Source organism: Azolla caroliniana, unplaced genomic scaffold, assembly GCF_043228905.1.
Source record: "Azolla caroliniana isolate FFs.n. ecotype wild unplaced genomic scaffold, voAzoCaro1.0.p SCAF_5, whole genome shotgun sequence".
Lineage (NCBI taxonomy): Eukaryota > Viridiplantae > Streptophyta > Polypodiopsida > Salviniales > Salviniaceae > Azolla > Azolla caroliniana.
This window is the reverse complement of record NW_028230440.1, coordinates 8045801-8117889: the sequence shown is the minus strand read 5'-3', so window position 1 is coordinate 8117889 and position 72089 is coordinate 8045801. Positions and strand designations below refer to the sequence as shown.

The 72089-nt window shown below is 44.8% G+C and overlaps 2 protein-coding genes across 3 annotated transcripts; one reads left to right on the top strand and one right to left on the bottom strand.

Annotated features, from left to right (window-relative positions):
- Positions 1-44085: 44085 nt before the first annotated feature.
- On the top strand, positions 44086-50780 carry LOC147864036 (indole-3-glycerol phosphate synthase, chloroplastic-like). The gene is made up of 10 exons (XM_087319684.1): positions 44086-44295; positions 44944-45204; positions 45702-45878; positions 45978-46052; positions 46130-46174; positions 46276-46440; positions 49125-49203; positions 49871-49953; positions 50045-50113; positions 50352-50780. The coding sequence occupies exons 1-10, from the start codon at positions 44131-44133 to the stop codon at positions 50463-50465; spliced, it is 1233 nt and encodes a 410-aa protein (XP_087175810.1). The 5' UTR covers positions 44086-44130; the 3' UTR covers positions 50466-50780.
- A 1117-nt stretch (positions 50781-51897) lies between these two features.
- On the bottom strand, positions 51898-55125 carry LOC147864035 (uncharacterized). 2 transcript variants are annotated; one of them, XM_087320572.1, is made up of 3 exons: positions 54806-55125; positions 53123-54757; positions 51898-52851 (listed from the first exon to the last, which is right to left on the bottom strand). In XM_087320572.1, exon 2 carries the CDS (start codon positions 54440-54442, stop codon positions 53423-53425), a length of 1020 nt encoding a protein of 339 aa, XP_087176698.1. In that variant the 5' UTR covers positions 54443-54757; positions 54806-55125; the 3' UTR covers positions 51898-52851; positions 53123-53422. The 2 variants fall into 2 exon arrangements, with proteins under 2 accessions (XP_087176698.1, XP_087176697.1); XM_087320571.1 differs by having other exon boundaries at positions 53123-55125.
- Positions 55126-72089: the final 16964 nt, after the last annotated feature.

The window sequence follows — 72089 nt, the reverse complement described above, 5'->3', positions numbered from 1 at the left end:
GACGCCCGATGCGTCATGGACGAAGGACGAGGCCAACCGGATCCGGAAGAAAGCGTAGCGGTTCTTTCTCCGGGATGGCTATCTATGGAAGCACCCGAAGAAGAGGGACGGCGCTCCGCTCCGGGTGGTGGCGATGAAGGAAGATCAGGAGGAGCTGCTAGCGGCCTACCACGACAGCCCTTGGGCTGGATGCCGTGGAACATGGGCTACGTTTGAGAAACTGAAGGGGAAGTATTGGTGGCCGGGGCAGTACCAGGACGTGCATCGGTTCGTGACAACTTGCGAGTGCTGTCAGATGCACTCCATAGTCCGACATCGAGACGAGCTTCACCCTACGTACCCTCCGACCATCCACTTCAAATGGATGGTAGATCTGGTGACGATGCCAATGGGGGTAGGACAGATGCGGTACCTGGTCCTAGCGCGGGAGGATCTGATGAACCAGGTGGAAGGCCGGGCCCTTCCGAACAAAACGACCGCGGCCGTATGTCGGTTCCTAATCGAGGACGTGATATGCCGGTATGGGTGCATCGGGAAGATCGTGGCTGACCGAGGGGAGTTGGACGCCGAAGAAGCCGCGGAGCTGTTCGACCGGCTGGGAGTCAAGCTCTCGCTCACCACTGCGTAGAATCCGGAGGCGAATGGAAAGGTGGAGCGCGGACACGGACCGATCGCCAAGGCGTTGGTTCGGGCATGCGGAGGCCGAGTCGGTAACTGGCCGCGGCTGCTACCTTATGCTTTGTGGGCAGACCGGACCACGCACAGTTCGGTAACCGGGTACATGCCGACGGAGCTCATGTTCGGCCAGAAGCCGATCATGCCGATAGAACGGACAATCTCCTCGTGGGCAACGGTCGACTGGAGGGACGAGATGAGCCGGGAGGAGTTGTTGGCCGCGCGTATACGACAGCTCGAGCGGAGACCGGAGGACATGGAACTGGCTGCGGAGAAGCTCCGGGTGGCGAGGACAAAGAACAAAGCCAGGTTCGACCGAACGCACCGGCTCCGACCGAAGAAAATCGAAGAAGGTGACTGGGTGCTCGTCTACGACAGCAGCCTCGACAACCAGCACCGAGCTACACGGAAGTTCGCACGAAGGTGGTTCGGGCCTTACGTGGTACGGAGCGCCAATGACAACGGGACATATCACCTGGCGGAACTCGACGGTACGAGAATGGCGGTACCGGTTGCAGGGAAGCGGATCAAAGCGTTCAAGAAGCGACACGACGACGAGCCAGACCCGGCTCTCCTAGTCGGCAGTGACGAACGATCCGAAAACGAGGGAGAACCGACGGGCGAGGAATGAAGATGGGCCGGTTTTCTCCGTCCCAACTCTCTTGGCGCATACCAGAGGATGCGCGGTTAGGTGGGGGCGGATGTCGTGAAGAAAACCGTCCATAAGCGGAATCGGCGCACCAAGGCGTGGGAACCGGTTCTTCACGCGCGCACGCTCCAAGTTGTACATAGAAGCGAATTAGGAGGATAATCGGCAGGAACGGGCCCTAACACGAGTGGAGACAAAGACCGCGCGAACAGTCTTTTCGGTCGCGCGCGCGAACTGTACGAGTCGGCGGCGTAACTACGCGGATGCGTGAAGAACGGAGCGGATCCCTGTCAAAAAGGGACAGGGAATAAAGCTGACATGACGGCCTGCTCGTCGGCCTATATAAGGAGCAGGAAAGAGCTGTTGCAGGGATCTCGCGCAGAGAGGACGAAGTGCTGTCGGACCGTTTCTGGACGCTTCTCTCTCTGTTTCCTTCCTTCTTGAGCTCCATAGCTTTCTGTGCAGGGTCCCGAAGAGGCTCGCGCTGTTTCGAGGAACGCCCGAGTGCTTCCGGCAGCACCTCCGACCTGCTACCCCTTTGTGCGTCGAAGCGAACAAGCATCGGCATCTGTTCGCCGGCCTGTTCGGTCGTAACCAACCTGTGCCCCCATCGAGGGTTGTAGTCGTGTTAGCCATTTTTGTTAATATACATATTTAGTCATTCGCATCTGTCTGTGTCGGTGTCTGTTCGCGTTATCCGTGCTGAAGGGCCGTGTCCCTGTGTATCCCCGGTCCTGCGTAGCCGGTTCTCTCTCTTTCTCCTCCCTCGCTTGCTCTTTGGTTCGAGACCCCCGCGGTCCCGCCTCGTTTCCACACGCACTTGCGTAATATCTCGACAACGTGCTTCGGACACGTCCCTCTGATTCATCTCCCTTCTATATGTGTCAAGGAACTTCGTAACGTTCCTTCCATCGAATTGGCCCTCGAGCTTTACGACACGATTGACAGCCTTCTCCACGCTCGCGTCGTTGTCCCGAGATCTCATCATTTGCTCGATGATTAGCATCATCCTTTCGAGCTCTCCCGCTTGGTTTCTTGAGGATGCCATCTCCAAGTATTAATTTCGGCTTGATCCTTCCTACCGCCTCTTTCACGTCGGGTTCACCACTTTATTATGTCGTGAAGATCCGTCACTACGTGCGGATCGTGAGGCGGAACCGCTGGGGTTCTGGACCGGAAGGACTTGAAGTTGGCGCAAGCTTTAGCGAGAAAGTACTTAAGCTAGATTGAAAGAGAGAGAGAAAGCTTGAGATAGAATAGAACGCTTGACTTTAGATTCAGAGAGCTTAAGATTGAACTCTTGATTTTAGATTTTAAGAAACAAGTTACACGATCAATTCGATAACAAATTCTCTTCTTCTTAATTTCATAACCAAAAAAAGCCTAACCCTTCTTCTTTTTTATCCCTTCTTTTATAGATGCTCACATTCATATGATGCATGTGAGGGTACAAGACATGCATAAAATGCATGTTTGCCATTTGGCACTCATGTATTACATGTGGTGCATGATAACCATGTCACTTATTTTAGCTCTCATGTATGAGAATTTCCATGTAAAAGTACAATGATAGAAATATAAACTCAATTAAATGTCATGGCTTAGTGGTAAGCTTACTGACTCTTAACTAGGAGGTGTAAGGTTTGAATTGTCACTTGCCCTCCTTGTGTATATATATGTGATATATATTTATTTATTAATTTGGTCGCCGGATGCCGGTCGCTGGCACGTCGGATGCCGATACCACCGGATCACCGGCTCTGTCGGATGCCGATTCCGTCGGGTCACCGATCGCTGGTTACCGTCCAGTTCCGTTTTGGTTGGCCAAAACCTTTACGAGTGGCTAGGCCACCTCCACTCTTAGTTCAAGTTACCTTGAACTCTCTATGCTCAACACATAAACACAAAAATAATAGCTTTTGCTCTACCTTATATATGATGAGAGTTGTATTTGTCGTGCCTATGTGGGATATCTCACAGTTTTCTCTTTTCCTTTGACAAACTTTATACTCTCATGTCTTGACATCTAGTTGTCTGTTTCTCGTGTAATAAAGTGCATTCGAAAGCTCTTGAAGACCTCCATCATTTTGTACTTAGATACTTCACTATTATTGTTTTATGTGATTTATACTCGATTTTGTACGTTTTATGTGATTTTCACACCATTGCGGAAAATCTTCACGACAGCGTGCGATCGAAGAGATCGAGAGCGCATCCAGAGGACATATGTGGCGGACAAAGGAAGAGAGATCAGGTCAGCAATGGCGTTTGGGAGGACCGATCAAGGAGGAAGGCATGAATGTGGGATATGGTGGATCAGATGGAGTCGGTGGTTCGGGGACACGCGGTGGACGTGGTGGGTCGGATGGATCCGATGGATCAGGGTCAGTAGGAGCCGGGAAGACGGTCGAGTGCCGAGACGGTGCAGAACCCGGTTGATCACCGTAGCTGAAATCTCTCACCCTTCTCCTCTTGGCACATATCGATGGATGTGTGATTTGGTGGGGGTGGATGTCATGAAGATTTCCAGCTACCGTGTGAAACCAGGATGGAATGGGCAAGTCGGTTGTGTGTAACATGTGCACATTTATAATGTAAAATGTTGTATAGAATAAAGAGGGTAAATTTATCCCACATTGTAAGGCCCCTCCCCCCTTGGGCTATAAAAGGAAGGGAGGGGTCACTTGCGAAAGGGTTGCCTATTTTGAGTGAGAGAGGTATACCACTTAGGTCGAGGGGTTCTATTTGGTTTTAGGGTTTTTCTAGGGTTTTCTTTTTGGGTTTCCTTTAGGGTTTCTATGCTTCTTTGCTTACTTATCCGGTTAGGGTTTTCTTGTAGTCGTTTTGGTGCGGCCTATGCGGCCATGATTGTAATCATTTTTGTGGACTCTTAATATAGCATGTTGATGTTTCTTGTCTTGTTGGTGTATCTTGCCTCCATCCATTCTATGTTTATGTGCTATTCTTCCCTCTCTCTTCGCTAAGCTTCCACTTTCCCTCTACTCCCTAGTCCAAGACCCCTGCAGTCCCGCCTAAGATCTTACATGTACTCGCAGAATACCGCGACACCGGAAAGAGGTTACGGGCTCATGCCACGATCAAGCTTCCTCTGCAAAACTTCATGACTCTGTTCCGGATGCTACCCGTGTAGCCTTCATCATCTAGCTGACCAACTGATATCAAGTTCAACCGAACCTCTGAAACATGTCGAACATCTTTCAACAGCAATTTGCACCTAGTTGATGTCGTCAACCACATGTCTCCTATGCCGATAATTCGGCATGCACCTTTATTTCCGCTCCAGACAGAACTGTGATCTCTGGCTCTGTACGATGAGAAGCACTTTTGATCAAGGGTCAAATGGAATGACACGTGAGATGTTGTTTTGTCACTGATAAGATGTTGGTCACTCTCCTCGGTGATTAGGAGCAGTTCTTCTTCACTTGTCGCGATTGCCGACATTCCTCTCCTTTCCGAAATCTTCTTGTTTTCAGCCCTAACGGTTATGGCTGGCCTTATAGTACATTAATGTTACATGTTTGCAAGTGGGCCCCATTTAGTGGTCGTTCCGCTCTGCCTCCGTCGAGCAAGTGGCTTGATTGTCTGTATTGGCGCGAAAAGGGTTGGGCGGGGTGGGTCCCCAATATGACTTTAGTCGGAAACCATTGACCTTCTGGCGTAGCACTTCTCACGGAAGGGTGCCCAATTCAAATGTTCCGTGTTCAACTCCTACTATCCAGTACGGTCGAGTCCATCGGAAACGCAGTTTTCCTGGCATTTGTCCCATGCGAGTTTGGAATACTAGGACCGCTTTCCCAATCTTAAAGTACTTCTCGTTGGCACCACGGTGCCGATCCACGAATTCCTTCTGCCGTCGTTGCTCGTGTTCCAAAATCGCCATGCTATGGACTCTGGCTTATCCTAGTTCGAGTAGTTGTTGTAAGTGGGTTTGCTTGGAGTTTCTTTCTGAAAGTCGTTCGCGAACCTCTATGCGTAAACTTGCTACCTAAAACTCCACAGGCATTACGGCCTCAAGTCCGAACGCCGGCCGAAATGGCGTTGATTGGATGTTGCTTTTGAAGTTGGTGTGGTATGCCCATAGGGCGCTCTGCAGCTTCGTGTCCCAATCCGTGTGGTTGTCGTTGACAATCTTTTTCAAGATATTCTAGAGTGTTTTATTTGTCGATTCCGCAAGTCCATTAGCTTGTGGATAATACGGTGTGCTTTTCTTATGAACTACGGCGTAATGTTCGGTGAGATCGTGGATGACTGTATTTAGAAATGACTTCCTTCATTGCTGATAAGCTCAATAGGGCAACCGAAATGGCACCAAATGTGCTCGTATGAGAATTTGGTCATGGAAGTCGTGGTGTTGTTGCGTAGCGCTTTGGCTTCCACCCATTTTGTACAATAGCCAGTGGAAACTAGGATATATTTATTTCCTGTTCGAGCCGCGACTAGAGTAAAGGGTCTAACGAAGTCGAGACCCCATTTCTAGAATGGCTCGAGCAGTATTACTAGCTGATGGGGCATCCGTGCTAGCTCTGTTGATTGGCCCATTCGCTGACAGAGGTCGCATTCTTTGCAATATGCATAAGCATCCTTTTGTGTTGTTGGCTACCACAATCCTCCTTGCCATATCTTCCGGGCAGTTACATCCCCTGCGTAGTGTCCCCCTATTGTGCCGCAGTGAGCCTTTCATAATACCGCGTCCTTCTCGTCTTGTCTTACACACCGTCACCAAATTTCGTCGCCGAAAAGATACCCCATAGCTCTCGCTTAAACCTAGGCATATCCTCGTTGTTGGTCACTCAAAACCTTTGCCATGAGCCGGATGGCGAACCTCGTCCCACCTTCGTCCTCTTGGTTGATTACCCACCCGATTCCGGTTGGATTCTTGTCGACCGTTACGTATATCAAAGACTCCTTTCCATAAACCACTTTCTGGAGAGTCGGGGTCGCCGTCAACATCCCCTTTTAACCTTCTCATTGCCTCTGTATACTCTTCTCCCCATTCAAATTTCCACCCTTTCTTTAGCAAGTTGTAAAGTGGTTATGTAATATGCACATAGTGGGGAATCCATATGTGGTAGAAGGCACATGGTCCTAAGAATCATCGGACCTCCGTGGTCGACCAACATACTTCCTTCATTGTTGAGATGGACTCTACCTTAGCCACAAATGGTTTCCGACCATATGACCCGCATAGGTGTCCCACCACCAAGATCTTCGATTGTTTGCATGTTGACTTCTCCCCCGAGAAGGTAAGTCGTGCACCATCAAGCCTCTACACTATCTTCTCACAGTCGAAGATGTGATCCGCCACGAGCTTCCGACACCCGTCCTCCCCGATCGTCTCGTCCTTCATATCCTCTAGACATCCCTTGATCAGCATGGTGATGTCCGGGTGGCAATCCCTCATTACCTTGTTCAGCGTGTTGTCGTGGTTTTCCGCATGTACGTGTCAGATCGGGGCGGGACCACTGGGGCCTTGAACCTAGGAGCCAATGAAAAGAGAAAAGTGGGTGAGCGTATACGGATTATCCGATCAGTTGCTAGATTCCAAAGAGAAGAACGCATGGCACACGGGCACGTAACCGAACTGGGCCTATCGCGGGATCCGGCTCAATAAGCATACGGGCTCACCAGATCAAAAGCACACACACAAGACGAAGCTCGGAGGGAGCGATACCTCCCAAAGACAGACCAGGGATGAATGTCTGATCGACATAGAAAGAAAAATGCAGGGAACGGAGGAGGAGAGGAGCAACACCTTCCGGATGCAACAAATGAGGCACGTAAAGAGAAACAACACACAACAAGAACAGAAGACACGAAAAACACCAGGATACAACAAATCAATGATGATTTACAAAGCAGAATCAAGAGAGAGAATACAACCGAACTCGACCAACGACAGAGCTTCGAGCTCAACAACAACACATACACAAGAAACCGATGAGCCTCTAGTCGGGAGCTTCCTACGCGAGAAAAGGCCTCACCTTCCTACCCTGAATCAATATTGAGCAAGACAAGGAGAACAACAGAGTTTTGGATCTCAAACCGACAACACTTCCTCCTTCCAAAAAAAAACGTCCTCTACAACAGTTCAAACCTCCCCTTTTATAGCACAAGGGGAGGTCGTTACATCATGTGTTGGCCTAGGAGTATGTTCCGGAGGACACGCTCCAGACGGAGTACGGCGACGAGCGGTCTAGAGCGACGAGAAGGACGCAGTATTACAGTACCCTTAAGATATGGTGGAGCGGATTATGGTGTCCGACCACCCTCAAGGACTCAGTACAGTACTGTAAGGAATGTGATTTGTGCCAACGGAGCAGGCGCGAATGCCACATCAACCAGACATATGGAAGAGGCTCGAAACTGAATTAGGAGCTTGGAAGAAGAATTGGAAAGAGCCAAGAAATTAGCGGCCATTATGGCTAACATGGGCCAGGGAACTAGTATAGAAATAGAGCCGATTGAACCGAAAGGAACAAAATAAAAGGATCCAACAAAGGAGATAGAACCGGTGGGTAGCACAGCACCGGTAAACGAGCGTCAGTGGGAGAAGGAAATACAAATGCTCAAGGACGAATTGGTTGCACAAGCAGCATTACGAGAAAGAGAACGAGACTTGAGGAAGATAGTCGAGGAGGAAAAACGGAGGACCGAAGAAAGTCTCCGGAAGACACAAGGAAATAATGACCTGCTAAAGGAGGAGAAGGACAGTCTGCTGCAAGAAAAAGACAAGCTCTGGCGGATGGCGAAGACGGAGATAGAGCGGCTAAAGGAAGAAATCCGGCAACAAAAGGACCGGGATGATCGGTTGTGATCACAAGTTAACCAGCGCCTAAAGCAGAAAACGGAGGACTTCAAAAAGTTGTACCAGGATCATAAGCAGTTGGAGACGGACCACCAGAAGTTGGGGTCAAACTATGACCGGAAGCAGGAGAAGCTCAAAGAGGCTCAGACGGAATTGAAAGAGAAAACGGAGGCGCTAACGGACCAAGGAAGGATGATGGTTGAGACAACGACAAAGGTGTTGGAGGAGGCGGCAAAGGAATGCATGGATCTCCTGTCGCAACACTATCAGAGGTAGGGCGAGCAAAGATGGTGTTGGATAGGGTGCAAACGACCTACCAAACCAAGCTAATGGAATATGAAATACAAGCAACGGCAACGACAGACCTCATCAAACAGCTAAAGAACGAAAAGGAGGCCATAGAAGACAAAGTAAAAATGGGCATCCAGAGAATCTAGATGATCATCGGATCATGGAGGAACCGGACGAAACAAGGATAGACGATTGTTCAGCGGTAGTATGGAATCAATGGTTGAAGCAAGCAGCAGAACTCCAACTGCTCCGAGCGGATGCGGTAAATCGGAAGAAGGCCGACAACAATTTTTATAAAATGGATGAGGAAATTATTGTCACCATTCAAGAAGAATTGTCGAATGATTTTTTTGCCGTAGCCGAAACTCAAATAGAGGTTGTCTGAAACCTCGTCGACAGACTTGAAGATGATCAAGTCAATGTGCAACTACAGTTGGAAGGTTATGAGCGGGATCGACATTGGATGGAAGCTGAACAGCAAGCGGAGCAAATCAATATTAGTGATGAGGAGAAACCAACGGAGCCGAGGACCTCTACACCACAATAGCCGAGAATGCAAGGGCAAAGCTGGATAAGCAACCGGAAATAGAGTTGGAGCCATAGAGAACGGAGCAGCAGCAACCGAAACAACAACAACAACAACAATAGTAGCAAGAACAACAACACCAGATGACGGAAGACGAACTGCTCGAACCCTTGGACCAAAGCATTTTGGACATACTTGATGAAGATTGAAAGAGCTAACCCGTGGGTTCGACGTGCAATGCATTGTCCCACATGCATTGTCGCGAGAATACGATGAGGATACCTAAACTTGAGGCAGGACCCCGAGGCCTCCGATCAAAGGATATCATATTCGTGTGTTTATACTTTTAACAATTAAGAGAAATAAGAAATTTAATAATTTCCATTAACAAAGGAAAAGAAATTACAATATGTCCCAAGATTGGGATTCAGAAGTTTAGGTTTACTAGTAAGTTTAATAGAAAAGAAAATTTAGGGGGTTTGAGAGATATGGCTTCCGTAGGGAAACTTAGGGTTTTTGGCTTCCGTAAGGAAATTAGGGTTTATGGGAGATATGGCTTCCGTAAGGAAAATTAGGGTTTATGACTTCTGTAAGGAAATTTAGGGTTTATGAGAGTTATGGCTTCCATAAGATAAGGAGCTGAGAAGGAAAAGGAAAATAATATAGAGAGAGAGTACGAGTATAGGAAAAAAAATGGAATATATATGGAGTTCCCCGTTGATCATATGCATGTCCACTTTTTGTTGCATGGCCTCTACTTTTAGTTGCATAGCTTCTTCTTTTAGTTGCATCTATTTTTAGTTGCATGGCTTTTTCTTTTAGTTGCGTGTGACCTTTTACTTTAGTTTTCTTCACTTCCCTTTAATTAGCCACATGATCTTAGCATTCGTTCGGTTTGTGTCCAGCCTCGTCCGGTCGCCGATTGCCACCGCCTCGCCGGTTCCGATTTGCTTACCGACCGGTTTCCGGTTTTGCTTATCGGCCGGTTTCCGGCTTTGCTTACCGGCCGGTTTTCGACTTTGCTTACAGGCCGGTTTCCAGTTTTGCTTACCAATTGGTTTCGGTTTTGCTTACCGGTCGGTTTCGGTTTTGCTTACCAACCGATTCCAGTTTTGCTTACGGGCCGGGTTCCGGCCCGCCGGTTTGCTTACCGGCCGGTTCCGGTGTCGTGCCTTTCGGTGCCGGATCGTTGCGTGAGTCGGGTGGGAACCGCTGGGGTTTTGGACTAGGAGGAGGAAGAATTTGAGACAATTTTATAGTTATGTATAGATTATTAGAAAGAGAGATAGAAACTTGTGCATCCCACAAGTATAGATTATTAGATTTATTAATATTTAGAATCCTAATAACAATTTATCATAAATTGGAAGAGATAGATTATATAAAGCTTCGTGAATCCCACGATTATATTAATTGGTGTTTTAGGAAATATATCCAATTTCCCAAATATTTCACACCCAATTACATTGTGCTCCTCATCCTTATATAGAGATGAGAGAGTCTTTTCCAACCCATGCATTTTCTCTGACTATAGACTCCATGCTTTTTCTATAGATAGACTATATGTTTTATGTAGAAAGTAACGTGCGGAAGCAAGTATGAAGACCGAACAGAAGGAAGGAAACTCAGGTTTAATGGAGAGCTTGAGTATGAAGACCGAACACGGTATACGCGGGAGAGACAGAGAGAGTGAGAGAGAAGACACACAAAGCTATATTCAACAATAATACTCAGTCTGTACATAAGACGTGCTCAGTGAACACTTTTATACAAGCCCTAGAAGGACTGACCGAAGTATTGATAGTACTTCAATGCTCATCAAGAGCTCCTACACTAACTCCCAAATATATTCCTCACGGAATATCTTTCCTAACGACCTCCCGGTTTACGCACTCGGCCTAACCGATCGGTCCTCGGCTTCTTCAGCCGAACCGGCCGATGTTGAGCTTGTCTCTCAACACTCCCCCTCAAGCTCAACTTGAGGCTCTTCGGGATCCTCGAGCACATAGCTCCGGTTCCTCCTGGCTTCACGCCTCGCTTGCGCTCCTCGACCTGTTCGACTCCACGCGCTTCGACCCTTCCGGTCGGCTTGTCTGCTCATGCGGCCCTTAGCTCTTCTGCTGTTGCGGTGTTGACGCTTCTCCTGCTGCCTTTTCTTCCGCTTGGGCCTCGGTTGATTCAGCGTGTCTGAATCAAACATCCGAACCGACTCAGCTACTTCCAATCGGTTTTCGCTCTCGTCCGAGTTGGCTGTCTCCAACTCGTCTTCAGTCTTCTCGTCCTCGATTGTGTCATCTCCCCCATGCGTGGTTGGCATCGGCTCTCTCCTTCGGCTGCTCCCCTTTTGTCCGCTTTCAGACTTTTCCGTGGGTCCGCCCTCGGCTTCTTCAGCCGATCCGAACTCGAACTCGACAACCGAGTCTACCGACTCGGACTCGGTGTCACGGTCTCCGCTCCTTTCCTGCTACCTTGCTTGGTCATTCGGGACTGTTCTCCCCCTCAAGTTCGGCACATCGAGGTGACGCAACCCGAGCGCACCTAAGAATTGCCACAACTTGTCCAGACCAAGCAGCTTTGTGAAGATGTCGGCAGTCTGCTGATCCGTCGGCACGTACTGAAGTTCGACTTCACCGGAAAGGACACGCTCACGGACGAAATGGTAGTGCACCTCAATGTGCTTGGTCCGTGCATGGAAAACGGGGTTCTTCGCGAGCTGGATGCTGCTGAGGTTGTCGCAGTAGATCGTCGTCGGATCTGACACCTCCACTTGCAGATCCTTAAGTAGCCGCTTCAACCATATGGGTTCGCATGTCGCGCCATGAACTGACTGATCACCCCGACCAGATAACTGTGGTCGGGTCGGGTGATGGTCAAGTATATGAGGCTTCCGACAATTTGTCGGAACCTCATTCGGGTCGCATACCTTTCCCGTACGAAGCTTGATGGTTCTGTCCAGAGGAGTCGAGACGGACTTACAGTCGGCCATCCCGAGTTTGAAGAGCATACCCAGCACGTAATGACGTTGGCTGATCAATATGCCTTCGAGGAAGTAATGAAGGTCCCCCAGATCCTTCATGTCGAACGATGCCGCAAGCTGGAGCTTCACGCGGTCGATTTCACCTAGGTCGGCGCCGGTGATGACCAAGTCATCAACATATAGTAAAATACTAACCGGTCCGAGTCAACCTTTCCGGATGAACAGGGAAGAGTCCGATTTTGACGTGACGAAGCCCATCCGACGCAGTTGTTGCGTGATCTTCGCGTTCCCGGCACGCGGGGCTTGCTTCAGTCCGTAAAGGGACTTCTTTAGTCGGCATACTGCCGAGGAGTTCGTTCCAGAGTGAAATCCGGGGGGCTATACCATGTACACCTGTTCCTCAAGGTCACCTTGCAGGAACGCATTCTTTACATCCATCTGATGTAAGTGTCACCCCTTGGCCGCGGCTACTGCGAGCAAAACACGGACGGTCGTCATTTTCGCGACCGACGCAAACGTCTCATCGTAGTCGATGCCGTGTTCTGCGTGTAGCCCTTTGCCACTAACCGAGCCTTGTACCAGTTGACCGAGCCATCAGTGTTGTACTTGACCTTGTACACCCACCTACACCCGATCGGTTTTACCCCCTTCGGTGCCTCAACCAGGTCCCAGGTCTCGTTCTCCACCAATGCGTGCATCTCTTCCTCCATCGCGGCACGCCAATTCGCGTCTTTAGCCGCTTCTGCGTAGCTCTCCAGCTCACGCACTTCCGCTACACGGGTCATGTACGCATAATGATGCGCCATGTACTCATTGTATCCGAACCGCAAAACAGGATTCTTCTGGCGGGTAGATCGGCATAATCTCACATTAGCTGATGTCGAGGCCTTCTCGGTCGACGCGGACTTCACCTTTAAAGTCCCGTCACCGGTTCCCTCGGAGTCGGACTCGCGTCGGTCTGACTCGTTCTTATCCGTGCCGGAATCCGACACCTTCTTCTTCCCTTTCTCTTTGCGCGTAAGCCGTCTCCTCGGCTTCCTGCGCGGGGAATGCACGGCCGGGTCTCCACTACTCGCCGGCTCTTCATCGGACTGATCGTACCGACTCAATCGTCCAATCGGTCCACTTAAACGGAGTGAAATCGGACTCTCTTCGCGGGTCTCGATTTCGGGCTCATCCGGAGGCATCTCGGCTTCGCTGACCTCATCGTCAGAACACGGATTGGACTCGGGGTTCGGAGTCGGGGGCTTGTACCAGGACGCGGACTCGTCAACCACAACGTCGCGGCTAACACGCGCTTGTTTGGTGTGAGGGTTATAGCACTTATAACCCTTCTGCTCGTCCGAGTAACCAACCAAGATGCATTTCTCGACCTTTGCGTCCAGCTTCCTTCTTTTCTCCTTCGGTACATGCACATACGCAATACTACCAAACACCCTCAAGTGTCGTAAGTTTGGCTTCGTTCCGAAATATAGCTCGTGCACTGACACTTTGTCTCCGATCCGGTTCTGGATGTATACCGCAGTCCTTACCGCCTCGGCCCAGTAGAACTTGGGCAAGCTCTTCTCCTCCAGCATTGCCCGTGCCGCTTCCACAATTGACCGATTCTTCCTCTCGGCCACGCCGTTCTGCCCCGGCGTGTATCTACAACTGAATTCGCGGCGAATTCCCATTTGTTGTAGATAACCGTTGAATTGACCGGAAAAGTACTCTTTTCCGCCATCCGACCACTTGATCTTTCGTCCTGTTTCCGTTTCCACGAACCCTTTGAGGTCACGGAAATAGTCGAAGACTTCGCTCTTTCTCTCAAGGAGGTAGATCCACGTGTGCCGCGTGTGGTTGTCGATGAAGGAGACGAAATATCGGCTCTCGCCAAGACTAACATTTTGTGCCGGCCCCCATACATCGGAGTGTATAAGGTCGAGCTTATTCCGGCTCCGGTTTCGCTCGTTTGGGAAAGGAAGTCGGTGTTGCTTCTCGAGCTGGCAGGCTTCACAAATTTGTGCCTTTCGGCCACTAAATTTGGGCAATCCGAACACTACCTGTTTCGATTGCAGATCTTGAAGCCGCTGATAGTTGATGTGGCCTATCCGCTTATGCCACAAGTCAATGTCCGACTCTGTTTTTCTTCCCTTCACGACTATTGCGGTGCCGCCGTCAGTGGAGTCGAGGATGAACATCCTCCCGTCTCTGCGCCCTTGCGCAATCACACGGCCTTCTTCCTCAATGAAGCACCCGAGGTGTGTAAACCAAACCTCCATCCCTTGGTCGACGATCTATCCGACCGAGACCAAGTTTTTTGTGATTGTCGGAACGTGCAGCACGTTCATGAGTTTCCCTTTCTGTCCGACATGGCTAAGGGGAACTTCTCCGACATTCGCGATCGGATGCGGAGTGTCGTCTCCAGTTGCGACTACTCCAGGTTGTATCGGTTTTTCAAGGTACGAGAACCACTCCTTATGGCTCGTCATGTGGTTTGACGCGCCGGAGTCTACGTACCACACCTCGTCCGATCTTGGGGTGCTTTGTTTCATTGAGTTTGCTTCGTGTCTCGTCACGAAGGCAGACCCTTCTCCGACTCTCTCGGAGTCTTCGACGTAGTGCGATTGCTGCCGATTTCCCTTGTCGGTATGTCTGGAGCCGTTTCTCTCCGAATCGGCGCGCTTCTTCCAGCACTCACTTTCCCTGTGGCCTTTCTTGCCACAGTACCAGCACTCCGCGATGGCCTTCCCTTGCCGGTTCTCATCGCTTCGACTCCCCCTGTTTCCGGAGGGTCCGGAGTTGCTGTCGGCATCACTTCGGTGCCTTCTTCCTTGATCTCGTTGGCCGCCTCCATTGCATGCCGACTCGCCTCGTCCTCTACGTCCACGGGGCCTATCTCCCTCCGTGTACAGCATTCTGCTGTCGGTGTGTGTGCTTGTAGACGCACCCGCGTGTTTCTCCTCTACCAGGAGCATCGACTGTAAGTCGAAAAAGGACGGCGTATTCTCCCGAATACACACAGCCGTTCGGAACGCTCCGAACTTCGATGCCAAACCTCCGAGACAGATCTGGACCATCTCGCTCTCCTCGATGTTCACCTCTATGGAGGCGAGGGAGTCGCAGATATCCTTGATCTTCGAGGTATAGTCCGCCACCGACAAGTCGCGTTGTCGTAGGTTGCTCAACTCCTGTCGGAGCTGGAGCTTCCTGGCTGTGGTGCTCACGGCGAAGATCTTCTTCAGATTTTCCCACGCACCCTTCGGCATCTTTGCATCCCGAACATAGCTCAATAGTTGTTCGCCCACACACGACGCGAAGCAGTACAATACCCTGCTCGCCGATTGCTCCCATGACGGGAAGTCTTTGTGTGTCGATTCGGGTGTCCCGTCATTAGCTCCTTCGACATAACTCCAGTAGCCGTGCTCGAGCAGGTACTGGTGCATCTTGTAGGACCAAGACACGTAGTTGGTTCTGTCGAGCTTCTCTGTTGGAAGCGAGCTCGCCATGCCTCTATCCATTGTTCTTCTCGTTCTTCTTCGTCAAGCTGTGTCGGCTGCAGAGAGGTTCTCAACCCTCGTGCTCTTATACCATGTAGAAAGTAACGTGCGAAAGCAAGTATGAAGACCGAACAGAAGGAAGGAAACTCAGGTTTAATGGAGAGCTTGAGCTTACACGGTATACGCGGGAGAGACAGAGAGAGTGAGAGAGAAGACACAAAAAGCTATATTCAACAATAATACTCAGTCTGTACATAAGACGTGCTCAGTGAACACTTTTATACAAGCGCTAGAAGGACTGACCGAAGTACTGACAGTACTTCAATGCTCATCAAGAGCTCCTACACTAACTCCCAAATATATTCCTCACGGAATATCTTTCCTAACGACCTCCCGGTTTACGCACTCGGCCTAACCGATCGGTCCTCGGCTTCTTCAGCCGAACCGGCCGATGTTGAGCTTGTCTCTCAACACTTTATATAAAGTGATCATGCTTTTTCTAACTTGTGCGTTTTTTATAAACTATAGTGTTCATACATGCTAGAGGTGCATGCGTAGTTTCTTTTTCTTTTAGCATGCATTTTCTTCTAACTAAAGTTTATCCTAGGTGAACTTAGCTTTGTATGTGGAATATCTACTTTTTAACACAAATGAAATGCTAGCGTAATGGTAAGGTTTCACATTATTAACATGGAGGTGCAAGGTTCAAATCTTGCCCTATGCATGTTATGTATATTTTAATATTTTCTACTATTTATTCATATTTATTAAATCGGTACTTTATAAGTTTTTCACGTACTGTACGAAATACACTACGACACCGGTTTGCTTACCGGTCGAATCCGGTTAGCTTTCTAGCCAGTTCCAGTTAGCTTTCTTGCCGGTTCCAGTTTGGTTTTTTGGTAACTTGGCCACATTCATCTATCTAGATAAAGTGGCTAAAGTGCTCTTAGCACAAATGAAAAATAAGGGATCTCAATGTGCTTATATAGCAAGAGCTTGAAGTTTCCTATCTATGTGGGATAAATCAAAGTTCTATTTTCCCTATCTTCTCAAACATCCATCTTTCTATAACATGTCATTAAGCTAATATAAAGTACTTATTTTATTATTTATTTTTTGACATAGTGTGAGAAGATTCACACGACAACGTGCCATGTGTTGGCCTAGGAGTATGTTCTGGAGGAGTAATATGAATGGGACCAAGTTAGGGTATAATTATTAGGATGTCTTACTTAAGTAATTTTATAGGAACAGATGGATCTGGATAGTTGTACCTCCGGATCCACACCAATTGATTGCCAGTAGCCGGTAAGGAACCGTTTTGTAACCTCTATCGGATGCCTATAAAAGGGTCTGGATCGATGTATAAAAGGGGACAGAAGTAATACGAGATTAATGCGTTGATCTTAATGCTATTGTTCCTATTGTGTACTGGTCATTTTGTGCTTTAAGAATTAATCTTACGTGTGTTATATTTAATGAGTAATTCGGAAAGTATCCAGAAATAGCCGGATCGGAATCGGATAAGCACTGGATAACATCCATATCCTAACCACCCCTTTTGAGAAGTGTTCTGAATCGGACACCTTGTGTTTGTGGCTAAGTCCAGCCCAGGATAACCATCATCATCATGGCAACCATTTTCTTTCAACGATTCTTCCTTGATTCTCTTTCACATCATATCCTATTATTCCTCTCTTTCTATGAGACATTAAAGTACCCATTAACTACTCTAACTAATACTTATAAATACTATAACTATATTTACATGTCGTTGTACATTGGTCCATGTTCATGTGCATCCTTGCACATGCATCCGGCTAAGTTTCTCCTTGTGGCTGGAATTCCCCACAACAGCATTCACAATGTGCGCCACTGAATTCGTCCCTCCCTATCGCAGGGTGCACATCCTAACTAAGCTGAGAGGGATCTGCATCGTCGTGATGTCCCTACTTTCGATGGTTAGTTGGAACTGGTCATACACTGAGTACAAGTCGCCAACTGAATAGACCGATCTTTTGGCAAAGGGCTTCTACAAACTCGTCAATGGTCGACCCGACCCCTGCATTCCGAATTGTCACCTTGTTGATTGGTTAAACGTCTTGTATGAATCTGTGAACCACGGATTCGAATACGGGGCACTCGATGGTTCGAGGATCCCCATCTCGACCTTCTCCTTGACCAACTCCATCAACTTCCGAATGTGAGCTCTCGGCACTGTCATGGCTTCAGGTTCCATGGTACCTGCGGTACCGTGGTCCGTGAATATTACCATTGGCTCGACAATGGTCAAGTCGATGCACCCAACTTCCTCCAACGAGAATACGAATGCCCTCCCATGTCTTTCGATCATCCTCTGAAACCCGATTTCCTCCAACGAGGATGCGAAAGCCCGAGTCCCATGTCTTTCGATCATCCTCTAAAACCGGTCCTCCTCCACGTGCAATAGGAGGCCACCCCCACCGATTTTGAGCTTCCGTAACGTCTCCCAGGTGAACCGGTGCCCTATACTGCGTGGGTCTCGTATACTTGGGTCAGTTGCAACCCCCTTCATCCGTTCTCAATTGTCCTCCGGTAAGGGTGTCGCGACTGGCCTCACCTTCCGGTTCACGGTCTTGTACTTGGTGTCTACGTGGGTAGTCCGACCCACCCCGACCATCCATCTAAACTCCGCGATGACCTCATACATTTCGAACGAGTTGACCAGAATCGTTTGGTCTTCTCTCTTATCTCCCTCTACCTTCTCGATTTCCCCGAAGGTGTCATCGAGTGAGACCGCCTCCACAACGTCGCTAATGCTGTCATCAGGTCCCAAGGTTCCGCATGTCGTCAATTACCTCTCAACTTGTCTTTTGTCCCAGCCGATGATGCCGATTACTGTACAAACTCCATTGTCAGAGAGCCAAAATTTCCTACCTAATTTACAAGTGTGGGGTATTGGCCGGTTGTTTGGACTATCGCAGCCCCATGCCTTGATAGCCCTCTTCAAAAATCCTCCCAGCCCTCACCTCCGAGAGAGTTCTTGTTCCGCTCATGGTTCGGCCGAACCGTCAAGAATTGGACGGAGTGTCGACCGTCTAGGCTCTTTACACTTGCGTACGCTAAACTGTAGTCCAACACTTTTGTCACCATACGAGCCACCGTGATATATGGTTCACCGAGTATGACCAGGTGGGAGGATGACTCCTGCACAAAGAAATGTTGGTCAATCTCAATGTCACCAACCTTCACCCCGACATTCGGGCAGGCACCGTGAAGCTCCTTTGTAGCACGGTGTCGTGGGGAGTTCCAGCTACTAGGAGAAAGGGAGCCGGAGAGCATGGGAACGAGGGTGTGCATAGATGCACACGAACTTGTCTTTATGTACAAACATGTGTAAATAACGTAGGACTACTAAGTACTAGGTAGTAGGATCCTCCTCCACATGCAATAGGAGGCCACCCCCACCGATTTTGAGCTTTCGTAGCGTCTCCCAAGTGAACCGGTGCCATATGCCGCGTGGGTCTCGTAAACTTGGGTCGGTTGCAACCCCCTTCATCCGTTCCCAATTGTCCTCCGGTAAGGGTGTCGCGACTGGCCTCACCTTCTGGTGCACGGTCTTGTACTTGGTGTCTACGTGGGCAGTCCGACCCACCCCGACCATCCATCTAAACTCTGCGATGACCTCATACATTTCGAACGAGTTGACCGGAATCGTTTGGTCTTCTCTCTGATCTCCCTCTACCTTCTCGATTTCCCCGAAGGTGTCATCGAGTGAGACCGCCTCCACAACATCGCTAATATTGTCATCGGGTCCCAAGGTTCCGCATGCTGTCAATTACCTCTCAACTTGTCTTTTCTCCCAGCCGATGATGCCGGTTACTGTACAAACTCCGTTGTCAGAGAGCCAAAATTTCCTACTTAATTTACAAGTGTGGGGTATTCACTAGTTGTTTGGACTATCGCGGCCCCACGCCTTGATAGCCCTCTTCAAAAATCCTCCTAGCCCTCACCTCCGAGAGAGTCCTTGTTCCGCTCGTGGTTTGGCCAAACCGTCAAGAATTGGACGGAGTGTCGACCGTCTAGGCTCTTTACACTTACGTACGCTAAACTGTACTCCAACACTTTTGTCTCCATACGAGCCGCCGTGATATATGGTTCGCCGAGTATGACCAGGTGGGAGGATGACTCCTGCACAAAGAAATGTTGGTCAATCTCAACGTCACCAACCTTCACCCCAACATTCGGGCAGGCACCGTGAAGCTCCTTTGTAGCACGGTGTCGCGGGGAGTTCCAGCTACTAGGAGAAAGGGAGCCGAAGAGCATGGGAACGAGGGTGTGCACAGATGCAGACGAAGTTGTCTTTATGTACAAAAATGTGTAAATAACGTAGGACTACTAAGTACTAGGTAGTAGGATTTGATGGGTACTTTAATGTCCCACCAAAAGAGAAGAATAAAGCATGTGTGGGGAGGAAACCGAGGGAGAATCAGTGACAAAATCGGCTATCTTAAACGTGATGTAACAGACTCGCCTTGTGCTATAAAAGGGGAAGCTTTGAACTATTTTGGGTATCCATTGTTTTGGAGAACAAAGTGTTTCCGGTTTGAGATCCGAGCTAGGTCGTTTTTCTGCTCTATGTTTGTTTTCGGGAAGAAGGTGGAGTCCTCTGCTTGTGTAGGAAGCCCATGAGTGCCCGACCAAAGGCCTATCGTTTTGTGGGTTTGTGTGTGTGTAGGGCTCAAAGCTCTGCTACTGGCCATGACCGGTTGTACTTTGTGTTCTTTGTTAATCATTTATTTACTTAGTCTCTCCATGTTTTGTGCATCCCCATGTGCTTATCTCCGTTCTGTTTTCGTTTGTGTGTGCGTATCCGAGTATGTGAGCCCGTGAGCTCTTTGCCGCTATTTGGCAACCAATCCGGAATAGTATTCGATGTTGAGCCCGTGTGCTCACTATCCGGCATCCCGCCACCGATCCAGAGCGAATACGTGTCTGGAAACCATTCCAGACAACCTTCTTCTCACACCGGCTCACTGGTCCGAGACCCCGGTGGTTTCACCCCGTTTCAACACAAACCCCCGAATATCCGTGACAGCGTGTCGCCACGCGTATCTTCCATTCGTGCTTCGTGTTGATCAGCCACTTTCCCTTCTTGTAGAAGTCCATGGACATCAAGTTGATCTCCAATCAATGGTCGATCAATACCACCACCGGTTCCTTCACATCCCCGATCCGAACCGGGGTCTCCGTTGTTGCCCTCACCCAATGTGGCCGCATGTAGTGGTTGTCCGACAACTCCTCTTCCACCACCACCTTGTCGATATGGGCCGCCTTTACCTCAACCGACTTCTCACTCTTTGGCTCAGTCAAGATCCGCTTTCTCTTCATGAAGGATCGTTTCATGGAACTCCTTCTTGACAATGCCCAGCACCTCTCTCAAGGTGAGTTCCACTCGACTATCAAGGATTTACTCCTCTAAGACCTTCCGTAGGTCCATTGTCTTCTCTATCTCTGAGCTCAATCGGAAGATCAGAAACTTCTCTTTCGCCTTCTCCTGCGGGCTGGTGGCTTCACCCCTTTTTTGCCCACTCCTAGTGTCGTACCTCCCCGAAGGGCCTGCCCCTCCATCCTTTCTGTCCCGTTTGTCTTCAACTAGAACTTCATAATTCTAGCAAGCAACTTCTATGAAGCTTGTCCTTTCCTCTACCGGATCGCTTCACCCGGTGACCATGTTGTTCCTTAGCACCTCGGCGAGGTCAGCGCAATCTCTCCAAATGTGGCCAACACCATCGCATCACATACACCTAAGGTCATTGGGTGGGCGCCAAGCACGCAATTGACCCCTGCCATTCCTTCGAGCCTAAGCAATTTGGAGGTCACGCACCATCTTTGTCAATTCCTCTAGTGGCGTGCCTCCTGACGGCCCATCGACCACGTTTGTCAGAATCGGGCCCAACTTGAACCGTCTTCTGGTCTCATCTAACTGAATCGGCACCTCTCTTGTCATCCTCCCAGAAGTCGGGCCGGCCGTCGACGTTCCCTCGTCATTCCATTCGCACCGCTTGTCGAAACGAATGCAAACCCTTTTAACCATGCCCCAATCGGTCGTGAGCCCTTCGTCTGTCTCCAAGAGGAGACCAACCTTCTCCCAATCGAGCGGATCAACCAATTTGATAAAAAGGAGGACTTTGCTTGTGCCGAGCACTGTCCGATCCAGCACCGATAGTCACGTAAATCGCTTCTCAAACTCCTTTTCCTTCACTTTCCGGGGGAGCTCGACCCAATCCATGAGCTCCCTTTTTTTACAACTGGAGTGAGTCGTCAAAGTCGTACCTTTCGAGGAGTTGCTCCTCAAGATCCGACCAATTACGACAGTCGGCCTGAATCTTGAGCACCTCAGCTTGGATGCTCGGCAATAACTCAGGGAAATCCAGACAACTGCCTGTCCTCCAAAATATCCTGCATCAACATTTCGGCCTTGTAGGACTCCAAGTAGCTTGTCACATATCTTCCTTTGAATCAGCCCGTTGTGCTGACTATCGTTTCGATGGCTCTATTGAGCCCCGACGAGCTCTCTCGGGCATTCACAAGGAGGTCCACGACGTCCGCCATTGCTTCTACAAGCTCACCCCCTCTCATCCTAGGACTCCTTTGCCACCCTTTTCACATCAGATTCACCAAATATGTCACGGTATTCCGTGTGCACGTGGTTGATTGGGCGGGACCATAGGGGTCTTGGACTAGGGAGTCGGAGGGAGAGAGGTTGTTTAGCGTGCAACGGTTATCCGACTCGTTGTCGTATTTCTGTAGTAAGCACAGGGGCCCGTAGGACCTGTATCCGATCCAACGTTGTCGATGAATTCCACAAGTTGAGCACATGGGCTCTCAAACACGAGGAGTAAGCACAAAATAGCGGAGGAGAACAACAGATAGGACGCTTCCCCGGAAACAACAGATAGGACGCGAATACGGACACAACACAAGACAAGAGCAGGGAACACAAAAGTACCCAGATACAACAAACCCAATATTTGATTAAACAAAGAATGAATACAACCGGACTTGGCCAGTGACAGAGCCTCGAGCTCAACACACACACACACACACACACACACACCGACTGGTGAGCCTCTAGTCGGGAGCACACATGCTTCCTATGCGAACAGAGGCCTCACACCTGTTTATTCGAACTAGCACATAACATAACAGAAAATCAACAACTGAGAGAGCAAACCAACATTGTCTTCTCCTCCAGAACGATGGATTCCCCCAAAACTGTCTTCCCTCCCTCCCTTTATAGTTCAAGGCGGGTCGGTTACATCAACATTAATGACAGTTGTTTTCTATTTGTGATCCTCCCCTCGATTCTCTCTCTCATCACACACTTTTATTCCCTTCTTTTCTTGGGACATTGAAAATACCTATTAAACACTCTACCTAGTACTTACAAAAATACTTCGATATGTACATTTGTTTTTAAAACAAACAACGCTCTTCTTCATCTTACTGATTTGGAGAATGGTATGGCTTCGTTGTACTTTCTTTACCTATAAAGATTGGTTAGGTGTTTTTTCTTACTTATCTTTACCTAGAAATATTGGCTAAGGTAGTTTGGCACGACTTTACAATATTCATTGTAATATTGGACTACTTTGTATATTGCCTCTGGCCACTTTAATTTTAATACCAATGGAGTATATTTTAATTACATGCACAAGCAAAATGCACAATAAGTGCAATCTAATTGGATGCACAAGCCAAATGCCCTAATAGAAGCTTGATTTCTTATAATAGAGGGGCCAATTAATAGCAAACAAAAGCATCAACAAAACTTTTGTAAAAGCCTTCACAAATTTCTATTACAATTACATTTTCAGAAAACATGTTTTCAAAAACCATGCTTTATAATATGTAAGAACCTTCGCACCTAGAGAATAATCTAGGAGTGATTCAAGCAACAACACAGGAGCGATTAGAATGATTGTGGGGGTTGCACTTTCTTCAACATTGTAGAGAGAAACATTTTGGGGAAAAAATCATGTAAAAAGCCTCAAGTGTGCAACTGAGTTGAGTTCACACTTTCTCCCCGAAATCAAAGTGTGCACTTAACTTAATGTTTATTGTTAGTTTTAACCTCAAAAATTTTCGAAGTGTCAAGCAAATAAAGTGCTTGAGCAATGCATGCATGTTCCTTGAAAATGGTAAAACTATTTTTGTAAATGATAAATCGGGGGACATAGTTTAGTAGACTTATCATTTCAATGTTTTGAAATATCAACGTGTAGTCAACTACCAAATAATGCGAAAGAGATTTGCTCAAAAAATTAACAAAACCTTGGAATGGTTAGACATTATGAAGAATAGGCATGAAATGTTTTACTTTCTCTATCCAAAAAATATGAATTTGCTCACCCTAATCGTAGTTAAACGTCCCAAATAAATAATTGATTCTTTGAAAAAGTCACATTTCAACATTTTGGAATAAAGATATTTGTCTCAAAATGTTTGCAAGACAGAAAAACATGAGTCTAATGTTCATCCACATTATGCTTATGACTATAAATGTGAATACTATCTTAGAACATGATGACTAAATGACCAAGTTGATCTTGAAAAGTGTTGTGAATTTCTTGTTGAAAAGTGGCCAAAGAATTAGTCAACACAAATGGTACCGGCTAAAAAGTCATAATGTCCATACTATGTACAAAATGCAATTTTAGAAATATCCTAGTAGCACATATCATTTCATTGTAGCCATTTTGTAGATAAATTTTGTTAGAGCTTCATGCAAACAATAAATCAAATTGTTGGCATGCAAGAATGAATATAAATTTTTTTTATAGCCACTTTCTTCAAATGATAATATTTAATACACATTTGCCACGTTCCTTCTAGTTTTTTTCTTGACCAAGTTAATTATAGTTGCTAACTTTCTCACCATCCCCAATGAGAGCAAATGTGACATTAGGCCAATCCTTCAATTAGTGTTGATCAAAACAACCAATATATATAGGCCATCCAAACTAGCTTTATCTTGTTGCTCTAGGGTCAAACATGATATTAGGTTCTTACTCAAAAAGTTTGAGGAATTCTGTATCCTATTGCTAGTCACAATTTTGGGGGTTATAAATAGAAGAGCCTCAAATAGGTTGTTTAAACCCATGTTGTCTAATAAAAGACTTCCTCCACTAATAAATGTCTTCACCTAATTATATGATATGTGTCAAAGTTAGCATGCGGAAGCTTATGCCAAACCACTCTATCGGATAGTAACAGTAAAGAGAAGACGGTTTAATGGAAGCTTAACACACAGAAAATAAGCATACATAGGAGAGAGAGAGAGAGAGAGAGAGAGAGAGAGAGAGAGAGAGAGAGAGAGCAGAACATAAAACTCTATTCAAAATAATACTCTCAATATTTTGTACATAGAATGTGCTCAAAGAGCACTTTTATACAAGTCCATAAAGGACTGACAAAAGTACTGACAGATACTTCAATGCTCACATGAGCGACTATCACTAACTCCCAAAAATATGCTACGTAGTACATACCAGGTTGGATCCGTAGGCCTCTAACGGCCTACCGGTTTCAATCTGATCCGGCTCCTAGTTCCGGATATCATCCGAACACTGATCCGGATCCGGTTGAGCTTGCTCGCTCAACACTCCCCCTCAAGCTCAACTTGAGGTCGGATCGTGGTGTCAGTGTCTACAGTAGCCGGTCCTTTCCTCCGGCTCCTTCTGACGTCCTCCCGCCTTGCTCGCGCTCCTCGTCCAGTCCGGTTTCGCTTCCCGCGACCCGTCCGGTACTGCGCACCTCGACCTCCTTGGTTGGCTTTGTCTGCACAACAGGCCCATTTCAACTCCTTCATTGTTATGACTCTGGCGCTTGTCGATCCATCGGTTCCTCCGTGTCGGTGTCGACTTCCGTTGCCTTCTCGTCCGGTTGGCCTTTAGTTGATCCGGCTTCTCCTAATCTTGAACCAAATCGGCTTCCTCTGATTCATTCCAGCTCTTGTCTGAGTTGGTAGTCTCCAACTCGTCTTCCATTTTTAGGCCCTTCACCACATCGGACCACGTCCAGGTCTTGGCCTTCTTTCGGTCGGCTCTATCCTTCTTGACTCTACCGTCGTTGCCGCTTGCTCCAACTTGTGAGGATGTGCCGACTCCTTCAATCGGCTCAGCTTCCTTTTTCTTCTTATCTCCCCCCATGGTTCTTTCTTCCTCTCTGGCTCCTTGTCTGATGCCATTCATTCTCGTTCCTGTTCTCCCCCTCAAGTGCGGCACATCGAGATGCTGAACGCCGAGCATCTTCGAAAAATGTTGCAACTTGTCCGATCCGAGCGGCTTGGTGAAGATGTCGGCAACTTGCCGATCCGTGTGAACATACCGAAGTTCAACTTCACCGCTCAGGACCCGCTCACGAACAAAGTGATAATGCACTTCTATGTGCTTTGTCCGAGCATGGAATATAGGGTTCTTGGCGAGTTGTATGCTACTTACGTTGTCACAATAAATCAGGATCAAAGTCGGCACCTCGATCCGGAGGTCTTGCAGCAATCACCGAAGCCAGATGGCTTCACAGATGGCAATGATAACACCTCGGTATTCAGCCTCAGTGCTCAACAGAGCCACTGTTGGCTGCTTTTTGCTGCTCCATGCAACAGTCACGCTACCAAGATAAAACATGTAACCGGAGGTGGATCAACGATCCGATGCATCACCAGCCCAGTCGGCATCTGTGTATCCGACTAGCTCCCCAACTATACTGTGTCAGGATAACAATGCCCAGTCCTTCGTGCCGCTAACATACCGGAGTATCCTGTGTGCGCACTAACGATGCTTGACGATCGGCTTCTGCATGAACTGGCTGATCACTCCGGCCGGGTAGTGTCAGGATAACAGTCCTCGGTCCTTCGTGTCGCTAACATACCGGAGTATCCTGTGTGCGCACTAACGGTGCTCGACGATTGGCTTCTGCATGAACTAGCAAATCACTCCGACCGGGTAACTGATGTCAGGTCGAGTGATTGTCAAGTATATGAGGCTTCCGACAATTTGTCGGAACCGTTTCTCATCGTAGGCCGAGCTGGAGTCAAGACGTAGATTCAAGTTCCGGTCCAGGGGTGTGGAGATCGATTGGCTTTCCGTCATGCCAAACTTGTAAAGCATATTCAGCACATAGTGTCTTTGTGAGAGCAATATGCCATCGGGGGTCTGGATCACCTTGATCCCAAGAAAATAATGAAGGTCCCCTAGGTCCTTCATTTCAAATGTGTCCGACAATTGGGACTTCACTCGGCCAATTTCATTGAGACCGGATCCGGTGATGACTAAATCATCTACATAAAGTAAGATACAGACCGGACCGTCCGGACCTTGCCGAATGAACAGTGAAGTGTCGGACTTAGAGGCCACAAACCCCATCTTACGCAACCGGTGTGTGATCTTCGCATTCAAAGCTAGGGGGGCTTGCTTTAGACTATAAAGCAACTTCTTGAGTCGATACACTACCGACTTGTTCATTTCCGATTGGAAACTGGGGGGTTGGATCATATAGACCTGTTCTTCAAGATCACCTTGAAGAAATGCATTCTTCACGTCCATTTGGTGAAGATGTCATCCCCTTGTCGCAGCAATAGCTAGTACCACACAAACCGTCGTCATCTTCACTATTGGAGCGAAGGTCTCATCGTAGTCGATTTCGTGGGTCTGTGTGTATCCCTTCACCACTAATCAAGCCTTGTATCGGTTGACCGAACCGTCGGCGTTGTACTTTACCTTGTGCACCCATTTGCAACCAATCAGTTTACAGTGTCGGGGTGGGTCAATCAGGTCCCATGTCTCGTTGGCATCTAGTGCCCGCATTTCTTCCTCCATAGTAGCACGCCAATTTGCATCTTTTGTTGCTTCTACGTAGCTCTCCAGCTCACGTACTTCCACCACCTTAGTCATGTACACATAGTGATGCGCCATGTACTCATTGTATCCGTACCTCTGGACGGGGTTCTTCTGGTGGATTGAGCGGCGTAACTTTTCGTTAGCCGGTTTGAGGTCCTTCTTGGCCGGTTCGGACTTCCTTTCTGAAGATCCGCCTTCTTCCTTTCCGGGGTCAGATCCGCTCCGATCACCCTTCACTGCCAGTATCGTATTCCAGCATCTTCTTCTTCTCCTTCTCTTTCATGTGAACGATCTCATCGGTTCCTTGCACAGGGAGAGAACGGTAGAGTCTCCACTACTCGTTGGTTCTTCATCCGACTGGTCATCCCGATGTTACCCGTAAGAATGTACGGGGAGGCATAAGGGTATGTGTAATGATGTGGTTGATGTGTATGTGTAAAGTAAATGAGTATGTGAAGATGAGTATGTGAGCACATGCACAATTATGTGCATGTGACAAGAATGTAACAGTCTTCTTTTTGTAACGGTCATATTATTAACCGTTACACTATGTACTATATAAACCCCTAATGGGGCATGTAATGGGATATACATTTTTCCCCTCTCATTTTGTGTCATTTCCTATTTGTCTCTCTCTCTGATGTCCCAGGGGCCCAAGGAAATGAAGAGAGCGTGGTTCAAGGAGCACGAAACATGCAGGGAAATGACACCTGAGAACTTGCATAAGGGCAACAAGACGTTTCCAACTTCCTTTAGTCGAAAGCTTCCGTGATGATGGAGAAGTTGAACCATCTACTCCATGTGAGCAAGGAGATACAACCCCATGTGAGCAGCAAGGACTCACACTACTGCCATGGAAGCACTAAGGACCTAGAATCATCGGCATGTCTGATTGTGCAAGGAGTAAGGGGTTCATGAGGGTGATTAAATGGGCGTGGATGCTCCTGAATCCGGCCTTCTCGTTCGAATCGACTGCAGAGGTCTTGCATGATGCTTTAGTCAAAGGAGGGCTATGGTGTCCATGAGCAGAGTGTCCATGATGATGATCATATGTTGGTGACAATCATGTGCTTCCCGGGCTTTACTGTGAGGAACACCATCATCAAGTCAGGGGTCATCATGATAATGTTGCAGTGCTTTCCAAATCAGATGTAGGACTAAATCCACCTAGTGAAGATGCTAAGGCCACTCGTGCATTCGATCCTTGTGATAACATCTTCGTGCAATCAATACAAACTGTAGAGGAACTCTAGGACTATTTAGAACATCTTTGAAACCTCCTTGCTTGCCCTCCCTAGATGCCCATCCAATTTTTGATAATCGATTCCATTGCTGCACTCTTCTGATCAGATTCTGATAACAGTAGATCTAGCAAGAAGAAAGGGGAGTCTAAAAACTCTTTGGAGAACTATGCTTACAACATGATAAATACAATTAAAGATGATAAAATTGCTGCCGCCGCAATCCGCTAGAAATGAAAGGCGAAAATATGAATGGAAGCAAGAAGAGAGGGGCATTCAAAAAAAAAACATAAGGGCAGAGAAGATGAAATTTCAAAAGCTCAAGGGCATGACGTGAGATTTCAAAATTTGGAGGGCAGAATGCAGAATTTCGAAAACACAAGGGCCAAAAATAAAATTTCAAAAAATTTGAGGGTAAAAATTTTTAAGACCAAAGGGTAAAAGATATAAGACTCACTTCACATGATGAAAGCAATAATACACAAATGCACAACACGATTTCACGACCCATGCCACATTGAACTAGCCGATTGGTGTATGATCCAATCGCGACTTGTGCTTACCGAACGAGAAGGTTCGAGTCAAGCAAAGCTCCGATCGAAGTTATCGATTTTAGAGCAGTGATCCGATCGAGGGATTTCCGACCAATGAGACGACCGATGGAGTTTTGGTCGAGAAGAGTTGCCATGGCGAGTGGGTTCACCGTGCCAATGCACTATCCCACAGGCGTGCCATGTGTTACCCGTAAGAATATACGGGGAGGCATAAGGGTATGTGTAATGATGTGGTGGATGTGTATGTGTAAAGTAAATGATTATGTGAAGATGAGTATGTGAGCACATGCACAATTATGTGCATGTGACAAGATAGTAACGGTCTTCTTTTTGTAACGGTCATATTATTAACCATTACACTATGTACTATATAAACCCCTAATGGGGCATGTAATGGGATATACATTTTTCCCCTCTCATTTTGTGTCATTTCCTATTTGTCTCTCTCTCTAGCTCTCTCCCTATCATAACCCCCTTGGGAGGGGGGTGAAGCCATTCTAGGTTTCACCCCCCACCCATCAACACCTGACTTAGCCGCTCATTCAGTCCACTTAGTCGGAATGAGATCGGACTCTCTTCTAGAGTGCCGAAGTCTTCATCTTCTTCCTGGACCTCCTCGGGTTCACTAGCCTCATCTTCCGGAATCGAGTCTTCGTCGGGAGTTGGAGTTGGTGGGGAGTACCATGATGCCGACTCATCAAACTCGACATCTCGACTTACTCGTACCTGTTTAGTTTGGGGGTTATAACACTTATACCCCTTCTATTCATGTGAGTTGCCGACGAGTATGCACTTCTCCGATTTCGGATCCAGCTTCCTCCACTTCTCATCCAGTACATGCACATATGCTATGCTACTGAATATCCAAAGGTGTCTCAATTTCGGCTTCTGCCCGAAATACAGCTCCTCTGCTGACACCTTGTCTCTGATCCGGTTTTGGATGTACACGGCCGTCCGGACCACCTCAGCCCAGTAAAACTTGGGCATGCTCTTCTCCTCCTGCATTGCCCTTGTTGCATCGACAATCGATCAGTTCTTTCTTTCGGCCAGACTGTTTTGTTCCGGTGTGTACCTGCAATTGAATTCTCTCCAAAATCCCTTCTACTGCAGATAACTATTGAATTGGCCGGAAAAGTATTCTTTTCTGCCATCCGACCGCAGGCACTTTATCGTCCTCTCCGTTTCCCTTTTGACTAAGCTTTGAAGGTTCCGGAAACAGTCGAAGACTTCGCTTTTCTTCTCGATGAGGTAGATCCACGTGTGCCAACTGTATTCGTCGATGAATGAGATGAAATACCGACTCCCGCAAAGACTAACGTTTTGTGTTGGTCCCCATACATCCGAATGGATTAAGTCGAGCTTGTTACGGCTCCGGTTTCGTTCGGTGGGGAATGGAAGTCGGTTGCAAAAGTCATGTAGGGGCAAACAAGAGCGCCCACGTGAACCAAAAAGCTCATAGCGTCCTCATATGATATCGGATTTTAGAGTTAAGTTGAATCAAAGCCAACGAAGTAGGCTATGATATGACCTAATAAAACCTAAGTTTTGAAATTCAGGACAAGAGAAATGAATCAAAAAGCAAAGTTGTGGGAGAAGTCATGTAGGGGCAAACAAGAGCGCCCATGTGAACCAAAAAGCTCATAGCGTCTTCATATGATATCGGATTTTAGAGTTCAAATAGTTGAATCAAAGCCAACGAAGTAGGCTATGATATGACATAATAAAATCTAAGTTTTGAAATTCGGGCCAAGAGACATGATGGAAAAAGTAAACTTCCTTCCCGAGTTGGTAGGCTTCACAAACTTGGGCCTTCTGGCAAACCGAACACAACATGTTTCGATTGCAAGTCCTAAAGCCTCCGGTAATTGACATGGCCGATCCGCTTGTGCCAGAGATCAATGTTTGATTCAATCTTTTGTCCTTTGGCAAACATGGCGGTGCCGATGTCATTTGTGTTGAGGATGAACATCCTCCCTTCTCTTCACCCTTGCGCAATCATCGGGCATTCCCTGGTCGACCATTTGTCCGACCGATGCCAGGTTCTTTGTGATAGTCGGAACATGTAATACGTTCATCAACTTCCCCTTTTATCTGACATGGCTTAACGGGACTTCTCCGACATGCACAATCGGATGAGGGATGTCGTCTCCGGTTTCGACAATCCCCGGTTGTTCCGGTTTCCCCAAAAAAGAGAACCACTCTTCATGGCTCGTCATGTGGTTGGACGCTCCGGAATCAACGTACCATACTTCCTCTGATTTGGAAGTAGTCTTCTTCATCGAGTTAAACTTGTGCTTCATCACGAAGGATGGCCCTTTACAGGTCTTCCCGGTTCCAGATCCTTCTGATCCTTCTACGTAGTGCAAGCTTTGCCGGTTTTCCAGACCGGCTTTGCTAGATCCGGATTTTTCCGAATCGGCGCGCTTCTTCCAGCACTCGCTTTCCCTATGGCCTTTCTTGCCACAGTACCAGCATTTCGTGCCAGCCTTTCCTTGCCGGTTTCCGGCACTAGCATGACTCCCCCTGCTTGTGGAGGGTCCGGAATTGTTGTCGGCACTGTCTCTGTGCCTTCGGTTTTGCTCTTGCCGACCGCCACCATTGCGTACCGACCCACCTTGTCCTCCACGCCCACGGGGTCAATCCGCCTCCGTGTACAGCATCCGGATGTCCGATTAAGTGGTCCTCGACCCACTCGCATGGTTTTCTTCGACCATCAACATTGATTGTAAGTCAAAGGACGATGGTTTCTCCCAGGTGCAAATTGCCGTCTGGATTGGCCCGTACCGTTGTGCTAGACCACCGAGATAGATTTGGACCATCTCGTCTTCGTCCACTATCACATTGATGGACCCGAGCGTGTCACAATTCTCCTTTATCTTAGTGGTGTAGTCCGTAACCGACATATCTCTTTGCCGGATGTTGTTCAGCTCCTGTCGGAGCTACAACTTACGGGTTGTGGTACTCGCAGCGAAAATCTTCTGAAGATTTTCCCAGGCCTCCTTTGGCGTTTTTGCATCCTTGATGTAGTCGAGCATCTGATCGTGCACACCGGACGCGAGGCAGTACAATACTCGGCTCGCTCCCTGCTCCCATGCCGGGAAGTCTTTGTATGCCGGCTCCGGTGCTACTTCGTTGGTTCCTTCCACATGGCTCTAATATCCATGCCCCAACAGGTACTGGTGCATTTTATATGATCGGGATGTATAGTTGCTCTGATCGAGCTTTTCCGTCGGAAGTGAACTTGCCATTCCTCTGTCCATCTTAGGTTCTCTTCTATTCTTCACCGAGTGTTAGGTTTTGTCTTCACTAGTCGCTCGTTGACTACAGAGGTTCTCAACCCTCGCGCTCTAATACCATGTCAAATTTAGCATGCTGAAGCTTATACCAAACCGGCTTTGTCGGATAGTAACAGTACAGAGAAGAAGGTTTAATGGAAGCTTAACACAGATAGAATAAGCATACACAAGAGAGAGAGAGAGAGAGAGAGAGAGAGAGAGAGAGAGAGAGAGCAGAACATAAAACTCTATTCAAATTAATACTCTCAATATTCTATACATAGAATGTGCTCAGAGAGCACTTTTATACAAGTCCATAAAGGACTAATAGAAGTACTGACAGACACTTCAATGCTCACATGAGCGACTATCACTGACTCCCAAAAATATGCCTACGTACTAGGTTGGATCCATAGGCCTCTAATGGCCTATTGGTTTCAATCCGATCCAGGTCTCTGATTCGGCTCCTGGTTCCAGATATCATCTGGACACCGATCCGGCTCTGGCTTATTCAGCCGATCTGGATCTGGTTGAGCTTGGTCGCTCAACAATATGGTTAATAGGTTTCTAGTGATCCTCATATACCAAAGCCATCTCAATAGTTTGGCTAAGTGTGATATATAATTCTCTTGGTGAACTATGGATCAAAGAGAAACCTTAGGTCTTAATGCAAATTTATTTACTTACAAATAACAATGTCTCTTCAGGTATACTATGGATAATCTCCCAATACTTATCAACATATTCATTTACAAACAAGTTTCTTTGAGTGAAGAAAAAATGGTTATCATATATGTTATAAATACTTAAAATATAAATAGTCTAAATATGTACATAAGGGTACTAAAATTGTTCACAACCTAGTGGTAACGACTAAGTCTAGTGTTGATAAGTGGGTTCAGTATGCAATGCTTGTCAGCCCACAATATCAAGTATTGCCATGTTTAACTATGCCCTTGATAACAAGTACTTTAGGCGGTAGAGGTGACAACTATATCAGTACCTTAATTTAAGATGCCAATTTATGATGAATTTAGCGATACACATGTGATTTTGACCATCCATGCCACTTATGTTTCTGCATGCAAAACACACTTTAATGCATGGCAACCTTCCATCATAAAGTGGTGAATATGTGTGAACACATGTGCATTCACACAACTATCCATTGGGTGCTATTGTCAATCAATTATCAATGAATATCAAATAAAATATCAATAAAGGCATGTTAGGACTACCTTGGTCTTCACAAAGAAGTGGGTTGGCAGGATACGAACAACAGGAGGAGCTCGTCGGGAGGCTGCACGAACAGCAGCTCGCAGTGATGGCGGTGATGACAACAGTGATGACAGCAGAGGGGGTATCAACCAGCGTCTCAGAACCTGTTGAGGCTGCATGAACTGCAACTCGAAATCCTCTTGCCACCAAGGGGACGCAGGTATGTGAGGATCGAACCTCTAATGATTATGATGATCATCTAGAACAGGGGACATAGGGGATGAATAGGTTAGGTGATAACTCAATGCAAGCTATGGGAGCCTTCGTTCTCTCCCCAGAAGAAGAATGCATCATGGAGAGTGAAATCGCAAGACTTAGACAAGAATCATTTGTGGTGAAAGTGGTGGGTAGTCGACCAAATTGCCCGTTGTTGCGTGATTGGTTGCAAAGTTGCCTGCAAGAAAACCTTGGAAGAGTGAAGGACATCACATTTATGGGAAAGGGGTTCTACCATGTTACTGTGATGCCTAATACGAATATATGCAAAATTATCGAGAACAGTCCGTTGACATGGCACAATGCAAGAGCGTATGTATTCAAATGGGATGTGGATTTTGACATGTGTAAAGCAAATGCTTGTATAGGAAATCCAGCAGTAATAACGGCCTTTTTCCCTGGTTTACCTAAGCAATGGGAGTCTTTTCTCCCAGTCATTGGGAAGAGTATGGGAGGGCAATGTTTGGAAAAAACATTTGCAGAGAGAGTAAGTGAAACGCCGAGGATGAAATTAATTGTCTCTGATGTAAAGACCTTACCACAAACAATGGTGCTAAGCAGCAAACTCATGCCTGACCATGTACAACCAGTGGAATATGTCGGACTTCCAGGGCAATGTTTTGTATGTAGACAAATGGGGCATATGGCCCGAGAATGCCCTAGAGGTAAGGAGATCATGCATCGTAGAAATGGGAAGCATGGATGGAAAAGCCCAACAAGTTTGACACAACAGAAAAATATGAGAACAAACCATGCAATGCGGATGAATGAAGATGGATGGAAGTATATGAATAATAAAGGAAAACAAAAAATTATGCTCGGACAAGAATGGCCTCAACTTAGCAACAAATATGAACTCTTAACCGTAGAGGACAATGAAAACATAGCTAATGACAAGGAAGCAAGATCAAAGGCACATTCGGAGAGCAACTTTGTGAATGTTATTAATGATATGCAGACATTGCAGCAGGAAGACAATGTGTTAGTGGTTGAAACTAATCAGATGCATCAAGAATGTATGGATGAGGAAGGAGAAATAAGAAATCAAAAGGATGTAAGCCCCTTGAAAGAGCAAGATAAGTTGCTAGTGACAACCCAACATATTAAGGGGATAGCAAAAATGAAAAGGCACATGCCTGCTAGAAAAGAGGAAGAGAATGGGATGGAGAAACATAAAGGTATGCGTAAATGGTCAAGAGTGAAATGGAATCCTCAATACAAAGTGACCCCCCTATCGACTACTGGGCAACAAATCAAAGTGAAACTGACAGGCAAAAAGTGGTTCAAGGAAATGTGTGGGGTTGAGATGAAGAAGGACAGCATGTGTAGAATCAATATCTATCTAAGTCATTGTGAGGACGAAGATCAAATCGTTGGACTGTCCTATATGCTGGTCGTGGGAAATAAGGAGCCCCACAACAGAGAAGAAGCACTCGGATGGTTGGAACAACAAATGGGTGCTCATGTAGATTCAACATATGGTACTGCAATAAGTGTGAAAATGAAAAGACAATGGAAAGATGCCATGCTATGGAGCTCGGGCAAGGCGAATGAGCAAGGCATATGCTATATAAATGTGAAATTTAGGAAGCTGCCTCGAATGATCACGGAATTCATGGTATACCACCTTGAAATGGTGACACTAGAAGAGGATAATCTCCAAGATATGATCTTTGCAAACCTAGTGGAAGCTGAAAATGCATTGGTTGGGCCACTAAAGAGGCACGGTTTATGCTAAAATGAATCTTAGCTTGCTAACATGGAATATACAAGGAATTGGTGGTAGCCAATTCCACATGAAGAAGAATGTATTAGCTGCTGAAATTCATCGATGCACGGAGGCAATAGTGCCTGATGTTATCATGGTGCAAGAGCATCACCTAGACGGGGATAAGATTGACAAAATTGGAAACATCTGCCTTGGGAGTTGGACCAATACATGGTCGGCAGCTACGGGGAACAGGCAGATTGATGGGGGAGTACTCATAGCAATGAAAGTTAAGTCTAATGCAGCATTCACAGCCAGAGGATGCTTAGTAGAGGGTCGGGCTGTCTATATAAGGATAAAACATAGATATGGGCACTTGGGCATACTGAACATATATGCCCCAAATTCTGCTACTGAAAGAAAGGAATTCTGGTTGCAACTAGTGGACAAGAAACTAGATGCAGATCTTTGGATCATTGGAGGATATTTTAAAATGGTGGAGCAACAAGAAGATAGAAGCGGAAATGCAAATGGCACGGTGCAAGGGGCGGAAAAAGATGCATGGGATAAGTTTTGTTTAGCATATAATGTGATAGATTGTTGGAATGCATCTAACTTTCAGATGCAAAAAGAAAAATCTCTTCTATACTCTAGAGTAGGAGGAAGCGTTCATGGAAGGACAATGTCCAGGTTGGACATATGGTACTTGAACCCTCGGCTCATAGATATGAAAGGCAAATGCATAATTTGTCCTGGAACGATGTTCTCAGACCATGCACTTGTCTTGTTACATATAAAAGAAAACAGTCGATGCAATCCACATAATGTGAAGGTGAGCAAGGAGTTGGTCATGGACAATAAATGGACTAATGATATAAGAAGACTATGGTCTAATGTCAAATGGATGTATCATGATCCCGCTCATAGGCTGGCTGGGAAAATTGAGGAATGTGCATGTTTCTTTCGGAAGAAAGCAACTGAAATTAGAAAGGAGATGAAGGAGAAACTACAAAGAATGCAATGGACACTCGCTTCTATGCAGCGACTAAGAGAACAATACCCAAATAATGTATGGATTGAGGCCCAACTAGAGGAGGCAAAATGCAAACTGGATATGTATCAGAAACTAAGGACTACTAATGCCTATCGTAGTAAAGCAGTAAATTGGATGAGGGTAGGAGACCGTGTTACGAAAGGTTTTTTGAAGCTGTAAAATGCAAAGGCTCTGGGACCCAACCTTCATGTTTGAAAAAGACAGATGGCACAATGACCACGTGCGCGAAGGAAATGCTTGGGATGGCCACGAGCTATTATATGCAACTACTGAATGTATGCAACGAGGAACATATTGAGCAGGATGCCTTTAGAAATATAATAAACAGGATACCGAAGAGAGTTTCGGCTCAGATGATGGACCGTCTAAATACCCCTATTTGTATACAAGAATTGAGGGATGCAATTTCAGATATGAACAAACAAAGTTGTGCAGGCATAGATGGACTCCCTATATATTTTTACATCAAATATTGGGATTTAATTAAGGATGACATGTTGGAAGGGATGCAATACATTATGGCTGAAGGTTTAATGCCTCCGACACTATGTCAAGGAATGATTTATTTAATTCCCAAGGATGGGAAAGATCTAACTATGCTTGATAATTGGCGACCTTTGACGATTCTCACTAATGGCTATAAGATCATGGCTAAAGTTGTCAATAGTCGATTGAAAACGGTCCTAGGGGACATAATACATACAACGCAAACTGGCTTCCTCGAAAACCAGAGCATTGTTGACAATGTGATAACTTTTTGGGAGTATTCAGCATGGGCAGAGGAGCAAGAAGTGGACCTAGTAGTAATGTTACTCGATTTTGAAAAAGCATATGACAGGATCTCATGGGAATTCCTAGAAGCAGTGATGGCTACCCTAGGCTTCGAGCAACAATGGATCCTTGGATTGGCTGCCTTTTATAGGGATGCTTCCAGCCAGGTTTTAATGGCTGGAAGCTTGGGGAAGAGCTTTAGGATGACACAATCAGTACGCCAAGGATGCCCATTGGCCCCGTACCTATTCATTATTGCAGCGGAAGCGTTGCATTATCATATTAGTGATAGATATTGGCAAATACAAGGCCTTCCCCTACTCGAGGATGCAGGAATGATGCTTGATACAGAATATGCTGATGATACAACAATTTATGTTAAGGGGGATGCAAACAACTTGGACAGACTACAAAGTGCAATAAATGAGTTTTGTAGGGGGTCGGGTGCGAATATAAACTGGAATAAATCAGTGGGCATTTGGATTAGCAATAAGCCTGTGGTAAATTGGGCTCCAAACCCTAATTTCAGATGGTTGAGGAGAGGAGAAGCTACTAGATACTTGGGTTTCAAAATCGGGATGGACATTGATCGCTCAGAACACTACACTCTACTTGTGGACAAAATAAAAGCGAAGTTAATATGGTGGAATGCAAGAAAATTATCCTTTGCAGCCAAGATTGTGATTGCAAATCAGGAGCTAATGGCCACAATATGGCATACTGCGGCATGTTGGATAATCGCACCCAAGTCGATGAAATTGATAAAAAGGTTGATCAGAAATTTCTTATAGGGGGGCACTGAGGGAAAACATGCTTGTGCAAAGGTTGCATGAACTACACTCATAAAATATAAACGTGAAGATGGAAGATGTGGTTGCCAAGACATGGCGGGAGTTGGCCAGGTAGCCCTTTTGGGGGGTTTGTGCCTGAAATGCGACCCAAATACCGGGGATGTACACAGAGTATATGTGTTGTTGGAATTATGAAGGCATGGAATGGAATAAGAAAAGGAATCGTTTGTAGGTGGAGAAATGATGCGTATGCTTGAATGTACATGCCTATTGTTTGGAACCCATTAATTAGAGATGTGGATGGGCTGATGATAGGACAAAAAACAGGTTTCAAATGGGCCAATTTAATCAATGCCCAAGGGAATACATTGGCAAATTGAAAGAGATTTCTACGTAATGATGTGGACACTCAAAAGGCTAGAATATGGAGGATAAATAGGGGTAAATGCATGCTAATGAGGATTACAGATGCCTTTGCACGTAGCGGGCAAATCTTGGAAGAAGCAGCCATAAGCCCCTCTAAAATGGAATGGATAGGACTCATCGATGCTGAAAATTATATAGTCGGAATTAAGGGAATGAAAGTCGACTCTAATGAGGCATGCTACTACAAAATAGAGCATAGAAGGGTAATATGTGAGCAACCAGCCTATCAAACTGAAAGGCCGATTAGGTTGCTTGCAAAAAATGGAAAGGCTATGATAGTTGACCCCGAACCGAGTGAGCTCAAACCAACGACAGTGTGTTGGCCGATAGAAGGGCATACAAATCAGCTATCATGGGACCCCGCGATGTATTTCCGGAAAACTCAAGGTCCAAGTGATGGTGCCAAGTTGGTGCAATTTTTCAGGTACAACACAAAAATCGGGAGGCAAATTATCCTAAAACAACACCAAGATATTGCAGCTCGTAAATTTTGGATACAAGAGGGCATTAGTGAAAGGAGATTAGCTAAATTCTGGAAAATGATATGGCATGACAGCGGTGACCGCAAGATAATGATGTGCTTATGGCTTATTGTGCATAGAGCCTTGCCAGTAGGGGCATGGGCTAAAGGCCCCAATGTAGACCCAAGATGTAGTGCATGTGGACAACTAGAAAGCATTTCCCATTGTCTTTGGGAATGTCATGAGGCTACAGTAGTATGGAGAAGGGCATTACGATTGCTTTGCCATGCCTCTAGCTCATTTACCCTCAATTGGGGACATGCTTGTTGGAATTGTCTTGATGATGACGTAGAGAATTTTGATAACACATGTACAACTATGTACAGAGGGGAGAATGGAACTATTCGAGTGATCGTTGGTAACAGTGCACCTAGAAGTAATGCCCATAAGCAGAAAATTGTAGATCTATGGATGTTGCTAGCACCCATTATCATATGGAACATTTGGATCGCAAGATGTACCAGGGTATTTTCAGCAAACAAACGGCCTCCAGCAGAATCTATTAAGCTAATATGGCACATGCTAATAACTACATTGAGGGCCCAATATGAGCAGATTGATGGAATAGATGATGCTTCAGATTTAATGAGGCTGAAATTCAGAAAACGATGGTGTACTACACCGATGGCTACAGAAATTGGAGTGGAGATACGATGGCAGTACGTAGTACTGAGATGGTTGTTCCCCCCTCCCATTAGATGATAGAGGGGCGTGAATGACACGACAAACATGGAGAACAAACATGTGGGCTATTTAGTGTAAGATAAATAAGTGATGTAGTCCATATGGAAGTAGGTAATGTCTAAAGTTGTGTATTGTATGTCATTTTAACTAATGGAGTATATTCTTCTTTTGGAAAATAAAATAAAATATCAATAAGACATTGATTAAATATTGAATCAAATATCCATGAAAGATCAATTAAACATTGAATCCACGGAATCAAATGTCAATAAATGATTGATCAAATATCAAATTGAATATCAACAAACAATTGATTAAATATCGATAAATGATCAATCAAATATCAATAGATGATCAAATAAATACCAACAAAAAATTAAATTGTAAATATATTATCATTTCAAAGGTTCACATGATATTAGCCAAGTTTCAAAATATTGATGGCAATAGAGAAATAATATTGATTTCTTGCTCCTTTGATTTTCTCATTGATTGGTATAAGAATAAACAACAAAAGAGGAAAGATGATAATTGCTACCAAGATCTAATAGCAAATATCACAAATTGAAATACTATTGATAAAGAATGAAAATTAAGATTAAGGAAAGAATGGTTTGAGGGTGTTTAAACCACATAGACCACCCCTAAGCAAAGGACAAGAGACCAAGGTAAAATGGCATTGGTGTCTCATACCACCAAATAATTCCTTATGTTATACCTTGGAAGTCGAGATGAACAAATCCGAAACGAGCAACCTTTGCCTCACCAATAGAGTGTCCTAAGCATTTCACGATGTCATAATGTAGAGGGTAGCTAGTCTCGTTTACAAAGCCCAACTCCTTTTTTTTTCCATAAAAATATGCTCCATTAGTATTAATAAAAAGCCAAAGGCAATATACAAATAGTACATAATACTGTTTCCTCTGCACAAATACATATTATCAAAAAAACTACATTGTTGCCAATAACACCTTTGCTAGAAGAGCACATATAAACCTTGAGAAAATTCCATTGCTACGTCGAGCTATAAGACCACATATAAACCTTGAGAAGGCCTCCACTTTAGCACGAATAAGCCTCTTTATCACCTCTTTTCCATTCACCTTTACTTGAACATGTGGGACATTGTCCAACCAGAACCATTCTCTGCCATTTAACTTCTTTGCCACTACCATTGATTTATATTCCATGGGATCATATGCTGAAAATGTACGATGTTTTGGAGACATCTCGATGAGGCAGCCATAGAACACAGCAAAACCCATAATGAAAGCCCATAATACCACCACCTCCTTCTTTCCCTTAAAAGCAATTGGGTATTCATCACAGACTCAACTAGTTTCTCTTGCTTTTCTTCAATCTCCTACAGAAACTGGCTCAATCTCAAACAAAATAAGACAGATTAAAATGGCTCAATGTCATACAGAATAACACTTAGTTTTGTGTCCGTTCCTTGGCCTTTAACTTTCCCTTGTGATGTGTCCTTTTCTACCAGTTTGGCAGTAAAAATCCCCTCTCTCCAATCAAGCTGCTAAGGTAATCAGCTGCTTCTTGGTCGTAGTCTTCTTCTAGCTCTGTAAACATCGGCTTAAACATTGCCAAAAAACCTGGTTTCTCTTCAGCCTGCCGATCTTCTCAGTATTTATATATCTTTCTTTGCCTTTTTCCAATGCAAGATTCATAACCTATCCAAACTCTTGGACTTGTAAACATCGGCTTAAGCATTGCCAAAAAACTTGGTTTCTCTTTAGCCTGCCCATCTTCTCAGTCTTTATATACCTTTCTCTGCCTTTTTCCAATGCAAGATTGAACCTAGTTTTGAATTGGGATTATATCTTGTTGGTAATCCTGTGTTAAGAACAAAATCAGTCCAAAAGTTTCCTCACCCACTCCTGATAATTGGCTTCAACCCTCCCCACCATCTTCACTCATCCTTAACACAACAAATATTTCTTCATTTAGTCGACATTAGCCATCTCACCGATTAACATGGTTCCAATGTCCACGCATATCCTGTATTAATCAACAAAAATTAGTCTAAACGTTTCCTCACCCACTCCTGATAATTGGCTTCGACTCTCCCCACCATCTTCACTCATCCTTAACCCAGAAAAATTTCTTTGTTCAGTCGACATCAGCCATCTCACCGATTAACATGGTGCTAGTGTCCACGCATATCCTGTATTAATCAACAAAAAATTAGTCTAAACGTTTCCTCACCCACTCGTGCTAGTCGGCTTCAACCTCCCCACCATCTTCACTCATCCTTATCACAGAAAAATTTTCTTTGTTCAGTCCACATCAACCGTCTGGTTGATTAGCCTCATGCCAATGTCCATGAAAAAACCTCACCCATTCATGATAGTCGGCTACAACACCCCCATCATCTTCACTCATCCTTATCATAAACAAAATTTCTTCATTCAATCCACATCAGCCGTCTCGCGTATTAGTATCTTGCCAATGTCCACGAAGTTCCCCATCAATCAGCTCACTGTTATCGAGTATCCCCAATAGCTTAAACCTACATAAACAAAAATGAATGCATACATTGTTGTCCTTATGAAACAACCTTATCATTCATCCTATCTAAGGGATGAAGATCATCATCCCTATGTAAGGTAAAGCATCTGCTTCACTATCCGCACCAAACATATCGAAGATCACTGCGAAAAAATTCTTTTATGAAAAAACTCTTACTATGCACCCCAATCACCTCTTCCATGTTGAGTCATGTTGTATGCTCTAAGGACGGTGTTGGTGGCGGGAACAACCAACGAGGCGGTATGTAATTCCATTTAACATTAGTCTCTGCATCCAACATGATAGGAATAGATGACCAAACTCTTCTAATTCTCCTTCTTTTTTGACTAGTTGTGTTTCCTGATCCCTTACAACCGTCATAATCACCTTTAACCGTATGAACCAATAAGTCCCAAAAAGACTTAACTTGTTCTACAACATGAGTATTTTCATCCTTGTATAGCTTGGAACACCTAGCTTTCCAAAGAACCCATAAACCCAAAGAGGAAACAATTTGCCACACATAACTCCGCGAAAAGAACTTGATTCCCTACAAGGAACTTGAGGTAGCATATACTTGGAATACTTGAAAACTTCTCACATGTACAAGCAAAGAAGAATGTTGATAATGATAAAAGGCCGTTTGTTCGTCCAACATTCCCCAAAAGACTGCACCCCATGTGAAGATAGCCGAGGTATACTTACGACCTAAAAGTCTAAGAATTCAAAACCAAAACCTTTTAGCGAACACACACTCCCAAAATACATGATGTAGGGACTCAGATGCAAACCCACACATAACACATGACCGATCACTCACAAGACTCCTCAATAGTTCACCTACTGGCAATGCATAGTGAATCATCAACCAACGGAAATGCAATATCTTATTCATAGATTTAGTTACCCAAAACCTTTTCCAAAACATCCTCATATGAGAGTAGGAGACATTACCTTCCTCCCAATACTTTTTTCCCACTGGGACAGACTCGGTCTGATTCAACATAAAGTTTCTACCCAATGCCACCGAATATGAGAAGAATGGTAGGATCTTATTCGTTGCGTCAGACATGGACACTTTCCAACCATAATCTGATGGTAGGATCCTCTAGCACCCACATGTCATAGGTTCTTATGGGTTTGTCTCATGTCTAGGTTTATTGGTTTCTTATTGATCCTACTCTTAACCCATTGAAATTGGCCTCTAGAATTGGCCCCTAAGGTTAGGTGAATAACAATAAATTAGGGTTCAAACTCGTTGCTTGCTAATAATTAGTGCTAATCTGATCAAAGTTACAAAGGATTTAAACATTAGGGATCAATCAGCAAGGCCGACTTATAAACAAAATTGGAGATGCATATTTGGAGTTGTGGTAAAATAGAGAAATATAAATTTGGAGTTGTGATATAAATTATAAATAAATAAATGTGGGGCATATTTACAGACCACAATTATGATAAAGTAGAGATATGTGTACGTATACATATATGTACATATTGCATGTGGGATATTTACAATCATGACAAAGTAGAGATATTATGTGGGGGGCATATTTTTACAATTATGATAAAGTAGGTATTGATGTTTTTGTGTAGGTATTTTATGTGGGGGGGGTCATAGTTACAATTATGAAAAAGTAGAGAGATATTTCTATTGTTTTGTTTTTTCTGAATGTTTTTTTTGCTTTCAGTTTAAACACTTAACGAGGGACAGACAATCAATCCTTCTTCATCTTCTTCTTCTCTCTTGTGGATAGAAGAAGAGCAGGGCAGGTAGGCTATGGCGCTTGCCGCGACGAAATCGATTGCTTCTCCTTCTTCTTCTTCATTCTTCCAGTCGACGATCAAGGAACAGTCTCTTCATTCCATGACTCATCACGCCCCTCTCCCATCGAAAACCCGTCGATGCCACTCTGGATCTTCCATCCTCTGCTCCTCTATGGAGGTTCTGTGCCTTGCCTTTCCCTTCCTTTTACATACTTCCTTTTTTTTTTCTTTCTTTCCAGAGAGTCGAAAATTGGATTTCTCTCCTTTTTCTCTCTTTGTTGCACCTGCATCCCATGCTTGGATTTTTTTTGCTTTTGTGGTTTTACATGCCTTTTCTGCGTCAACCTTCTTCAAGGGCTCAAAAATAGATAGTCCGTGTCTGGTTTTACATTCATTTAATGCTTGCATGGTCTTGAAAGGTTCAATTACATCGGTTGTTTCCTCGTTTTATATGTCATTTCTACTGGTAGATTCTTCAAAAGTTCGAAGTAGGGAATTTTATTGAGGTTTTAAATGCATTCTATGCTGGCATTATCAGAAGAGGTTCAAAATGCATAATTTGTTTTTCTGGTATCACATGCTTTTTCTGTTTGCAGATTCTTGAGTAGCTCAAAATGAGAGTTTACTTTTAGGTTTCACATGGATCTTCTTGTTTGTTGGTTTTACATTCCTTTTATGCTTTTAGAATCTTTAGGAGTTCAAACTAAATGTCCTTACTATCTGGATGTTACACTTCTTGTATGCTTGTATAACCTTAAAAGGTTCAAGTAATATTTGTTTGATTTATTTTTGAGCTTTACAAGCTTTTCATGGCATATGGTTTCAGAAGGCAGATCACGTTCCGGATGCAGCCAAAGATGCACATCAGGCTCTGTTCACGCCACCTCCCGAGTGGAAAGGATGGCAAGAAAAACAAATAGAAGAGGAAATTTTTGCTGCTCAAGGTATAAAGGTTCGCCGAAGACCTTTCACTGGTCCGCCACAGCATTATGTTGGTCCTTTTGAGTTCAGATTGCAGAATGAAGGGAATACTCCAAGGAACATATTAGAAGAGATAATCTGGAACAAAGATTTAGAAGTGGCTCAGGTACTGCATTCTAGAAATTGTGTCAGGAATTATACATAGGACTTGCATGTTTCTAACTGTGTACAGCTATATGCTATATGATATATATACGTATAAAATGCTAGCTACCTGTGTCAAGTAAAGGCTATGCTACCGGTTCAATGTTCTGGAAAAGGAGTCCTCATTCTCTATCTATCTATATTCTTATAAGTTCTGATAAATTAAATTTTTTTCTCATATCTTTGTATTATTTCATACATGAAAAGGAAATTCATGAATTTGTAAAGAAACATTATATGAACATTGGGTTACCATATACATATGTAATGCTGGCTAGGTATACATATGTCGTGCACACATAAGGTTAGCTATATCCATGTCCATTTCATCAATATGAAAAGTTCAAACCATGCATACTTGCACTTGATAGTATGCATAATACATATATGACACTGGTTAAAATGTGGGAAATTTCTCTAGTTGATCTGAATATCTTGAATTGTTTGAACTTAACTTAGATGAAAGAGAGAATGCCCTTATCATCAATTATGAGACAATTTTCAACTGCACCACAACCTAGAGATTTTGTTGAAGCTTTAAAGATCCGGGGTGCAGAAACGAATCTTCCAGCTCTCATTGCTGAAGTAAAGAAGGCTTCACCTAGTAAAGGAGTTATCCAACCCAATTTTGACCCAGTTAGTATATGGACACATCTATTTTCTTATCTAGAAGGCTGCCATATTTTATCAGTGGTGGCAATGTATTTTTAACTTTCTCGATGGTTTTCATTATAGGTACGCATTGCTAAAGCCTATGAGAAAGGCGGCGCTGCTTGTCTAAGCATATTGACTGACTCCAAGTACTTTCAGGTATATTCTCTTAATATATTAAGTTGATGAAGTTTCAAGTTGCTCTTCAAACATAAGTTTGATGCTTTGGCTGACAGGGAGATTTTGAGTACCTGAAAGCAGTTCGGCTATCAGGAGTTCAGGTGCTGGTCTTCCATTATATCTGGAAAAATTAGTTTAAGCTGACATAGTTGTTGCATCAGGCTGAACTAACTGGGTAACTCTTGTTTTCTGAACTGTACAGTGTCCTCTCCTATGCAAGGAGTTTATTATTGATGCTTGGCAGCTTTACTTTGCAAGATTGCATGGAGCAGATGCAGTTCTTTTAATAGCAGCTGTTTTGCCTGATCAAGATCTTCGGTATTTGACAAAGATTTGCAAAAAGCTGGGAATGGTTACACTTGTAGAGGTCTGGTTGTATCTTTTTGTTACATTTTAGCTGAAGAATAGAACTTTGTATTTTTTACAAGTTGACGCTCTGCATTCCGTTTGCTAAATGGCTGGGATTTCATACTTGCTTGGAACCTTCTAAAAATTATAATGGACAATTGGGTATGGACCAAGAACCTTATCTTGTCTACAGTCCATACCTGTTAGGAAATCTACATTGGAACAATCTTTTAGAAACTAAGGATTAAGATTTTTCACAAATGACGAAGCCTTCTCACTGTGGGGGAGGGGGAAGATTCTAGTTTGTATCTGTGAATTTCCTATATTATCATTTCATAAGGCCTCCAACCAAGCACACTTGAGACTATATGCATTTCATTAAAAAATGAGGAAAATCACTTGGTATGCAATTGTTTTCTCTTGAAACAATAGCCATTGATTACCTAATGTTAAAATAACCTTGATACACAGAATAGCTGATGGCAATCAAAGATGATGTTACAAATATATATAGTTCCTCTAATCAGGGCCAATGGTAGGGAAGTGCTGTGAACGATGGGACTAATCTACAGCTGCAACACACTTTCCTAAATATGATCCTTGGCATAGAATACTATCAACCATGTACAGAATCAATGCTCTATTGGCCTTGCACATGAGTGACAAGTTTTTTGTAATGAGCAAAATGAGCTGATTATATTAGCTGCAATTTGTGTAACCAATTAAATTCCTTTGTTTAGGTTAACTGAACTAAAGTTAGCTGTGGCTATACTTCAGACCAGTTAGATTCTCTTAATTCTTGGTTAAGTTAAATCTGCAACTTTTAACTTTAGGTTAGCTCTGCAGTTGTAGCACGTTCTCCCTTATAAAAGATTGATTTTCTCAATAATGATACTGGGAAAATTGATTCTGAAGTTTACTTCAGATAATTTGCCTTGCTTCGAGCGAGTGTTAAGCTGCTTGCTATTTTGCCATGACATTTCTTACATTGTGACTTCATGAGGGATAATTGTTTGACAATCACTTTGGTTTCAATAGGAATGTACATGGTGGTCTCCTAAAACCTCAAATCGTTTCCAATTGGAATATGGTTAACCTTGGGTTAAACCTAAGGTTGAATCAGTTCCTGATTTATAAAAAAAAATATCGATTCTCTGGAGGCTATGTAAAAATTTCAAAGTAGCTTGGAATTTTTCGTTTTACTACATATGTTGGATAATTATGTCAATAATATGATAATTCATAATGAATTTTTCATATGGTAAAAGAAGTAGTGGGCTATGCTTATGCTGGTTTCCTTATCCTTGCTCTAGGCATGTTCTTGTCCTTTGGCTGATGACAAGCTGTCTGATTTGCCCTTTACTGTTTGTCTGTTGACTGGGCTCAATAATTAATTACATGGGTACATTGATAGGACACATTTAACTGTTTTAAAACTCTAGTCAAGATTGTTATTCCAAACAATAGATGGGCTTGCTTTTTGCTCTTTTTTTGTTTATGAAAGTGCAATATTGACAGCTCTTAATGAACGTTCTGAAGAACTATGGTGAATTAAAAAATTGATCCCATTTCCCGCCTTTGGTGTGATTCATGTCTCCAGTATTGGGCAGACTTTTTCTCTCTAGCTTGTGATCCTGTTCTGTGTGATAATATATCCATGGGTCAGTATAGAATAGATTTTTTTAAGAACTCCCACTTCGATTTCTTAGAATACCGAACTTGTACTAGTTGCTTCAAAACAAGGCTTTTGAATTTTATATGTTCTAAAAACATCTACTGAAAACTAGTAGAAAAACCGGTAGCTTTGCTAATTATGTAGGGCAACCTCATTTGCTGGAAATTGGTGTGTATTTGTGAGTTCTGATGAATACACTAAAATGGTAATAATTCTGTCTCTGTCACATCTTTGGAGCAGCTTTATCTGAATTGGAGATCAGATTTGGTGAAGTGCCACACAGCAGGCAAGCAATTCATCAGATAATCTGTTGTAGGTTATATCTTTCCGGAAACTCATAAGATCATGTGTTATCTCATCCTCACCAATCTCATTTGCTAAATTGGTAATTGTAGATACTAAACCAGTAAGGGTAGATTTAATCTCTTCATCAGTTTCGCTAGTCATTACAAGATACAATTGTCCACATGTAGCCATTGGTTATAATCACGTAGGTAATCAGGACATTTGGTGCCAGATTAGATTGGCATAATGTGAGGTTTTGGGTATGTCGTGATGTTTTAAGACTTACATATCGTGGAAAAGGTTTCACTGTCTTTTCTGTCCTGTACTTCCAAGTGCATGTGGCTACATGGACACATGCTTTCCCTGTTACATAGCTATCCTCATGTTGATTTAGTTGGGGAAAGGAATGTTTGTCTAATACTCTTTTGCCTTAGTCTTTTGTTCTCTTTTCTAGTTTCACTAATCAAACGGTATGATGTCTTGGATATCATGTTTTTGTTTAGTTCTTTAGTGGATTTTGTATTTTTTGATTGATAGTGATATTTTGCAAATTCGTGCACAGACCACGGCTTGTGATGCATTTTGCATGTTCTTTTGGCCCGATCAAAACTTTCTATGGTTAAACTTGGACAACTTGCAGGATGTAATCTTTATGTGCTGTCGTAAACCACATTAGTTTACTTCACATATAAAATGCCAAATTTTGCTCAACCTTTTTTTCTTTTGTTTTCTTTTTGGTTCAGGTTCATACTGCACATGAACTTGACCGTGTGCTGGGCATTGAGGAGATTGGATTGATTGGGATAAACAATCGAGACCTTGGTATGGTTATTTATATAGACTTACATTATTTGACTTGTGAGTTCTTTCTTATAAAATATTTTGATTGCAAGAGGCATTTGCATTTGTTGTAGCAAAGTAAGTCGCTGTCAAAGAAAGGATTCACATCGGTTGTAAATATCTAGGTTTGGATGCTATCATTATCGTGAATGAGCATATGTAAGAATGCAATTTGTTGATGAATATGCATGTGCATTGTTTTTTGGTGGTTGTGATAGATATGAAACAACTGAGCTTGCAGCTTGAATGCAGGGTCGCACTAGTGTAGAATCTCGTGTGCTCCGTTGGCTTTGTAGGCTATTATTATCATCCTGAATACCTCCTTGAATACATATGGAATAATGCAATCTGTTGATGAATGTGCATGTGATCTTGAAACTAAATATTCGTACAGATAACTCTGTAGTTATACCACGATTAAGATGGACCTTGTTTCTAGATGTTTTAAACCAATGAGCAATCTGAAAATGGTTCCATGTTTGCATTAAAATAGTTGTGTAATCTTTAGCTTTTGGCAAAAGTTTTGGTACACATTCTTCATAAACATTGTTGAATTGTTAAACCCTGGTCTAATGATTTGTTGGCAAATACTGCAATTCAGATTGTCAATTCTAAATTGTAATCTGATTATTCATAAATTGTTGTTCAGAAACTTTTAAAGTTGATATAAACAACACTGTGGAACTTCTGAAAGGAGAGAGGGGCAAGAAAATTCGTGAAAGGAACATATTGGTATATCCACCTTTATGGCAATTTTATATGCTCATGTTAGATTATTTTACAACATGAAACTTAATGAGAGATTGTTACTGGTGCCATGTAGGTGGTTGGAGAATCCGGCCTTTTTACCCCAGATGACATAGCCATTGTTCAAAATGCAGGAGTTCAAGCAGTAAGCATTCACTACCGCTGCTAGTAAATGTTGAATCGCTTTTGTATAACTGTTCACTTTCCTCCTTTTGGATAAATGTCCTCTATCAAGAGAGTTTTGTTTATTAGTTATCGTGTTTGTGAAGTGAAAAACTTGGGCTTCTGAAGATACATAGCTTGAAACGTTTGGAATAAAAGATTCTGCATGTTGTTCTATGTCATGTTCAATGTCGATAATGTGCAATAAATATTTGATGTAGGTCTTGGTAGGGGAATCATTAGTGAAACAAGATGATCCAGAAGCTGGAATTTCAGGCCTGTTTGGGAGGGATATTTCGTCGAGGAAGCAACCAGAAATACAAGTTGCTGTTTGAACTGTATGAATTTCAATGTGTAACTTAGGTAAAAGATTGTTATATTCTACATACAGACCAAAAGAAAAATGGAAATAATTTGATTTTAAGGCACGCTCACGGATTTCCTAGTAAGCTGCCTCTATTTTTTGTTATCAAAGTAACCATCCAATCATGCAAGCCAGATGATTGGAGTTTATATATATGAACCTTTGGATCAGTGTATAGTACATTAAAACAAAAATTCCTAACTGCAGTTAGGACTTCAGATATGTGGATAGATTTGTGTTGAAAATAAACAGTATGGATCAGAATTTGAGATTTACTCTGGTACATGATTTGGAGAATCGTTTCCATCAAAAAACTCCACGTGAAGGTCTATTGCCTTGAGAAGTCACAATGCAGTTGTTTTTTCTTCTCACAGAACCTTAAATATCGAATGGAACTGGACTTTTATGTTTCCTTCACTGCTCTCATAATCATATCTCTACATTCTTTCATCGTTTTTATGAAAACCCTCTATATCTAATGGAGCCAGAGTTCATGTTTCCTTCTTTCCTGTCATAATCATCTCTTTGCATTTACCTTTGTGGACTTACTAATATCGCACTTGTCTTGCGTCCTTTGCTTCACTCTAAAGTACACCTACTTTGCCACGTCTTGTGACCAATAATATCATACAAGAGAAATCGATGAAAACCCTTGTTTATTATACTACATCAAGCCTGTTGTAAATATTTGTCAAGCGTCTTGCACAAGAAGGAACAGGCTTACATAATGCTCCATCCTCAAAGTGATGTTTATAAAACATATTCCCTAATAGCAATGAAAACATGATTTGTTAATTGTGTAGCATAGATTCATCTTGAAATTGGACATAAGGGCCTGATAATTTACAGAACTCTTAACTGTACATGGACAAGCATTTAGTCTATGCAGTATTCCTATTATTCTTCATTTTTGTATTTGAGTCATCACATGCATTTGTGGTATGAAGGAGCACTCCCCACATTGTTCACCATTTGCAAGTTCATCTTCATGGGAGCATCTAATGTGCATGTCACTACTGTTGGTAATGATGATTGCACCCCAATTATATAAGAGCTTCACACATGGTAACTTGCATGTAGCTATGTGAATTTAAATAATGTGGTACGTTTCAAATTTTAAAATTAAGGATGTAAAATCTTGTGCAACTTTCTTCATATTTGTGTAGCATTCAATTAATCATTGGTTATGCTTGGTATGTTTCAAAATTAAAATTAAGGACGTAAAGTCTTGTGCAACTTTCTTCATATTTGTGTAGCATTCAACTAATCATCAGTTATGCTTTCTTCATTTAACTGTCTTCCCTAATGATTAAATTCACGCACATATGGGTGTCATCATGAGAAATATATTGGCATCCTTTCATAATTGTGATAGTCTTCAAATTAAGCGATTATTCTACCAATGAAGACATTACACTTTAGTATTTATTATTCATCCATTGGGATGAAGATACACTGCAACACCAGTTGAAGAACTAATATAAGGTTTACATATATCTTAACAAAAGTTACATTCACAATCATATGCAAGGGGGCATTCCAAAAGTGATCCCTTGGATAAATGACTTTGTGTTTTTAACTATCCTTTTCTGAAAAGGTGCAAAACTTATGTCCCATGAGATCAATGAATCTACAACCTTTCTCCAGATAGAATCTCCTTTTACTCTGAGCTATTAAATTTTCCTAGTTTCTTATGATCTTCTTACGGCATGGGCCCATGTGAAAGGGATGGATATGAGTTAGATGCCGTGCATGGACAACCTCAAAAACTAGAAAGGGGTGGTGTAGAATTATAACATATATAGGTGGAAGAATAAGACATGATAGAGTGTGTGGCACTCTAAGATTCAAGCTACCTCTAGATAAAGGTTAAAAAGGAACCTTGAACATAATCCTACATGATGCATATGCATACACATACTTTGGTAAATTTGTGATGTGGGTGCTTTGGGTGAGGATTAGGGACTGAAAGTCTTTTCCAAAGTTGTGAACAGAATTCAGACAATGAGAGGAAAAGTGAGTAATTGGAATGTGGTGGGGAATTAGGGAGTAATTGTTTTTTAGCATTAGATTGGGTTGGGGAGAATTAATTAATGTGTATGAGATAGCGATTTGGTGGATTGGAATTATAGCAGAATTGATAGAATTGACGGGGAGACTCATTGTGAACTATGAGATGGGGGCGAGCCGAAAAGGGTGGGGTGATCCAACTTGGGGTTAATCTCTCAATGTCATGTCTTCAATGCTATTAAACCCCCAATCCTAGAGGCCACAGAAAGATCCGTGAAAATTGGGCTAAAGATGTTTGCTGCGGATGAAGAGATCGATTGCATTATCATGCATCTGACCCCGAGACACTGACACAAAAAATCAACACAAACTATCCTAAGTGAGCTCAAACACCTTGAACAATGTGAAACAAAAAACAATACTGTAATGGTTGTAACAACTTAACTATATTTCAATATGTAGTTTACGAAAGATTATTGCTGTAGGTAGTAGGTCTACTACAGCTATTGGATGTGTAATACGGAAGTTTTAAGTTTTTAATCTTTGATTGGGATCCAAAAAAGCAGAGCAAGAATGAGAGAGAAAAAGATGAAGGTCAGATGGAGAAGCTGCACTAACCAACTATATCGGTAAAGTGATGATGATGATAGATACATACATGCATACATACATATAGATAGATGGATTGGATAGATAGATAGATTGATAGATACATAGACACATTGATACATTAATACATGTATAGATTGATTGATAGACAGATAGATTGATAGATACATAGACACATTGATACATTAATACATGTATAGATTGATTGATAGATAGATAGATTGAATGATTGATAGATACATAGATACATAGCTTGGTTAACAGATATATTAGTAGTTGCAGAAATGGTTCTCATCTGAATCATTGAGTTTAGATTCTTTCTGTGTTATCATTATTAGGCTGCAAGAGGTTGAAGAGGCGTGTGAAAGAAGCCTGGCGCTGCATTGTCAGGTTGTGCTTGAACTTGGTGATGTATGTCTCTATCCGCTCCTTGAACTCCTGCCGACCCAGCGCATAATCATCATTAGCAGCAGCATTAGCAGCAGGATTAGCAGCAGGATTAGCAGAGGAATCCAGCTTAACCACCGCATTGCCATGTAGAATGCCGCCATTACCATCACCATCACCATCACCATCGCCATCGCCATTGCCATCACCACGGCCTTCACCTTCATCTCCACCAGTTGCATCATCATCATCATCTTTGTCATCCTCAGAGAATCTCAGGTCGACAAGCTCGATGGTGAAGAGGCTGGCGCGCCTCACCACTGTCGGGCCTCGGCCTTCTTCACTCGCTCCCTCTTCTACGGCAGGCGGCTCAGGCTTCTGCTGCAACCCTAGGGGGTGTTGGTGGAGGTCGCGTGCCGATCCTGCAGGCTCAGCTTCTTGAGGCGCCTCATCTTGGCTAGGGTTTGGATTTTCGGCTTCTGCATCTGCTTCTGCTCCTGCGAAATGGCTAGGGTTTGGATCTTCACTCGCTTCTTCTGCTTCTGCTTCTGCTTCTGCTTCTGCTCCTGCTTCTTCAGATTCGAGGAAGTTAAGGAATGCTTGAACGCTGCCGACTCTTCGTCTTCCTCTGGCGGCGGCGCGGGCCAGAAGCCCTGATTTGAGCAGAATGACGATGAGTATGCAGTTGAGGAGGATGGATTGGAGGAGGCTACTGCGAAGAGAAGAGAGGAGGAGGAGGTAGCAGCGCTGATAATTAGGGTGCATCCATGTCCACAGAGCCCATCCCTGCAGAATCAAGGCTCCAACAGGGGAGGAGGAGGAGGATTTCTTGCCAGGTGCTCCTGTCAGGGCCACCATGTTCCCTGCCAATGAAGCTATGCTCACTGCATACAGAATGGCCTTCCTATGTCTCCACACACCTTCCATGGCTCTTCTCACCATCTCCCACAGACCTATGCCTTTCTTCTTCTTCTTCTCCTTCCTAATCAATCACACCCACCTGGTTTTGCTTCACCCCCTGATTGATTTCGTACCTTGCTTCTCACTAATCACCTGGTTTTGCTTCACTCCCTGATTGATTTCGTACCTTGCTTCTCACTAATCACCTGGTTTTGCTTCACTCCCTGATTGATTTACTACCTTGCTTCTCACTAATCACCTGGTTTTGCTTCACTCACTGATTGATTTAGTGCCTTGCTTCTCACTAATCACCTGGTTTTGCTTCATTCACTAATTGCCTTGCTTCTTACTAATCACCTATTCGCTAGACTCACTAATTAATTTACCTTGCTTCATACTAATCACCTGGTTTTGCTTGACTCACTCCTTAAGTAATTACCTTGCTTCACACAACACCACCTTGATTAGCAACCCAAGCACTACTTAAAGTAATTGCCTTGCTTCACACAACACTACTATGATTAGCAGCTCAAGCACTACTTAAGGAATTGCCTTGCTTGCTTCACATCAACACCATTATGATTAGCAACTCAAGCACTCATTAATTACTTGTCCTACTACAACCCATGTATGCATATTGTTTGTGTTAGAACTTGTTGTGAATGCACCTCTCTCTTTTTAACTAAAACTTGAGAGAGAGAGAGAGAGAGAGAGAGAGAGAGAGAGAGAGATTCAACCCATCCTACATTCCCCGGTGGCATCTAGTGAATTAAGAGATATCTTTGAAGTAATAGATATGTGAGAATTGGGTTTTGAACCCAACACCTAGTGCTAGTAGTGTAACAACTTACAAAAGAGACAGAGAGAGACCTTTCCTTTTAAGGCACACACAAAGAAAGGAAGAAGAAGCAGAGTGGAAAACCCATAGGTTGCTTTTGTTCTTCTTGTAAAGAATCTTTCACCTAGGTACCTTTTAGGCTTTGTCAAGGACCCCACATCCCATAAGCTTAATCACCATGTCATTTAGTTCACATAATGAGCTTCTAAGGTGAGGCACCAGATCAAAGCACCACTCGGATCCTCGCAAGTTTGTCATGTAACATGGCGACGAAAGATCTCCGATCCATTTTTCCACAATATCTTGCCATCAATCCCAACTTTATGGTATTTGTCTGTTGCGTTGTCGCCATACGATCCAAATGCAAAACACACACACACACACATACAAGGATCATTCCGAATTCATTCGTGAATCATGGATGGACACCCACTTTCAACACACTTTGCCCTTTTCCTTTTTTTTCCTTTGCCTTTTCTTCGATTCATGTTACCGACACCGCGAATATTGTTGACGAAAATGTGTCCGTACTTCTCATGTCAGTATCTCATCACCACATATCTTAGTCTTGAAAACTTGTAACTCATCGAAAAATGATATTCGTCTTTTCCGAATTGCAATTGTTTGCACAATTCAGAAACAACATAACATGCAAACATTTTGACATATCTTTCGTATCTTGCTTGATGATGTCACACTCTGGCCCTCCACTGCTGGAATATGCATTTGAACTGTATGATTTTTCATATGTTATTGAAAAAAGAAGAAGATACTTTCTCCAAGAAATTTATTGAGCATCAAACTCTTCAATATTAACTCAAAAGGTTTATAACCATAGATACATTAGAAGTATACCATAAATATGTCTCATCTACCTCAAATCACTTTGGTTGAGAAAGTAACATCTCATCCAAGTGTATTCTTTATTCATTACTTCACAACTTGAATATAAGGAGGAACCTACGTTCTATTTTTTTTATGGGCATGTTGTAGACCTTGAGAAGCTACATTTTCGATAAGATTGACATGGAATGGGCATTAACATCTATTTATTACTTATCACAATGAAATGGCAATTTATATAAACAATGAGACATGCATGCATAGCACTGCTCCAAGGCCATGTCCCTATCTCCATATGGTTTTTTAATAAAGAGAGATTAATATCCATGATGGAGAATAAAAACACAAATATCCAAACCGTTTTTCCACCATTGGTATAATGAGATAATAACTCAATGCCCCCGAGAGGAAGAAGAAAAATTGCAATATTAATGTCTTTAATGTGGCAAATGTAGCCTCCGAGAACAAATCCATATAAGTGGTATAACTTATTTGCTTGTTCAAGAAATACAAAAATTTAACAAACACCAAACAAAAAAAGAGTAGGGTAACTTGTCCATTTTGAAACATCTCAAAGCCCCATGAAATGCATCATCTTAATCATACTATTGTACTTGGCGAGTCTCAACTCAAGCCCTCGATGCTTCCCAGTCATGGCTTTTATCTCTTTCTTCTCTAATGTTGTCTCCAAGCTTGAGTTCTTTAGCTCTCTCCAAGGTAATCCCTCTAGATAAGCTCATTTGCCTTGAATATCTTCCATTTTGGGCTTAAGTGAGTTGTGGGGAATATAGTGTGTGCGGGTGAGGCAAGTTACAATGGATGGTGTTGTGTTCTTCCAATGGATGTGGTTGAGCCTTTATTTAATATGGCAAATCTACTTGTTGGTAGTTCCGTAAGCTAGAAACCAAAACACTTTATGTCCACAAATTGTATGGCATGGTGTGTTTAGAAACTTACGTAGATTTCCTTATAAACGAAATTAGTGAGAACACAAAATAACAACGAGAATAGCGCGCGCGCACACACACACACACACACACAAAATCGATAACGGAGTTCTGCAAATTGTGCCTACATCTCCGAACCTACTACAATTGTTTTACTAAAGGTAGAAAGTAGACAACATTTATAACACCAAAAACTCACAACCCACACTCAATTATATCCAAGATTGTTTCTTCATAAAATTCTTTCACAAGATTTCTTTTAAACTCTGTCTTGATTCTCTAATTTTTGGGATATTTACAAATGTGAGTTTAGGGGTATATATAGGCTTCAAAATAACGTGGATTGGTGGGATTAAGGCAAGAAATTAGGCGATCGTTATGCACATCCATTGATAATTGCCTAAGTTAAGCACCCATTTTTTAAAACAAAAAATGGTTACTTCTCATTTCCTTGATAATCTCCCACTTGAAGAATGATTGCAATCCATCTTTACATCAAGATTTGTGCAGCGGATCTTTCTGGTCTTGCTAATCTTGCTATCCAACTGAAGTTTGTCGATAGCTACTGTCATTTTTTTTAAAGATATCCCTTCATTACTGTAAACAATTTACAAGGTATTGAACTATATGTGATCGGTGGAGGAAACAACCATTTTGGTGGCTGAAAGTGCTAGCAAGGATTGCCATTCTTGGAGGTCATAAGTGGAGTAGCTATCCACAAGATAAGAAACTCACGACGTTGAGCAACTTTATCGTCAAAATTTCCAACAATACAATCCCATTGACCCCTCAAAGTAAGAATCATATCCAACCAAATACTTTTAACCAAATCAGTTGGTGAGTCTTTAACTTGATGAAAAACGAGAGAGCACTGAGCCTTCCAGATGTAATATGCAATAGTACAACTCAGTATCTCCCATAATGGTTAGATTTCCTTCCTTATCCCTAGAAACTACAAAGACACTAATGGAAGAGCACAATCATTGTTAGATTTGGCATAGATTCGGCATCGTAATGGAAAGTAGAGCGGACAAATGACGTCCAAAGCACCATGCCCCATGTGAAAACCGATGGGGGAAAGTGGTTAGCAAATATTCTGAGGCATTGCCATACTAGTTGAGACTCAACGCAGTCCCATAAACAATGTTATTGAGTTTCAGCTTGTAAATGGCATCGAGCACAACTAGAGGATATGCCCATCTTACGCAATCATGTGTCAACAAGCAAGGCTTGATGTACAAGTAACCATTGAACATGTAGTATTTGTTATGGTTGTTTTCTTGCCCATAGTTTAACCTTGAACTTAGCAAGGAAATTCGGAGTAATACCTTGCTGACTCCCTTATTAAAATGCAGTTGGTAACGTATACCCTCTATCCGAAAACACATGTCTTCTCAATTGTACAAAATACTTGAAAATTTCAAAGTTGTTACTAGTAAATGGATCTGTCCATTTATAATTGCATGGGTCCCAATCTAATATGAACAAAGGTTGTTTAGCCAACACCCACAACTTCCAATGTGACCTTATTGTTGGGAATTCGGTCCCTTCGGATGGGATCTGGATGAATCCGGTGTGAACCGGATCCGAGGACATATTTGTAAATATGTTTCTAGAGTGCCTATCATGACCATATTTGTAAATAGTCCTAAAGTCATATAAGTATAAATATGACTTAGGGCAATCACTTGTGTGTGCAGAGTTGAAGAGTTGTATGATGTTAGTTATTATTATTGTTGTATAGACAAAGAGAGAGCTTGCGAGAGAGAGTGCGAGATATAGAGAGTTTTTTGTTGTAACCGCCAATTGGCGAAGACATAGGGCTCAAGGTCGTTGCCTCTGAGTCTCGCATTGTATCCTCTTCTTATAGTTATGGTTGGAGTTTGTGGGCTCCCGTGGTTTTTCCCTATTAGGGTATTCCACGTTAACATCTTGTGTCTATCTTATTTCTATTTCTTGTTTCCTTCCATTGAGTGTTTAAGACTCGGTTGTGACCGAGCACCATTTCCTCACAATCTGGTATCGGAGCGAACAATAGATGGAATATTCATTCGGAAGCATGTTCAAGCTCACCGGCTCCAACTATCCAGTGTGGAAGTCGAAGATGAGGGACATGCTCGTGGTCAAAGATCTCTGGGTGCTGGTACAGTTTGACAGGAACTATACGCTCCCCTATGAACAACGCTCGGCCACAACCGAGCTTAGAATCAAACACAGAAAATGGGAATGAATGCACGACACAAAGTGAGAGAAGAGTACACACGATGTTTACTTGGAAACCCAAACTAGGGAAAAAAACCACGGTAGCCCACAAACTGCAAACTATCACTATGTTACAGTGTACAACAGTAAAGCACCGAGGCAACAACCTCGAGCTTTTTATCTTCGCCACAGGCGGTGGTTACAACAGAGGCAACAACCTCTTCCTCTCTCTCTCTCTCTCTCTGTACACAATTACACACTCTGATCTTGCGCAAACAAGAATAACAACCCTACCATAAGTTTGCCCTAAGTCATATTTATACTAATATGACTTTCCGTCTATTTACAAATATAGCCCCGATGGACTCTCAGAAAACATATTTACGAATATGTCTCTTCATTCGGTGAGCACTCCTCACCGGGTCTGCACCATCCGGCTCTCCGTAGCCGGGTACTCCTCATCCGGTTCTCACCGGGTCTGCACCATCCGACTTTCCGTAGCCGGGTACCCCTCATTTGGTTCTCACCGGGTCTGCACCATTCGGCTCTCCGTAGCTGGGTACTCCTCATCCGGTTCTCACCGGGTTTGCACCATCCGGCTCTCCGTAGCCGGGTACTCCTCATCCGGTTTCGGTCGAGGCCGATAGAGTTTGCTCATCAGCGCTGTTCTTCTCCCTTCCCATCAGGAGGGACCTGTCTCCCAACACAGTTTGGGGACAAGAAACCAAACAAGATTGATGCCACGACGTGGGAGGTGATGCACATAAAGATGACGGCATACATCCGGTGCTTCATCGACATGAGCCTATACAACAATGTTCATGAAGAAAGTAAGGCACATGTGCTCTGGGAGAAAATCGGCACCATGCTGGAGAGCAAGAACGCTATAAATCGGGTTTCGGTATTCCAGAAGTTAGTGAGACTCTGGTACCAAGACGGATCCAGCATGGCGGAGCACATGAATGCATTCCAGGGGCTCATAAATCAAACAACCTCACTGGAAGTACCTCTAGCCGACGAGGTACTTGCGTTGCTCTTGCTCGGTTTCCTCCTGGATAGTTGGGAGATGCTAGTTGTCACTTTGGGCAACGTCGGGGCTGGAAAGAGAACATTTGTCCTTGGCAAGGGTAAAATCAAGCTTGTTGGATGAAGAAGCTCGCCGTAAGGAACAAGAGTTTGGAACCGATCCGAAGGCCTTGGTCATGGAAGATGACCATTGTCGTGAATCAACGCTCCGATTCACCTTCACCGTTCGGCCACAACCGAGAAATCACGAATCAATGCAGCAGAAAATAGGAAACACAGAGAAAGACACGATAACACAGGGATTAACGTGGAAAACCCTATAAGGGAAAAAAAAAACCACGGGAGTCCTCAAACTCCAACTATCACTATGAACAGAGATGTACAATGGTGAAGCTTCAAGGCAACAACCTTGAGCTCACTGTCTTCGCCACAGGCGGCGGTAATACACAGAGGCAACGACCTCTTCGTCTCTCTCTCTCTCTCTCTCTCTCTCTCGGCTGCTCTCTTCACTCTCTCTAAGTGGAAAAACAGAAAAATGAGTAGCAACATAAAACTGTTTGCCCTAAGTCATATTTATACACATATGACTTTCCGGCTATTTACAAATATAGCCACAAGGGCCCTTGGCAAACATATTCACAAATATGTCCCCGCATCCGGATCTCTCTCCGGGTACATTCATCATCCGGCTCCGTAACCGGGGTCTTCATCATCCGGCTCCGTAGCCGGGTCTTCGTCGTCCGGCTCCGTAACCGCAACCGGGCTTGCCGTCATTCATCTCCGGACATCCCATCCGGAGGGACCGTAAATCCCAACAAACTCCCCCTTCACTTCGGCATGGGATGTCTCTCCAATCCGATCCTCTTCCGGCATGCTTCCAGCTTGTCGGGTGTAAGTACCTTAGTCAGCATATCCGACCTGTTCTCGTCCGTGTGGATCTTCGTCAGCACGAACTCCTTGTCTTCTATCCTTTCCCGGATCCAGTGATATCTTCGCTGGATGTGCTTCGTCCGGGAGTGATAGGCCGCGTTCTTCGCAAGGTGGATGGCACTCTGACTGTCGCAGTAGAGTCGGTACTCCTCCTGCCGGATACCGAGCTCTCTAATGAAGTCCTTCATCCATATTATTTCCTTGCCGGCTTCAACAGCTGCCATGTACTCCGGCTCCGTGGTTGACAGTGCAACCGTCTTCTGCAGCCTCGACTGCCATGAAACAGCTCCCCCTGCATACGTCATCACATACCCTGATGTGGACCGGCTGGTATCTGCATCAGCCGACATATCCGAATCGGTAAATCCATCGAGTTCGGGCTTACCGGAGCCGAATCGGAGGCACATGTTTGCCGTGCCCTTCAGGTATCGAAGTATCCACTTGACCGCGTTCCAGTGCTCTTTGCCGGGATTGCTCATGTACCGGCTCACCACTCCGACTGCATATCCTATGTCCGGTCGGGTACACACCATCGCGTACATCAAGCTCCCGACGGCAGAGGCATATGGTACTTTCATCATGTCCTCCTTCTCAGCCTTTGTCTTGGGGCTTTGCTTCCTGGACAACTTGCAGTTTGCCGGGAGGGTCGATCCGACCGGCCTTGCTTCCGACATGTTGAACCGGTGAAGCACCTTTGTCACGTACTTCTCCTGTGACAACCACAACTGCTTCTTCTTCCGGTCCCGGATGATGTGCATCCCTAGTATTTGCCTCGCCGGACCCAGGTCCTTCATTGAGAAGGTTCGGTGAAGAGCCCTTTTCAGCATCCGTATCTTGACCTGGTCTCGTCCGACGATCAACATGTCGTCCACGTACAGGAGGAGTATTAGAAAGTCTCCTCCTTCGAACTTCTTCACAAACACGCAGTGATCGGTCTGCGTTTTGTGGTACCCTTCGTCGGTCATGAAAGAGTCGAACTTCCGGTACCATTGCCGGGGAGCCTGCTTCAGACCGTAGAGGCTCTTCTTCAACCGGCATACCAGGTGCTCCTTTCCTTTCTTCTCGAATCCTTCCGGTTGCTGCATGTAGATCTCTTCTTCGAGGTCACCGTGAAGGAATGCCGTCTTCACGTCCATCTGTTCTACCTCGAGGTCCGTGCTTGCCGCTATGCTCAGCACCGTCCGGATGGAGGTCATCTTCACTACCGGGGCAAATATCTCGTCGAAGTCGACGCCCTTCTTCTGCTGGAACCCCTTCACCACGATCCTGGCTTTGTATCTCGGGGGGTTTCCGGCATCTCCCGGTTTCAGCTTGAACACCCACTTGTTTCGAAGTGCCCGCTTTCCTTTCGGCAACTCCACAAGTTCATATGTGTGGTTCTCATGCAGGGAATCCATCTCCTCCTGCATGGCACTTAACCACCTGCGGCTATGTGTGTCAAGCTCTGCTTCTTCAAAATTCTCCGGCTCCCCCTCGTCGGTTAGCAGCACGTGCTCTGGTTCCGGAAATCTCCGGGGGGCCCTTCTCTCTCTTAGAGGATATCTCCGTTCCGGGGCTTCGGTAACCGGTTCTTCCGATTCTTCTTCATCTGAATCCATTTCGGGATCGGGGCCGATTCCGGTATCATTTTCATCTTCTTCGGCCGGTTCTGTTTCTTCACCGTCTTCGGCCGGATCCTCGAGTGCTAACCGGTCCCTTGCCGGTCGGGACTGCTCCTCGTAGAGTTGATCCTCACCGGTCGACTTGGAGCTCTTCATCTTCTTCTCCGACTCCCAGTCGGCGAGTGTCTTGTCCTCCATGAAGATGATATCTCGACTCCTGAATATCTTCTTGTCGACCGGGTCCCATACTCGGTAGCCGAACTCATCGTCGCCGTAACCGAGGAATATGCATGGACGGGTCTTTGGATCTAGCTTTCCTCTCCGGTCCTTTGCCACATGCACGTATGCGAGACACCCGAACACCTTCAGGTGCCGGTAGGACACTTCCTTACCGGTCCACACTTTCTGCGGCGTGTCTCCGTCCAAAGGTACTGAGGGTGATCTGTTTATCACGTATGTCGCCGTCGACATTGCCTCAGCCCAAAACCCCTTGGGTAATTTTGCATGCGCCAGCATACTCCGGACCCTCTCCATTATGGTCCGGTTCATCCTCTCGGCCAGCCCGTTCAGTTCCGGCGTCTTCGGCACGGTAAACTCGAGCCGGATCCCCATCGAACGGCAATACTCCTCAAATTGCCCTCGGTATTCTCCTCCGTTATCCGCTCGTATCGCTTTCAGCTTCTTGCCGGATTCTCTTTCCACTCTCGCGTGGAGTTCTTTGAAGACGGACAATACTTGGTCCTTTGTCTTCAACGGTGCCGTCCACAGCTTCCGGCTATGGTCATCTATGAATGTCACGAAGTACTGGGCTCCGCCATGTGACTTCGTTTCTACTTGACACACGTCGGTGTGCACCAGCTCCAATGGTGCGCTACGTCTCGTCGGTGGCCTTGAGTGGAAGGAGGTCCGGTTTTGCTTACCGGCCAGACAGTCGGTGCACTTCTCCAGGTGCACATGCTTCACTGGAATAAGGTTGTCTTCTGCAAGCCTCTTCATCCCCTTCTCACTCATGTGGCACAGTCTCTTGTGCCACAGCTCACCGGCAGTGTCGGCTGCCACATTCAACTCCTCCGGACATAGCCGGGAATTCATCAGGTACAGTGTGTTGACCTTCCGGGCCCGAGCCACTATCAGGCTCCCCTTGCTGAACTTCATGACACCGTTCCGGATGCTACCCGTGTAGCCTTCATCGTCTAGCCTCCCGGCCGAAATCAGGTTCAATCGAACCTCCGGAACGTGTCGAACATCCTTCAGCAGCATCTTGCATCCGGTTGATGTCATCAGCCACACGTCTCCTATGCCGGCAATCCGGCACGTACCTTCATTTCCCATCCGGACACAGCCGTGCTCACCGGCTATGTAGGATGAGAAGTATTTCTTCTCCGGGGTCAGGTGGAACGACGCTCCGGAATCGACCACCCAGGTCATCTCTTCACCGGCAAGGTTCAGCTCCCTCTCTTTGGTAATGAGCATTATTTCTTCTTCACTTGCCGCGAGTGCCGTCGTTCCTTTCCGGTCCTGCCCTCGCCGATCCGGACCTCTCCGGTCCGTGGCTCCCCGGTATGCACCGTTTCTCTCCGGTGACTTCTTCGAATCGGTGTCGTCGGCTCCGTTGTCTTTTCGGTAATGCCGACAATTCTTCCGGAAGTGCCCCGGCTTCCCACAGTGGAAGCATGTGGGCCTTCCTCTTGACTGCGACCGGGTCCCCGACTTCTCCCGTCTTTGCGGACTCCGGTTCCATTGTCTTCCCCGATCCGATTCGGTAAGCAGCGCCTTCGGGTCGGAGGCCGGTTCTTTATCTCTCCGACGCGCTTCTTCGTTCAAAATACTTGTCTTTACCGTTTGTAGAGACAAGTTATCTTCGGTGCAGGAGGTGCTGAGAGTCACCACCAAGTTCTCCCAGCTTTCCGGCAATGTACACATCAGAATGATGGCTTGCATTGCATCCTCCAGCGGGAACTTGATTGCCGCAAGCTGGTTCACGAATCCCATGAACGTGCTTACGTGTTCCACCATGCTCTCGCCGTCCCGGTACTTGAGGTTCACTATCTTCCTCATCAGGGAGGTCCGGTTCAACGCATTCTTCCTCTCGTAGAGGCCCGACAGCTTCTGCCACATCTCGTATGCGTTGGTGTCGTTCGCTACATGCTGTAGAACGCTCACGTCGACGTATTGCCGGATGGTTGCAACGGCTTTCCGGTTCAGAAGCCTCCATTCCGACTCAAGTACTCCCTTCGGTATTTCCGACCTGTCAATCGGTTCGTACAGGTCCCGAACAATCAGAAGATCTTCCATCTTGATCTTCCAGTCGGCGTAGTTCTGCGCATTCAGCACCATCATCCCCGGCTGCCCGCTGCTGCCGCCTTCCATTTTCTGTGTTACCGTCGCTCTGATACCACTTTGTCGTGAATCAACGCTCCGATTCACCTTCACCGTTCGGCCACAACCGAGAAATCACGAATCAATGCAGCAGAAAATAGGAAACACAGAGAAAGACACGATAACACAGGGATTAACGTGGAAAACCCTATAAGGGAAAAAAAAACCACGGGAGTCCTCAAACTCCAACTATCACTATGAACAGAGATGTACAATGGTGAAGCTTCAAGGCAACAACCTTGAGCTCACTGTCTTCGCCACAGGCGGCGGTAATACACAGAGGCAACGACCTCTTCGTCTCTCTCTCTCTCTCTCTCTCTCTCGGCTGCTCTCTTCACTCTCTCTAAGTGGAAAAACAGAAAAATGAGTAGCAACATAAAACTGTTTGCCCTAAGTCATATTTATACACATATGACTTTCCGGCTATTTACAAATATAGCCACAAGGGCCCTTGGCAAACATATTCACAAATATGTCCCCGCATCCGGATCTCTCTCCGGGTACATTCATCATCCGGCTCCGTAACCGGGGTCTTCATCATCCGGCTCCGTAGCCGGGTCTTCGTCGTCCGGCTCCGTAACCGCAACCGGGCTTGCCGTCATTCATCTCCGGACATCCCATCCGGAGGGACCGTAAATCCCAACAACCATAACTAGGGAAGAGACCAGAATCAGAGTCCCCAAAACTAGGACAAACCGGGGACGAGGTCGAAGTCAACGAGGAGGCCCACGGGTTCGGTCGACAAGCAGAACTGAACCCCTTTCCGATCGAGACCACCGTCAAGGAGGAATGCACCGCTTGGAACTTGTGCATACTGATGTATGCCAAGTGGAAACGAAGTCACATGCTGGATCACAGTACTTCCTGACGTTCATAGACAATCACAGCAGGAAGCTGTGGGTCTGACCGCTGAAGACGAAGGACTGGGTATTATCCTTCTTCAAGGAATTCCACGCGAGAGTGGAAACAGAAATCCGTCGGACGCTGAAGGCGGTTTGAGCGGACAACGGAGGCGAATACCAAGGGTAGTTCGAGGAGTACTGTCGGTCGAAGGGAATCCGGCTCAAATTTACCGTGCCGAAGACACCGGAGCTGAACGAATTGGCCGAAAGGATGAACCGGACCGTGATGGAGAGAGTCTGGAGCATGCTTGTATATGCTAAGTTTTCCAAGACATTTTGGGTTGAGGCGATGATGACAACGACCTATGTGATAAACAGATCACCCTCAGCGCCCTTGGACGGAGACACACAGAGAGTATGGACCAGTAAAGATGTGTCTTACCGGAATCTGAAGGTGTACGACTACCTTGCCTACGTGCTTGTGGCAAAGGACAAGAGAGCAAAATTGGATCCGAAGTCCCGCCCATGTATATTCCTTGGATACGGCAATGATGAGTTCGACTACCAAGTCTGGGACTTGGTCGACAGAAGGTTTTCCGGAGTCGAGACATAGTCTTCATGGAAGACAAGACAATATCCGACTGGGAGTCGGGGAAGAAGACAACGAACTCTGGGTCGACCGATAGAAATCGGTCAAAAGACACAAGGACCCATTCGGCCGGAAGCCGAATGACACTCGAAGAACCGGCTGGAGTCAGATAAGAAACTGAACCAACCGACGAAGAAGAAGAAGAAGAAGATATGGACACTGGAATCTGACAAGACCCTGAGTTAGATTCGGGTGAAGAAGAAACAGAGGAATCGGGGATTGAGAACTAGGGAAGAAGATATCCTCTCAGGGAGAGAAGAGCCCCCAGGAGATTTCCGGATGCAGAGCATGTGTTGTTGACCGATGAGGGGGAGCCGGAAAGCTTCGAAGAAGCCAAGAGAGACACCCATTGCCGCAAGTGGTTAAGTGCCATGCAGGATGAGATGGATTTCCTGCATGAGAACCACACATATGAATTGACAGACCTGTCGAAAGGAAAGAGAGCACTTTGGAACAAGTGGGTGTACAAGCTTAAACCGGGAGACTCCGGAAATCCACAAAGGTATAAGTCCCGCATTGTGGTGAAGGGTTTCCAACAGAAGAAAGGAGTGGATTTCGATGAGATCTTTGCCCTGGTAGTGAAGATGACATCCATAGCGGCAAGCATGAACCTCAAGTTAGAGAAACTAGATGTCAAGACGACGTTCTTACGTGGCGACCTCGAAGAAGAGATCTACATGCAACAACTGGAAGGGTATGTCCAGAAAGGGAAGGAGCACCCGGTGTGCCGGTTGAAGAAGAGGTTATACAGACTGAAGCATGTTCCCCGACAATAGTATCGGAAGTTCGATTCCTTCATGACCGACCAAGGATACCACAAGACGCAGGTCGACCACTGCGTGTTTGTGAAGAATTTCGACGAAGGCGATTTCCTGATACTCCAACTATATGTGGACGACATGTTGATCGTCAGACCAAATTGAACCAAATTTGGAAATCTGAAGAAAGCCTTGAGCCAAACCTTCTCAATGAAAGATCTGGGTCCGGCAAGAAAGATCCTAGGGATGCACATAATCCGGGACTGATCGAAGAAGCAGTTGTGACTGTCACAAGAAAAGTATGTGACAAAGGTGCTTCAAAGGTTCAACATGTCGGATGCTAAGTTGGTCAGGTCGACACTTCCAAAAAATTACAAGTTGTCTCGAAAACAAAGTCCAAAGACAAAGGCAGATAAGTTGGAAATGATGAAGATACCCTATGCCTCTGCCGTTAGAAGCTTAATGCATGCAATGGTGTGTACCTGGCCGGATATCAGATATGCTGTTGGAGTGGTCAGCTGGTTCATGAGCAATCCAGGAAGAGAACACTAGACCACGGTCAAGTGGATACTCCGGTACCTGAAAGGCACCTCGAGTATGTGTCTCGGATTCGGCTCTAGTAAACCTTTGTTGGAAGGATTCACGGATTCAGATATGTTGTCTGATGCGGATACCAACCGGTCAACGTTCGGATATGTTATGACATGTGCAGGGGGAACCGTATCGTGGCAGTATAGGCTGTAGAAGTCCGTTGCACTATCGACAATGGAAGCGGAGTACATAACGGTTGTAGAAGCTAGAAAAGAGGTAATCTGGATGAAGTACTTCATCGAAGAGTTAGGAATCCGGCAAGAGGAGTTCCGGCTCTACTTCGATAGTAAAAATGCCATCCACCTCACGAAGAATGCTGTCGTGAAGATTTTCGGCAATAGTGTGAAAATCCCATAAAACGTACAAAATCGAGTATAAATCACATAATACAATAATTGTGAAGATAACATTTTAAAGTACAAAATGATGGAGGTTTCGAATGCACTTTATTACACGAGAAACGGACAACTAAATGTCAAGATATGAGGGTATAAAGTTTGTGAAAGGAAAAGAGAAAAATTGTGAGATATCCCACATAGGCACGACAAATACGGCTCTCATCATATATAAGGTGGAGCAAAAGATATTATCTTTGTGTCTATGTGTGGAGCATAGAGAGGTCAAGGTAACTTGAACTAAGAGTGGAGGTGGGCTAGCTACTCGTAAAGGGTTTTGGCCAACCAAAACCGGACCGACGATGGAGCCGGTGATCCGACGGCAATCCGGTGACGGTGATCCGACGACATCCGGCGCCAGTGAGACATCGGCATCCGACGGCAATCCGGCACCGGTAACCGATGACATCAGACGAACCGGCGTCCGGCGACTAGATAAATAAATATATATACATATACAAGGAGGGCAAGTAAGGATTCAAACCTTGTACCTCCAAGTTAGGAATCAATTGGCTTACCATTAAGCCATGCTATTTAGTTGAAATTATATTTCTATCATTGTACTTTTACATGTAAATTCTCATACATGAGAGCTAAAATGAGTGACATGGTTATCATGCACCACATGTAATACATAAGCGCCAAATGGCAAACATGCAATTTATGCATGTCTTGTACCCTCACATGCATCATATGCATGAGAGCATCTATAAAAGAAGGAAGGGGGAGGAGAAAAAACACGTTTCTTTTATGAAAATTAAGAGGAAGAAATTCGTTATCAAATTGATCGTGTAACTTGTTTCTTAAATCTAAAGTTAAAAGTTCAATCAATCTCTCTCAATCGTGTGATCTCAACTTCTCTCTTTCCCAATCTATCTTAAGTACTTTCTCGCTAAAGCTTGTGCCAAAGCTTGTACCGACTTTGAATCCTTCGGGTCCAGAACCCTGGCGGTTCCGCCTCACGATCCGCGCGTAGGGCAGTGTCACTCGCAAATTCAACTTCTCTTAATTCTACATTTGAGAATGGGATGCAGAGTCCACATACACCAATGTTGTTAGCATTCAAAAAAGAAACCATTGCCCTCAACAAAAAATAGAAATAGGAAAGGAGCCAAAGGACAACCTTGTTGGACTGATTGAGGAATAGGAAAAGTGGGCCATAATTCCCAACCAATAAGACTCAACTTTGAGCTGAAATATATAATAATGATATACCTATTACGCATTCTTGAGAAAAAACAAAACGAGCCAATACATCTTGCAAAAAATCCCAATCAACACGGACATAAGATTTCTCAAAATCAAACATAACAATTGGCTCACTTTTGTTTGGAGTTGGTTGCCAATGGAGCAAATTCCCAAAATGTATAAATATTATCCAAGATGTTTCTTTCTCAAATGAACCCTATTTGAGTTGGGTGAATAATTGTAGGCATTATAGTATTAAGACGTTGTCGTGCAAGATTCCGGCTACTAGAAGAAAAGCTCGTTGGATGCGTGTGAACAGGGATGTGCACATTTGTACGTGAGTGGCTCTTTGTATAAAGAAATGTAAATAAAGAGGGGTATTAATAAGTACGAGACATCATATATTTGTTAGGTACTTTATGATCCCTCGAAAAGGGGAGAATAAAAGTGTGTGATACCGGAAAATCGGGGGAGGGGATCCTTGACGAAAATGGTTGTCTTAACAGTTGATGTAACATCGACCCTCCTCCTCCTTGGAACTATAAAAGGAGGCGAGGGAGTCTGATTTAGGTATCCATCATTTTGGGAAGGGAAGATGTTGTCGGGTTGTGCTCTGAGCTTTCGGTTTTCTGCTCTATGCATTCGGCTAGGGAAAGTGAGGTCTCTGCTCACATAGGAACCCTGTGTGCTCCTGACTAGAGGGTCACCTCTATGTGTGTATGTGTGTGTGTACGCGCTGTCATGGGGAATTCCGGCCACAAGGAGAAAAGGGACCAGAGAGGTGTGAATGGGCGCGTGCACGGATGCTCGTGAAAATAAATTGTGTACTTGTAAATAACATTGGACTAGGCTAGGTCGGCGTGATGTATAAAACTTTAATAGGGCAAATTAAATAAGGGAATAAATCTAGGCGAATCTCTGTCGGGGACGGCAGAGATTAATTACTTGATGTAACAACCCTCTCCCTCCTTGGTCTATAAAAGGAGGTAGAGAGGACTGAGTTAGGGATCATGCGTTTAGGGAGAACAAAGTGTTGTCAGACTGGGAACCGAGCGCCTATTCTTTGTATTCTCTGCTTTTTTTTGTTTGTTTCCTCTTAGGTCGGATGCCTCTGCTCGCGTAGGAAGCCTGTGTGCTCCCGGTAGCGGCTCCACGTTGTACTTCGGTAATTGGTGTGCGTGGGTTGCTCGCTGAGATCGTAGCTCGGCTACCGGCCGAGCCGGTTGTAACTTTTCTACCTCCTAATTGAAATGTTGGTATGCGTTTCTTGTTGATCATCTAGCCTTGTCGTGTAGTTCCGCTCACGCGGGAGAAGCAAAGGCGGGATCGTGGGGGTCTTGGACCGAGGGGTTTAAGAGATCAAAAGGGAGAGAGAGAGATACGCAAGCGTATCGCCGGCTAGGCTTGCTTGTTGCTGACAGTGTCACTGGCCAAATAAGACCTGAACGCGTATAGTCTCCGAACCTGATACACGCTCACTGGACCAGGTAGAGGGAACTCACGAGAACACAAGAGAGAGAAAATAGAAGTTTAATTCAATAACTAGCAAGGTTACAATGTATGCAAGATTGCAATCGGCAAGCCGGCAACAGACCCAACCTAGAGAACCCACGCACGCACACGCGACACAGAGAACGCACGGTGGAGCCTCTACTGGAAGCACGCGGGCTTACACGCAGCAGAGGCAACCGACGCAGAACAGAGTGGAGAGGAGCGATAGAGGAGGAGAGAGCTCGATACCCAGTTCGACAACACCTCGTCCTCGCCAAAAATGCGATCCCTTCTTCTTCTTCTCTCCTCCCTTTTATAGGTCGCCGAGGAGGCCGTTACATCAAAATATATCAACTTTATTCTCTGTCCCTTCGGATAGAGATACACATCGATTTCCTAGCTAATAAATATGTCATACCGAGTATATTTACATCAACTGTCCTATTCCTAGCTATGTACAATGTATCAATTCGTGCACACTCGTGCAAGGGCGGGTTCACGCCTTTAATTCCTTGATTCCTCTTAGGGCCGGTTTTCTTCACGACATCCACCCCACCAAACCGCGCATCCACTGGTATGCACCAGACAGTAACAATCGCCAGAGAAGACCAGCCCGTAATCATCTGTCACTTCTCGAATCCTCGTCTGCTCCAAACCGGTCGTCGTCGTCGGTCACGCTTCCCGGGTCCGGCTCGTCCTCATGCCGCTTCTTGAACGCCTTGATTCGCTTCTTGGCTTTCGGCACTGTTAATTGCGTCCCGTGGAGCTCCGCAATATGTTACGTCCTGTTGTCATTCGTGCTTGTTACGGCGTAGAGCCCGAACCACCTCCTCGTGAATTTGCGTGTTGCCTTGTGCTGGTTGTCGAGGCTGCTGTCGTACACCAACACCCAGTCGCCTTCCTCGATCTTCTTTGGCCGCAACCGGTGCATCTGGTCGAACCGGCCTTTATTCTTCTTCCTCGCCTCATGTAGCTTTGCCTTTGCACGCTCCATGTCCTCCGGTCTTCG

Bases quoted from the DNA above. Each gene is read 5' to 3' on its own strand.
- LOC147864036 (XM_087319684.1), top strand. From the start codon at position 44,131: ATGGCGCTTGCCGCGACGAAATCGATTGCTTCTCCTTCTTCTTCTTCA. The intron at 44,296-44,943 runs GTTCTGTGCCTT...ATATGGTTTCAG, and splicing joins TCCTCTGCTCCTCTATGGAG to AAGGCAGATCACGTTCCGGA. The intron at 50,114-50,351 runs GTAAGCATTCAC...TATTTGATGTAG, and splicing joins AAAATGCAGGAGTTCAAGCA to GTCTTGGTAGGGGAATCATT.
- LOC147864035 (XM_087320571.1), bottom strand. From the start codon at position 54,442: ATGGTGAGAAGAGCCATGGAAGGTGTGTGGAGACATAGGAAGGCCATT.